The sequence below is a fragment of the Vicia villosa genome, linkage group LG4 (assembly GCF_029867415.1).
Source record: "Vicia villosa cultivar HV-30 ecotype Madison, WI linkage group LG4, Vvil1.0, whole genome shotgun sequence".
Lineage (NCBI taxonomy): Eukaryota > Viridiplantae > Streptophyta > Magnoliopsida > Fabales > Fabaceae > Vicia > Vicia villosa.
The window spans coordinates 52,722,402-52,794,490 of record NC_081183.1 but is presented as its reverse complement, the minus strand read 5'-3'; the positions used below and the strand labels follow the sequence as shown (position 1 = coordinate 52,794,490).

The 72,089-nt window shown below is 33.9% G+C and overlaps 1 protein-coding gene across 1 annotated transcript; it reads left to right on the top strand.

Moving 5' to 3' along the window:
* Positions 1 to 27,985: 27,985 nt before the first annotated feature.
* LOC131597208 (glycerophosphodiester phosphodiesterase GDPDL7-like) lies at positions 27,986 to 33,923 on the top strand. The gene is made up of 10 exons (XM_058869918.1): positions 27,986 to 28,477; positions 30,971 to 31,082; positions 31,160 to 31,441; positions 31,527 to 31,639; positions 31,732 to 32,227; positions 32,359 to 32,394; positions 32,479 to 32,760; positions 32,857 to 32,993; positions 33,075 to 33,558; positions 33,643 to 33,923. Exons 1-10 carry the CDS (start codon positions 27,986 to 27,988, stop codon positions 33,921 to 33,923), a joined length of 2,715 nt encoding a protein of 904 aa, XP_058725901.1.
* Positions 33,924 to 72,089: the final 38,166 nt, after the last annotated feature.

The following is a 72,089-nucleotide window of genomic DNA, read 5'->3' as shown; positions in this document are numbered from 1 at the left end:
GAAACCTAAGAGTTTACTGGATCTTACTCCAAAGGTACACTTGTTCGGATTCAGTCGCAACCTGTATTTCTTGAGTCTGTCAAACAGCTTGTGTAGATGACCCAGATGTTCCTCTTTGGTGTTGGACTTTGCAATCATATCATCAACATACACCTCTATCTCCTGATGAATCATATCATGGAACAGAGCTACCATTGCACGCTGATATGTAGCTCCTGCATTTTTTAAACCAAAGGGCATTACTTTGTAACAAAAGGTTCCCCAGGGTGTTGTGAAAGTTGTTTTTTCCATATCTTCAGGTGCCATCTTGATTTGATTGTACCCTGAGAATCCATCCATAAAGGAGAATACCTTGCATTGTGCGGTATTGTCAACTAGTACATCGATGTGAGGTAAAGGGAAATCATCTTTGGGGCTTGCCCGATTCAGATCTCTGTAGTCTACACACATTTTGACTTTCCCGTCTTTTTTGGGCACCGGTACAATGTTAGCTATCCAAGGAGGATAACTCACAACTTTCAGAAAACCGACATTGAATTGCTTTTCAACCTCGTCTTTGATCTTTTTTGACATATCAGGCCTACTCCTCCGCAGTTTCTGCTTGACTGGAGTGCTACCTTCTCTGATTGGCAGGCGATGAACCACAAGGTCCGTGTCAAGGCCAGGCATATCTTCGTAGGACCAGGCGAATATCTCGACGTAGTCTTGCAACATTTGAATCCGTCTTTGCTTGACACTGTTTTCTAGATCAACCCCTATTTTGACTTCTTTCTTTTCTTCGTCGCTGCCCAAGTTGATAACCTCAATTGGTTCTTCATGAGGCTGCATAGCCTTCTCTTCTTGTTCTAGCAGCCTTGCAAGTTCTCTTGGTACTTCACAATCTTCCTCACTTTCGTCCTCAGTTTGGTAGATTGGATTTTCAAAGTCATGGCGGGCAATATCAGAATCGTTATCGACTGGATCCAAAGTGAATGTGAATCTGCATTTATTTATGTGGGTGTGTGTAAGAAAACATAGCTATTTGAAAAAATTAATAAAGCAAAGAAAGAAAAATGATCAAAAATTTTTGAATATGCAAACGTCCCATGATTTTATAGAATGAACATGCTCATGATATGACAAACCCTTATAAAAAGACCAGTGTGCTTCGGGCAAGGCACATGGCTTTCAAGTTCATGGTTCGATAATACAGGAACCATTTTTATCTTTGAACAATATAAACAACGAAAACAGGAAATTGCATTTACTCCTGATCAAAGGAGATCACGTCCTCAGCTTCCCAGTTGTTCAATCCACTGTTGTGAGTAGGGAGTATCCAGCTGTTCCAGTTGCAGTTGTCTTCTTCATCTTCCACAACATTGATTTCATTAGTGGGGAAATGAGCCGGTGATCTTTCGGGATAAGTGATATACACTGCTGGATATGAGAGCCCAGGCTGAGATATCTCTGTTGGCTGAGCGAGATGCTCGATAAGGCCGTCCCATCCAGTCGGGATGATGTTTTGGATAGAGACTTATGTATTCTGGTGAGGGGCGTATTCTGACAGAAAATAACCCTCGTTATTTGGTGTTGCCCTGGCTTCTTCAAGAGTGAAATTGTCGTCGTAATGTTCATCCCATCCAGTTGGGACAATGTCCTCAATGGCGACTTGTGAGCTCGGAGGAGCGGAATATTTCACCATAAAGTCATATTTGCCACTTGGCTCTCCTAGCGTATCCCAAACTTCTTTAGGTGGATTTTGATATTGCTCAGTGATGGGATTTGTGAAACTTTTGTCATTTTCAAATTGATCACCCCATCCAGTTGGGGTAATGTCTTCCATAGCAATAAAATAACTCTGAGGTGCGGTATACTGAAAATTATATCCGCCGCTTGGTTCTCCCACAGTATCCCAAACTCCCATGGGAAGAGGTGGAATTTCATCTGGATATGGCTGAATGATCTGGTTCAAGAACACTCCATCGTCTTCAATAGCGTTTACTCCTTGGCTGATGAAATGTGAAATTAATCCTCCAGGACAAAGACTTTGATCATTCTTTTGATTTCCATTAGCATAGCCCAGGCCTAGCTTGTCGGACTTGTAAGCTACATCGAGGAGCTGTCCCCATATTGTGCAACCACCTTTTTCGATCACAACTTTGGCATCTTTGAGAGAAGCCATAGTTGTAGTTGGAGTAGCAGAAATATGCTTGGTAGTAGAGACATCTGGAGAGACCGCCTCAAAAGATTGGCAGGGAGTTTCGATGAATTCGTCATCCAACTCAACATACTTGGAATTGCTCAGGTGACTAACCACATATTCCTCTTCGCCATAAACTGTGACAATTTTTCCTTTTACTGGATATTTCAACTTCTGATGCAGGGTAGAAGTTACAGCATTTGCCCCATGTATCCAAGGGCGTCCTAGTAAGCAGGAATATGCTGGGTGAATTTCCATTACGTAAAAGGTAGAATCAAAGATCTGAGAGCCCACTCTGATTGGGAGATTCACCTTTCTGTACACTGTTCTTGTTGACCCGTCGAAGGCTCTTACCACAACATTGCTTGGTTGTAACACAATTCCTTCGAAGTCAAGCTTTTCTAGTACTGTTTTTGGTAACACGTTTAAAGAAGAACCGTTATCTACCAGCACACGAGATAGAGTGGTGCCATTACATTCAATGGAGATGTGTAGGGCTTTGTTGTGATTTTTTCCAGCAGGAGTTAGATCAACATCAGAGAAACCGAGGCCATTATTCACTGTTAGATTGGCAACACAATTTTCAAATTGATCGACTGAAATCTCTTGCGGCACATGTGCAGCTTTCAAGAACTTCATCAGGGCTTTGGCATGAACTTCTGAATACTTTAGCAGAGACAACATTGAGATTTTTGAAGCAGTGTGCCCTAGTTGTTCGACAATATTGTAATCACTCTTGTAGATGATTTTCAATATCTCCTCCATTTCTTGCTTCGATGGATCTTCAATAGTGACTTCCACCGGTATTTGAACTGGTTCAACTTGTGGCTCTTTGTCTCGAGCGTTGACATCTTGATTAGGAACTGGGACCTGGACTAGATTAGTAGCAACATTTGGAGAAATTTCTGGTGAAAAGATCCTTCCACTTCTCGTAATCTTACTGGTACCCACAATATTATCAACAGTTGGAGTAGTAAAATTCAGGGCCTCTTCGGTCAAGGTATCCTGTTTAACTCCATGGACATAAATATTAGTGTCATAACTCCACGGGACAACTTTGTCTGAGGAGTATGGAAATGGAGTTGGACTGGTAATGATTATCGATGCTACTTTGGGTGTAGCAGAAATTTTGAAAGGAGCTTTGGTAGGGATTTTCAATGGTATGTTGGAAACCACTGAGACGTCCTCTATTCTCATCCCGTTTGCAAAGACGTCGCATAAAACGTCCATAGAAGAGAGCCTCTCAAACATAATGATACGACGATCCATCCACTTTTGAATTCCCATTCTCAGATTTTCGCAACCGTTGGGCAAGCATGTGCAATAAAAGCAATCAGGGTCACAACCTGGAAAGTAACCAGCTTGGATTAGCTTTCCTTTGACTTCAAGGAGCGGAGTTGACAATTCCCTCACATCATAGATGTAAACAGTGTCTATGATAGCATTGACGGTCTTGTCGTGCTTCGACATAGGTGCTGTGATGACATTTGGAGTTTCTAGAGGATCGAACTCAATTTCCCCAACATCTATCATGTCTTGTATTTTATTTTTTAGGGCCCAACAGTGATCTGTGTCATGTCCTGGGCAGTTGGAGTGATACGCACATGTTGCATCGGGGCGATAACTCGGAGAGGAAGTGTTGACATTCTTTGGAGGGTCTTTTAATGTGATCAGATCCGCTTTTAACAAATGCTGCAATGCTTGAGAGATTAGCATATTGATTCTGGTAAAATTTCTTCTTGGTGCATCTGGTCGACGCGTATATTTTGACTGTTGATCTTTTTGAGGTGCAGATGCGGAGATCAGAACTGCCCCTACAGATTGGTGCTGCTCACTTTTGCGACCTTTCTGAATTTGCATTGTATTGACCTCATTTCTCCAACTAATGGGCCTTTTTGTAGTACTAGAGGAAGAGCCTATTTGAATTTTTCCATTTTGAATGCCGCTTTCGACACGTTCTCCAGTCAATATCAGGTCAGTGAAACCTGATGATGAGCTTCCCAGCAAATGACTATAGAAAGGGCCAATTAAAGTGCCCATGAACATGTCCACCAACTCGCGATCAGATAAGGGTGGTTGAACCCTTCCAGCCATATCTCTCCACTTTTGTGCATATCCTTTGAAACTTTCTTTTGGTGCCATGGACATGCCCCTTAGTTGAGTACGGGTTGGTGCAAGATCAGCATTGTATTGATACTGCTTGTAAAAAGCAGCAACTAAATCTTCCCAGGTATGAACTTTTGTACTTTCCAGCTGGTAGTACCACTCGAGTTGTGTACCCGACAGACTTTCTTGGAAGAAGTGAATCCACAATTTGTTATCTGCTGTATGAGGTTGTATCTTCCTTACATAGGACCTCAGATGTAGTTTTGGACAAGAAACTCCATCATACTTTGCAAAGACAGGAACTTTGAACTTTGGAGGGATAACAACATCTAAGACAAGTCCCAGATCATCGAAATCTAAACCAGGTATTTTTTGTATCTCCATAGCTTTCATGCGTTCTTCCAACTGCTGGTATTTGTCATCATCCTGTTCGTCTCCAGAATGATAGTCTTCTTCATTAGAAGAGAGAGAGGGTTTGGCAGAACCCTGGTTGCTGTGATTGTCTCCTTGTTCACCATCACCGACTATTTCAGGGATCGGTGGCTTTTTGGGCTTTTTGACTGGGATTTTGATCTTCCTTTTCAGGTGACTCAAGCCTACAGATCCTTTGGGCTTCTTTTTCATCTTGATCATTAGGGCTTTCAGTTCTTGTTGCCCCTTTGCCAATTCCAGAATTGCTACTTGAACCTGGGCGTTCTGTGCTTCTAGGTTCTTGATGCTTGTTTCAGATTCCATCTCTTCTAACTGAAATAAACAGCGAGGAGATGAGAAATCCGTCATGTGAACCTGTTATGCAATGTGTATGAATGAATGAAATGCATATGCAATGTTTTCAAGGATCTTAGAATTTAGGTTTGTTAAAACAAAGGAGAAACAAACATTAGTTAAACAATTTATTTCTCTTTTTTTTCTTTGCCTCATTCGGGCTTACAAAACAGAAATAAATAAAGAAAATGAAGGATCCCTCAGGTCTCCCATGGACGCTTTCTCTTTGCACCCAGGAATGTGTTGATCTGCTGCTCTTCCTGGAGTTGTCCGGTGAGCTCCAATAATCTCCTCTCATAGTCTTGACAGTGTGCTTTGAAGGTGTCTCTTTCCTCTTTTAGTTGAACCTAAGATTTTTGCAACTCTTCCAAGTCAGTTGGCATATCCGGGTGTAGAATAACTTGAGGTTCGTCTCCTTCAACTTCTGGCTCGATAGTCACTGGTAAAATAACGGGATATGGCATGATGAACTTCTGAGCATGAGTACGCACCCATCTGAGGTAAGGTTCCATAGGAATAGAATTCCATTTCCCCAAAGTTTTGCTATCTATTCTATAGACACTGCCCCACGCATGTATGAACCTTCTTCGGTGTCTATGGGAATCATCCTTGTAATCAAACACAATGCCACGGATAATAATGTCATGAGGACCGTTTCTCCGTGCATATCCGAATTGGCGTAAAGCTAAAGAGGGATTGTAAGTGATGCCTCCTTTGATGCCAAGTAGTGGCACATTAGGGTACTCTCCACAATGATCAATAATAGTAATGTCTCTCCGAAAGAAGTTGTTCCACCGAATATCTGAATGAGACAAAGACATAATCCTGCGAGACCATTGCATTCTTTGTTCATTTCTCAACACTGATAGGGGAATATGAAATGTAAACCATCTAGCCAGTAGTGGTATACATCACATAAGAGTTCCTCGTTTCTTCATGGTACTAGTGTGTTGAGAATGTAGAATGTCTCCCAACAATGTTGGTACCGGGTTACGGGTTAGGAAAAGGTTGATGATGTGCACACTTATGAACTGGTCTGGATTAGGGAATAAAACCAACCCATAGATAAAAAGAGCCACAACCTCCTCAAAAGCTGGATAACTTTTGTTTTCTAGTAGTAATCGAGCCTTTTCCATTAAGAACTTAGCAAGCAAACCCTTAACTCCACTCTTTGTTTCCCAATTGGACTCGATTTCCGACTTTCGCAAATGTAAAGCAGCAGCAATGATTTCAGGTTTTGGAATCCTTTCTAATCCAGTGAAAGGTAATTGATCTCGAACAGGTAATCCAATTAGTTCAAAGAACTCTTCCAAAGTGGGTACTAATTAGTAATCAGGAAATGTAAAGCAATGATGTTCGGGATCAAAGAACTGGAATAGAACCCGTATCATGTCTTCTTCAAATTTTGAGGTAACCAAATGGAGTAGGTGACCGTGCTTTTCGGTGAATTGAGCATTCCTGGGAAATTCTGATACTAAGTCTTTTAGTTCAGATGGCACCGTTGAGATGTTGATTCGGATGTAATCTCTGGTGGCGGGAGCCATTACCTGCAATAACAAAACAAAGGTAAACTCTTTGATCCTTGAAATGATTAGTGAGAAAATGATATGCTTATGATGCTTATGATGTTATGATGTCAAACATGTGGCACACACAAACAAATCAAACAATAGCCTTAGTTTTAAAGGCTTGCATGAAGCTGATAGGTGATACCCTCCCCACTGAAGTTGAGTTGGTTAAAACCTGTCCTAGAAAAGTATTCGGGTTCTATGATCCTTGGAGGTAACATCTCAATACGGCGCTCGGACGGCCGATCAAAATATTCCTCGAGGATAACTAACTTCGATCAATTTCAAAGCTAGCCACTTAATAGGCCACAAGTCAAGTTCAACTTAATAGGTTCTAAGACAAATTAGTGTTTAATGATATTTCAGAAGCCTAATATACTCCTTGATCGTTTTCAAGGGACATCAGTATAAACCAAAGTAACGCACTAACGGTGACTACCAGATCAACCGTATCGGTACATGTCGTACAGTTTCCTTGGTCTATTGTCACATACTTAAGGTATCTCGAGATTCGGGTTAGAATCTTTTACACAAGCAAAATACCCAAACAAACCTTTGAAAAATAGAGCAATCAAGTCAATTAATTGAAAACATCGAAGTGATCTATACTCTAAAGGTAACACCTTTTGAAAATATTTTGTTTTTAGAAAGTAAATCCCCAGCAGAGTCGCCAGTTCTGTCGGCCTCAGTTTTTTACTGCACCTCTCGCGGAGAGATACACGAACTGACACTTTTTTCTTTCTGCTTTCTGTGTTTTTTGAAAATCAGAGTCGCCACCGACTTTTATTTTATCCAATTAAGGAAAGGTTTATAAAAGAAACAGAAAAAGACCTTTAAGAAATTCTGGGTAAGGGGGTAGGTTATACAAAGGGAAGGTGTTAGCACCCTTTGTATCCATGGTTATCCATGGGCTCTTTAATTTGCTTAGCTCACTTGTTTTCAATCACTTTTCTATTGCCTTGAAATGCTCGTAAGTGGTTTCAAATACCTTTGTAAATTGACTTTGTAATGATCCTTGTGCGAATGTATACAAGGTGTTTTTATCTTTCAAAAGATGTTTTTTGAAAAAAGAACGTTAACTTCGTAATGATCCTTGTTTGGATATATACAAAGTATTGTCTTTTTGAAAATTTTATTTTGAAAAACAATGATATGAGAGACTTTGTTTGTTTTGATTTGAGCAAGCAAATTAGGAGGTCTACCCTAAGTTGTAAGGTCTTTTCCTATTTCCTTTAAAAAAACTATCCTTTTACCGGATGTAAACGAAAGTTCGATTTTACGTTTGAAACAGTAGAATTTGATTTTGATTTTGGAAAAGAATAAGAGAGGGATTACCCTAAGAGGTGCAAGTGTGATTGTGTTTTGATTCAGATATTTTATCTTTGAAGTTAGTGATCTAACGATTCAATTTTAATCTTTGGCATACATGCAGTTTTATATGTGCTAGAATTTAAAAGGCGGAAATGTAAATGCGGAAAGTAAATCTACGCTATTACATCGATTGTGTAGGAAATGAAACTACGCTATTTACATGAATTTGACAACCTATACATTTATCTAGGAATTTAAATTGCAAGAAAATAAAAGAAATGTTTTTGGATTTTTTGATGATTTATTTTAATTAGAATTAATGCATGATTAATTTAATTAAAATGAGAAAAAGATGAAAATAAATTTAAACCTAAAAATTAAGTTTGAATCATGTTCAAAATGCTTATTAATTAATTTTAAAGCAAAACTAATTTTTTTGGAATTTTTGAAATTATTAAGTTAAATAATCATATAATTATACAAATAATTACACAAATAATTAAAACTTAAAGAGAAAATTATTCTAAATATGTACAAAATTAGTCTATGATATGTAAACTATATTTAATATAAAGAACAATTTTTTTTATGATTTTTTGATTGGTTGAAATAATTAAAAAGCAAATATATAAATATATACTAATTAATTATGCAAAATATTTAAATTATGAAGAAAATAAAATATTTTTATATCAGAAAATAAAATGTTATTTTAGAAGCCTAAAAATATTTTTTATGTATTTTTTGGATTTTTAGAACTATTTAAATTAATTTTGCAAAGAAATTAAAATAAAATAGAAAATATAAAAAGATATGATCATGTGTGGTTGATTATGATGGATTATGGTGTGGCTGCATATTTTGATGCGTTAGATGAAAAGTTGAGAGGATCCAAGGGCTCAGATTATGATTGCATGGTGCACATGAATATAGGTGCTGCATGTGATCACTCAGAATTCAAACATTCCAAGTGGGGTCCACGCTGGTTGACCAGCGAATGGGAGGAAGAGGAATTGCCACGCGTGTGGTCAAAAAGTCTCCTCTACTATTCATCATCTTCCTCCTTGGTACCTGCGGATTTTCCTGCAAACTTACCTGCGGATTTTCCTGCGGATTTTCTTTCAGAATTCCATGCTTTTAAAAACCTACAAAAACGGTCATTAACAAAAACAAGGGGCACCCAGGTCGACTTAAAATGACCTCCTGAACACGATGGTGGCATTAGTTTTAGCTAAAAACGAATGGAACATGGTGTTCGAACGTTCACATACTTGAAACTTCAAGAATGGTACATGAAGATTCTTACGTGGAAACTTACATGTAAGTGTTCAAACCTTCCCTAAACCATCTTAGCAACTTGTTAGAAGTGTTAGTTGGCATTAAAACATGTTTAGTTGTGAGATTCGAAAGTTAGAAAAAATGCATGAATATGTAACTTTCAAAGCATGAGTTTTATGGACATGTAGCCATGTGTAATGATCCCAACTTACTATATTAAGTTCCAGGAGATGATTAGAATGATTAGTTTGTATTGATAATGGTTGGAATATAGAAATTGAAAATTACAAAGTTATGGAAATTTTGAGAAATTTTATGAAGTTTCTTTGCTATCTCTTGGCTATTTTCGTGTGTGTTGTATTTGTGGAGTATGCTGCTTCATTTATAAGCCAAGAGGTGCTTAGAAACTAAGCTAGAAGCATTGATGAGCTTTGTTGAAATTTTGATTTTTAAATATTAAAAATCTTTGAAACTTTGACTAAGTCTTGCTCTTCTTTACTTCTCTTGCCTTGTACTTCCTTTTGCTGCAGAAAATTGAAGATTCTTTGATGAGTCATGCTTAGAAACTAAGCTATGCATTATCCTTCCTTTTTCCTTTTTCAATTTAATCTTAAATGTGATAAAATTAAACCAAAAATGGAACAAAAATGATGTGGGCTTTGTCTTGGTCGTGGGAGGCCCTTTACATCATGGTAGACATGTATGGATCATGAAAACTTGGCCCCATTTGGAAAAAATACATTTTTGATCAATGTTTATTTCATGCATTTTCCCAAAAAATGGTCAACTTCAACAAGGTGTAAATCCCTCAATTTTTATCATATGGAGGAGTTCTTGCACATTTTGGAAACCTCAAAGAGTCCTCTAACCAATGTATTTGGTCTCATATCAAAATGATTTTCCATGCTCCTTGTGTGTCCTTTTGAAAAATGTGTCTTTCTGTTGACTTTGAAAATGACCTGTAATGTCTTGATTCATATTTTTCAAATGGTGAATCAAATGACCATGGGACCAATTGAATTTGAAAGATAATTGAATTTACTTCAAAATGAGCTTTGGTTTGAATGTTTTGGATGAAGGATGAGAGAGTTATGACCAGTCAAAGTTCAGTTGACTTTTTAGGAGAAAACCCTAATTTTAAAACTTAGGGTTTTGTTGATTTTTGATCTTTCCTTGATGAATTATGATCATCCAATGATCAAATGATGAATCTTTTGACAAAATATGGGTGTTGACAAAAATTTCATTTTTGACTGTCTGTTGACTTTTTTGGTCAAACGGGTCGTTTGTTGACTATTTGAGCTGCTGACTGTGCGTCTGAGTGAATTGAAGTTTGAAAATTTGTATGATGGTACTTTGAGATATATGGAGGTCCATGAAATCCATTTGAGGTCTCAAAAACTTGTTCTCCTGAAAAAATCAAGAAACCCTAGTTAGGGACTGTTTGTGTAGGAGACAGTTAAGCGTACCTGATTTTTGAGCAGTGCTGAGTCTCTGCTAATCATGTGATATTCAGAAGACTTCTAGAACAAAAATCTTGGAATTTTGAAATGCAAAAGATTGATTTAATTGATGGTACAAAACACGGAGAATTGCACTGTCAGTGGTTTGACTGTCAACTGACTGTTCAGGTATTAATGTAGCAGTTAGAGTGAAAAAAATTCAACAGTCGAAGTTGATATTTTTGTTTTTGTTTTTTTTTTATCGTTTTTGATTATGTTAATGTTGGAAATTTATTTACATGACTTGTAAGAAAAACACAGACATAATAAATAAATAATATATACTGTATGTGAGCAAAATTACCGATACTAACCCTGAAAATCATTTAATGCACAGAAAAATAAATATTTAACTGGAAGAAAACACACAAAATATTATCTGAATAATTAAGCAACAATATGACAAATAGTACAACATTTAATACTGACAGTACAAATATTACATACTATAATGAACGGTACGACGAGTAAACGGTATATTAAGAAAATAAGAGATACGGCAAACTTTAAGAATGACGATTAATAATCCATGCTACAAATAATAACATGTAGATGATTGGGAGTGTAAGCATCCCAGGTCCACATTTTTCCGGGCTATGCAGACAGAAGAAGGACATGATTACCACCACGACGGTGATGATCATAAGAAAACACGTTTCTATCCGCTTCGCCATTTTTGCCGGGGGAAGATGAATATGAAGTAGAAATTTGAGAGATGAGTTAGAATTTGATGTGAGATTTTATGGAAAAAATGAGAGGTATTTATAGAATGAAAAGAAGGATAGAGACGTTGGGGAATGGAGTGATTCCGTACAAAAGGAAAATTTGAGTGGAAGTAAGATTTGAAAGAAAGTGTATGATAGTGTTGGAAAAAAGAGAGATGTATAGAATAAAGTTAAGATTTGATTTTTGAAAAAGAGATTTGAAAAGAAAGGAAAATATTTTGAAAATAATGGAATATAGTACAAAAATTAGTGGTAAACAAAAAATTAATAATAATTTACTTGTTACCAGTACAGTCTGAACCCCGGACTCTGCGCCTGCAAAAGATTTAGTTATGTACCAATTGCGTCAGTACTACTTATTTGTAAATAAATTTCAAATAAATAGCGTGTCTGAAGTGATAAACAGTAACTGGCGTTTGTGTAAGAATAAATTCAACAGCGAGCCAAAATACCGTATAAGAAAAAATTCTAAAAACCAAGTATTCATAAATCACAATATGAAAATCCAAGATTATATGAAACTCTATATTTTTAGATTGAAGTTTTCTTGAAAAAAGATGCGGGCAAATTTTGGGGTATAACACTGATCATGTAAAGAAGATTATCAGAAGCTTACCCAGAAGATGGGGTCCAATGGTAACAGCATTCAAGATTGCAAAGAATCAGAATGAAGTTTCTTTGGAAGAGCTTATCAGTGCCTTGAGAAGCCATGAAATAGAGCTGGACGCAAACGAGCCTCAAAAGAAAGGTAAGTCTATTGCATTAAAATCTAATTTTAAAAAATGCACTAACGCCTTTCAGGCCAAAGAAGAAGATTCTGAAGAATCAGAATCAGAAGAAGAAGATGAACTGTCCATGATCTCCAGAAGGGTAAACCAACTCTGGAAAAGCAAGCAAAGGAAGTTCAGAGGCTTCAGAAGTTCAAAGAGATTTGAACGAGGAGAATCTTCTGGTGACAGAAGATCTGACAAGAAGAAGGTTGTCTGCTATGAGTGCAATGAGCCTGGACATTTCAAGAATGAATGTCCAAAACTTCAGAAGGAGAATCCCAAGAAGAAGTTTCATAAGAAGAAAGGTCTTATGGCAACATGGGATGATTTTGAACCAGAATCAGAATCAGACTCTGAAGGAGAGCAAGCCAACTTCGCGCTGATGGCTACAGAAGATGATGGATCAGAATCTACATCAGAATCAGATTCTGAAGAGGTATTTTCTGAACTATCTAGAGAAGAGTTAGTTTCCAGTTTAACAAAACTTATAGAACTCAAGGCTCATCTTAGTATCAAATACAAAAAGCTGAAGAAGCAGTTTGAATTTGAAACTAAGAAGCTGGAAGTGGAAAATTCTGAACTGAAGGAAAAAGTTTTAAATCTATCCAAAGATAGTGGATCTCCTTCTGAAACTGAAAAATCCATTCCTAGTCTCAATCATATTCTGAAAGAATATGACTCGAGCTTCAGAAAGTTCTTATCTAGAAGTATTGGCAGAAGTCATCTTGCTTCTATGATATATGGTGTTTCCGGAAACAGAAGGTTTGGCTTTGGCTATGAGGGTGATACCTCACATAAATTTGAACCTATTGATGATCTGAAGATCACATACAAGCCATTGTATGATCAGTTCAAATATGGCCATGCACATGATATTAGCCTCACTTCACACGCACAGAGCTTTAACAGTGTTCACACCAAGAAGCATGTGACACATCCTAAAAAATATCATGCTGACAAACCTAAATAATATCATGCTGTTCCTCCTGTTAAATATTATGCTAAACCCAAGTTCAATCAGAACTTGAGGAGAACTAACAAGAAAGGACCCAAGAAATTGTGGGTACCTAAGGAGAAGATAATTTCTGTTGCAGATATCCTTGGTTGCAAAGATAACAAAAAGCAAAATGTTATGGTACCTGGACTCTGGGTGCTCGCGACACATGACGGGAAGAAGGTCTACATTCCAAGACCTGGTGCTTAAACCAGTTGGAGAAGTCAAGTTTGGAGGAGATTAGAAGGGCAAAATCATTGGCTCTGGAACCATAAGTCTTGGTAACTCTCCTTCCATAACTAATGTACTTCTTGTAGAAGGATTAACGCATAACTTATTGTCCATAAGTCAATTAAGTGACAATGGTTATGATATAATCTTCAATCAAAAGTCTTGTAAGGATGTAAGTCAGAAGGATGGCTCAATCCTATTTACAGGCAAGATAAAGAACAACATTTATAAGATTGATCTTTTAGATCTTGAGAAGCAGAAGGTGACTTGCCTTATGTCTGTTTCTGAAGAGCAATGGGTCTGGCACAGAAGATTAGGACATGCTAGTTTGAGAAAGAATTCTCAGATTAACAAACTAAATCTGGTCAGAGGACTCCCAAATCTGAAATACAAATCAGATGCTCTTTGTGAAGCATGTCAGAAGGGCAAGTTCTCCAAACCCGCATTCAAGTCTAAGAATGTTGTTTCTTCCTCAAGGCCGTTAGAACTCTTGCATATTGATCTGTTTGGACCAGTCAAAACAGCATCTGTCAGAGGAAAGAAATATGGATTAGTCATCGTAGATGATTATAGCCGCTGGACATGGGTAAAGTTCTTAAAACACAAGGATGAGTCTCATTCAGTGTTCTTTGAATTCTGCACTCATATCCAATCAGAGAAGGAGTGCAAGATCATTAAGGTCAGAAGTGATCATGGTGGCGAATTTGAGAACAGATTCTTTGAGGAGTTCTTCAAAGAAAATGGTATTGCCCATGATTTCTCTTGCCCTAGAAATCCACAACAAAATGGAGTTGTTGAGCGAAAGAATAGGACTCTACAAGAAATGGCCAGAACTATGATCAATGAGACCAATATGGCTAAGCACTTCTGGGCAGAAGCAATAAACACTGGTTGTTATATTCAGAATAGAATCTCTATAAGACCTATTCTAAATAAGACTCCCTATGAATTGTGGAAGAACAGAAAGCCCAACATTTCATATTTTCATCCTTTTGGATGTGTGTGTTTTATTCTGAATACTAAAGATCATCTTGGTAAGTTTGATTCTAAAACACAAAAATGTTTCCTTCTTGGATATTCTGAACGCTCTAAAGGCTACAGAGTATACAATACTGAAACATTGATTGTAGAAGAATCAATCAATATCAGGTTTGATGATAAGCTTGGTCTTGAAAAACCAAAGCAGTTTGAGAATTTTGCAAATATAGATATTGATATATCAGAAGCTGTAGAACCAAGAAGCAAAGCTCCAGAAGCTGAAAGTCTCAGAAGCAATGGATCAGAAGATCAAGTTGCTGCATCTTTAGAGAATCTCAGGATTTCTGAAGAGCCAACAGTCAGAAGATCTCCCAGACTTGCATCAGCTCATTCAGAAGATGTGATTCTTGGGAAGAAAGTTGATCCTATCAGAACAAGATCCTTTCTAAAGAATGACTATCAGTAGTAGTGATCAGAATCAGAAGATGTACAGTCTTTTCAAAACAACACAGTTGTCATCTATGAGTATCTGAAAATGAACATGTGTCTGTACGGTCAGTACAAGCGTGCAGTTGAAAAGACGCCGACCTAGGTAACTGTGTTAAATCATTTCATTTACCACGTTCTCTCTCCTAATGTCATTTCTCATTGACTGCATAATGATGTCTTTTTCTTGTAATCAATTTCTTTCAAAACAATTTTCTTTTTTCTTTATTTTAATTTCTTTTTTTTAAATCGTTTAAATAACCCGCTTCATCTTCATTTCTTCTTTTTGTTTCTCTCTCTCTCTTTTGTGTATCTCTTTCGTTGCATTCGTTTTCAAACCCTAGTTTCTGATTTGATCTCAAAGCATAATCATCATGAACTCATCTTCAAGTTCATCAAACCCAGCAGAAAGACTCACTTCTACACAGATTCTTCTACGCAAATATGGGTATGCTCCTTTGAAAACATGCATGATTCCTACTGACGAACTGGAAGTTCTTTGTGAATCTGCTGTGGACTTCAACAATCTAAAAGCAAATGGTTTTCAATGTGATGTAAGAATATTAGAGCAAGGATGGTCTAAATATCTTGATAGATTGGTTGGACCAATTTATCCTGAACTTGTGAAGGATTTCTGGGTACATGCAACTGTTACCCCAACTGCCATCATTTCCTTCGTGCTAGGGCATGAAGTAGTTATTACTGAAAAGCTCATCAGGAAGCTGTACAATCTGAATGATGAAGAAGGTTGGTCTGGTCTTCAACCTGGAACGGTTAACTGGTATCAAGTTGAAAATCAAATCTCTCTTGCCTTCGGAGCTGATTCTCATAAAACGGGCACTTTGAGGCCGTTTTATCAAGTATGGGCTGAGATTATTCTGGGTTCTCTTCACCACAGAAAGAAGATGTTCTCACCCTCCGCCTACATCAGTCCGGATCACAAGTACACTCTCTTCCGCATTGGCAGAAAGATAGAACTCAACATCTCTCACATTCTATTTGAGAATCTGAAGACTTCTATATTTGAATCAAGAGAAGATGAAAGGGCGAAGTACCCTCATATTCCTAGAAACACTATTCCTTTCGGAAGAATGATCTCAGACATTCTGATTGAAAGCAAATTGCTGGACTCCATCAGAACACTTGATGTGTCCCATTTTCTTGGAGTAGTTCAGGGTCCCATCTTCAATGGTGTGGATTTGTTCAGACTAGAGCTCATCCAGAATGTACCTTCTGTGTGCACAAGCTTTCCTGAAATTCTGTCAAGAAGAGTTGTTGTTGAAGGTTTTGTCTCTTTGTTTGATAAAGAACTTCATCAGGCTATCAAGCTTTACCTGGAAGATTGTGTTAGGAAGCAATCAGATATTGATCCTGATTGGATCCGTGGAAGATCACTTATGTCCAAAGCTAAATTTTTATGTAAAAGAGAGAAGGTTTGTCGGTCGTTGTCAGTTCAATCAACGAGACAAACCTCCAAGAGGGAGAAGAAGTAGCGTAGAGAAAAAAAGGGGAAGGAAATAAAATGTTTTGAAACAAATCGTACATGAAACCAAAGAATTCTCCCCCCCCCCCCCCCCATAGGCTTCCCAAGAATCCTATTTATAAAGTGGAAATTAGGTTAAAAATCCCAAAAGGGAAATAACCCATATCCAAAAAGCCCAAAATTTGATATGTTGAAAAAAGGAAAGAAAATTAGTAAAAATAAAAAAAAAATGCAAAAATGTCACTTGTGGGATTCGAAACCCATGACATTGTGTTTACAAGCTTTTGCTTGTTTACCAATTGTGCTATATTATTTATTCCAAATAAAAAGCCAATTAAAAGTATATGAAGTGCAAACAAGTATTTGCTATTTAAAAACTACAAATAATTTTAAATTAACTATTCTATATTTTTAAATAGATAAATAAATATAAAATGTTAGAGTAAATAAACCAAAGCAATAAAAAAACTAAGACGTTAGTGTAAATAAACCAAAGAAATTTATAAACCCAAAATATTATTATTGTAAATAAACCAAAGAAATTTAAAACCCCAAAATATTAGTGCATAAGTTAACGAAATTTAAAGCCAAAATTGTTAGTAAATAAACCAAAGAAATTTTAATATAAAAAATGTAAATAAACCAAAGAATTTTATAAAACCCAATTATATGACTTTTGAACCAGGGTGAGCAAATTTGGAGTATGACACCACCTTCTCCAAAAACTCTAGTTGAGGTAATCTTTTCACAATTTTGTTTTATTTTTCAATTTATTTTTTCAGTTTTTTGCCTAAACTTGATATGTTATTTATAGGAACCCAATCTGATAATCCTGGATGCACTTTCCAAATATGCTAATGCACCTTCTAAGGTTAATTTAGAAGATACGGGCGTCCCTAGTCCTCAAAAGACTGACGCCTTTGGAAGTGCCGCAAATTCGACCACCGCACTTCTCTTCTACATGCTAAAGAAGCCATTATGATTCCTCAACCAACAACTAAAATTTTTTTTTAGACTATTCAGCCTAACCCTTTGGCTGGTGAACAAACCATTCCTCTACCATCCATTGAAGAACCTAATCTTCAACCAACTGTCGACAAGCCTACTTCTTCGCCTAAAATTGGGTCCTCTCAAGCACATCCTCAAGAGAATGTGGGAATCAATCTAGAAGACTACAATTCTAATAGCTCCCTTAATCAAGAGGAGATTTTAGTCTTGAAGAAAACTAACCCTTCCGAAGCTCTACTACGACTGCAGAAACTTCAAGAATCGTCTATCACTGTGACGACTCCTAATTATGTTAACGTCCCTGAAATCAATATTGAGGCTCCCATAATTTCTTTGATCTTTCAACTTAAATATCACATTTTTTAACCTCATTTCCTTCTAATACACAAAGAATCAGAGAATCTTCGTAGGGAAACACGAAAAATGCTCACTGAAATTGTTAGAGCAAATCTTCCTGACTCAACTGCTCGCTATTTCTTTGAATTTGAAGCTTACTTCGACCACATCTGGCGAGACCTGATTCTCAGAAAAAACACTAATCTTCAAGTTAAGAACAAAGTCCTTGAAATGCGTAGGGAATGGGATTTTAGTGCTCTTTCAGCCAAAAAGGTCGAACAGCTTCAAGAAAAAAATTCAAGAAAGCTCTGACAAACGCCAAGCAATCGATGCCAATATTTTTGATTATCAAGCATAAATTGTCGAGCTTAACAAGAAGATCGCTGAGCTTGAAAAGGAGAAAGCCACGCTCGATTAAGATAAAATCCTCCCTACAAAAGAAATCATCGACCAAGAAGCTCTTAAGGGTGTTGACCATGGCGAAAAGGACCTTAAACTCAAAGAAAATATCCAGGCACTGCAATTAGGGTTGGTTCGTCTTGATTCTAAACTAGCCTTTGAAAATACTAGGATGATAGATTCTAAGAACATGTTTCATACTATAGGTTCTATGTAGAGTTTAGAAGTTTCCCTTTTGTAATGACCTTTTTGTGACAAATTCTTGTATTCTTTTGGCCACTTTTGGCCATATTTTAATATATTTCTCTTTTATGTTTTTTCTATTTGAATTTCCTAAAGTATAGCTTTATACCTTTTTAAGTACTTTCCATTTACTCTCAAGATTCGACGATCTGAAGATAATTCTTCAATCTTATAAGCATTATTTGTAAATAATCGAATTATTTGAAATGTCCCTTCCCAATTAGACGACTATTTACCTAATGACTTATCCTTTTGATCCATAGGTAAAAAAATTACCATCTTGACGCAATTGTTAACTGTAAATGCCTTTGCTTTCACTTTCTTATTATATGCTTTCGCCACTCTTTGCTTTTTCCTAATTAACATATCCAATGCCGCCAATCTTTCTTCGTCTAAATCCACTAATTCATCTAGCATCATTTTCCAATAATGCTCTGATGGAATTTTTGCTTGTCTCTGAATTCTGGTCGACTATAAATAGACTTCGATCGACAGAATGGCATCATGTCCAAAAGTTAGTCGAAAAGGTGTAGCATTTGTGGCTTCTTTTGGGGATGTTCTACATGCCCACAAAACTTGATCAAGGGTTTGGTGCCAATTTATTGGCTTCTTCCCTATATGCTTTTTTATTAGATTTATTATTACTTTATTAGTTGCCTCGACTTGACCATTAGCTTGAGCATAATATGGTGTCGAAGTGAATAACTTAAAGGGTTATTACCATTTTTTCTCTGTGCCATATAGGAAATTTTTTATTTACCTCCCTGTAAAAAAAATTTGTAAAAGTAACCTTTCCATTAAAAGAATCTTTCGTTTTAGACCTTGGCATGAAATGGCACACACTAGTTGCTTATGTGTCATCCTATTTGGCATTTTTTTGTTTTTTATTTTTTTAATTGTGCCACATCAAATAATTGCCATGTAATATTTTATTATATTTTTTATTTATTTTAATATTATTAAAACTTAAAATACATAAAATTCTAAAAATTTGCTTCACATGGGATCTGAACCCACTGCCCTTCACTCAAATTGCTACAGTCTTTACCACTACACTATGGCACTTGGTTTATTAATGTATTGCATGTCATGAACTTGATACTGATATGATATATTATGTGTGATATCTAAAAGTTTGTATTGATTGCAACTTATTATTCTATATTACTTTGATAGTTGATTTGAAAACGTTACCCGTTGAAGATACTATTTGCTCCGTTGATAAGTGTCAAATTGTCGTTATTTTGAGTATATATTTATGGCACTTATCGATTCTATTTTTTTTATTTTTATGATAAAATCTCAACTTTTGTGTAAATATTCACACACTTATCGATTTTATTCCATTTTTAGCACAACCACCTTAACCAAATAGTCAATTCACCTTGTAAGTGTGTGATCATTTGTTAACCCCTTTGAGCTTTTTGTCAATATCCATGTTATTTCTTGAACTTATATGCTTGCATTTAGTTCACTTACTTTTGTAAGGATGTTTATTCTTTTTTTTCTTGAACCCTCAACTTTGTGTAGTTATATGAATTTTTACCTTGCCTTAGAAAGTAGGGAGTATTCATATTATGATGTGGTTGAATTCAAGTTGGGGAGAAAAATTATTGTGTACTTGTGGTTAGTTGTTATGAGGTTGAAAAGAAAAGAAAACTAAAAATGTGAAAAATAAAGAAAAAAAGAAAAAAAAAAAAGAGAAAAAGTTTTGAAAAAGAAAAACAAAAAGAGTATGGAATAATTGTGCTAATAAGTATGGTGTTTTGGTTGTGACAACTTATAATAAGGAAGAAGTTTGATCGTAATTGTGTTTTTTGAACCTGTGTGAATTGATCACTCTCTTAGGTTTAGGCAATTTTTTGTTTGTTAACCAACCACATTACAACCTTGAAAAGCCCTTGTGATTCTTGCTTTTGTATCTTCAATGTGATTTTTGAATGAATGCATAATTTAATCTTTTGTTTGCAAGATTGTTGAATGATTTTTAGAAGTCCTTAACCTTTGTGTGTTCTTCACCCATTGATGAATTTTAGCTAGGTGTGATTCATGATGTGAGCTTGTATTGTTTTAGAATGTTTTGTATGATTTTTGTACTTAGTATTCGTTTCGTTTACATGTTGTCATTGTAGGATAATGCTAAGTATTAATTTGTGTAACTCGGTGGGAGAACTGACTTTAATTATTTTATTTCGCAAACAAATGTTGCGGTGAGCAAGAGTCGCCACCGAGTTTTATTTTATCAATTAGGAAAGGCATAAAAGAATAGGAAAGACCTTCTTTGAAAAGAGATTGAGTTCGGGGGGTAGGTTATACAAAGGGAAGGTGTAAGCACCCTTTGTATCCATGGTTATCCATGGGATCTTAGTTGCTTAGCTCACTTTTGTTTGAAATGTTTGATTTGTTTGAAAGAGTAGTGTGTGTTTAGAAAAACAGTTTTGTTTTGAAAATGTCTAAAAAGACAACATTAGAAAACGGGGTGTGAAAAGTATTTGATTTGGATTGATTGTGAGCAAGCACTTAAGAGTTCCTACCCTAAGTTCGTAAGGTCTTTCCTATTCTAAAAACTTTCCTTGAGCGATAGTACTATCCATACCATATAAGGGTAGGTAGTCCTATACATTGGATGTGCGGGTCATCGAATCATCATAGGGACTATCCATACCATAAAGAGGGTAGGAAGTCCTATGAGATATGAATAGTCATAAAGGCAACTAGTAAGGATACCTTAGCCATCAAAGGGACCATCACCATTTAATCGAGGGACAAGATCATTTATACCGAAGGCGAAATCGAAGGGACTATGATCTTTAAATCGGAGGGACATGGTGATTTTGAATCGAAGGCAACATAGGATAAGGCATCCCTACGCTCGAAGGGACTTGATTATTTTGATCGAAAGGCAGCATAAGAGGGGAAACCCTAGAGGTAAGTGTGTGCAACAATCACGTGTTATGTTCAGATATTTAATCTTGATGTTAGTGATCTAGCAGTTGATTAATTATCTTGTCACTCCCTATTTACTAACCACGCAGTTAATATATTTAACAGGAAAATAAATTGCAGAAAATAAATATCCTACTTTATTACAAAAATACTCGTGCGACCTATACATCGATTGCTAATATTTCAAATAAACAGTTTAAATGAATAATTAAATAAAATAAAAACAAACATGCGGCATTCATCGGAGTTTTGGGACGAGAAGAGATTTGCGGGAAATTAATCTTAAAAAAATGTGAGAATAAACCTAAGCTTACTAAATTAATTAATTAATTATAGTCCTAAATTAATTACTAAATTAAAATTAAATTAATTAAAACTGAATTATTAAATTAACTAAGTCTAAACCTTTTTTTTTATTTTTGGGTTGGTTGAGTTTAATTAAAAAACAATTAAAATAAATTAGTAAAAAAAACTAAACAAGAAAAAATAAAATAAAATAAAACATGGGCCAGGGGTGCAAACCCAAAAGAGGATGTGAAGAGCCAGCAACTATGTATCCCGGCCCAATGCTAAAGGAAAACCCACAGCGAGTGATCCAGTGTGGCTGGTTCCTGAGGGTCCACCATGAGGAAGCGTCCTTTGAGGCCATCGAATTTGGATCAGGGTTGATCTGATGGTAGGGACGCGAAGTTGCATGGTGATGAGGTGTGCACCGATAATAATGGAATTGGATCCTCTCCAATTTTTTCTCTCATGCCCTCTCTCATGTGCAATTATGAATCACTAGATTAATCCAATGGTTGATAACAATTGAGAAAAAATGTCATTTAAAGAAGAGAGAGAAATATATTTCAGTTTTAATTAATTAATTTTTTACTATATATAACTTAAATTGAGAAAATAAAAGACAAGAGGAAGGCATCTCATATTGTCAACATAAAAATGAAAATAAATAAGTATTATATCAACTACTATTTTTTTGAAATTTTAAATTTTTAAAGCTCTTTTATTTAAAAATGAGTCATTCAGAAATTGTTAAAACATATAACTTATATATTGAAATTTTTTATTTATTATAAATCACAACTAATTAGTTAATTTATTATTATATATTTTCTAATTAAAAACAAGAATAGTTATAATATGTATGTATATAAAAATACACCCATAGCAAATGTTGTAACTAAAGAATTAATTTTTAATAATTAGTTTTTAATCACATAACGTTAAAATGAGATTATGAGAGACCATAGTTGTAATAAATAGTTTTTAATCACATAACCTTAAAATGAGATTATGAGAAACCATAGTTTTTTTTATTGTATTAGATATAGATTTTAATTTTTATGAAACTTTTTATCTTTATTTTGATTTTTATAAATTAATTTTGAAACAATCCTTTAATTAGCCGCAATCAATTTGAGTTGATTACTGACAAATAATACCACAAAATTAAAGAAAATTAATACTAGTATATATTTATCTCTCTTCTTTAAAGGATGTTTTTTCTCTTTGTTGTCAACCATTAGATTAATCTAATGGTACATAATTGCACATGAGAGAATGCATGAGAGAAAAAATTGGAGAGGATCCAATTCCGATAATAATGGATCTGCAAAGAAGATTAGCCTAAGAAAAATATGAAAAAAACATATGCAAGAGACAGGGATCGAACCCCTGCCCTTGCACACAAATCCCTTGGACGCCAAGCTCTACCAACTGAGCCAAGTGTCTTATCTGTTACAATAACAACAAAGAACAAATAAATATAAACAACAGAAGATTAGTGAAATGAGTCAAACGTGGGCCCAGGGTATTCACGCACTGCCAATTGAAGAAGGAGAGAGAATCAACTCATGTTGACTGGCGAATGGCGCGTAGACACGCAGACGGTCAAGGGGTCAGCGTCCACATCATCGTCTCCTTCACCCATCCTTGCGGATTTTCCTGCGGATTCATCCACAGAATTTCCTGCGGATTTTTCCTTCGAATCTCCTGTAGTTTCAAAACTATACAAAACGATGTTAACTACACAACATGAGTGCCCAAATCTATGTAAAAACATCCCCTGAGTTTGTTGGTGCAGTCATTTTAGGCTAATAAGGCACGTAACATGGAGAATGAACCTATCACGTGTTTTATTCCCTAAACATGGTGGCTTTGATTCATAGCATTAAAGCTTCACTCCAACGGTTTTATCCTGCTCTAAACAATAACAGGAACTCATACAAATCATTAGATTCAAAGTTAATACGTTAAAACATAGCAAATCGAAATTTCAAGAATGGCATGAATAGTATGAATAAGATGCAAGAGTTTTAAATGTCATGGGACCTTAATAATGGTATATTCGTGTTTTATACTACCTTGAGAGACGATTTGAAGGGTTGTTCAGACTTGAGAGGGGCTGCAACTTTATCTTTGGCTTGCGATTTCTTTTAGGAACTTTGAGTGATTTTTTAGAGTTCTTGAGGCTATGTCCATCGTCCTCTAGGGTTTTATAAGCTTTAGATAATTATAGAGGCTGAATTAGGTTAACTATTTTAGGAAGAATCCAATCAAATCAAATATTTGATTATGAGAAAATTTGGTTGGATTCCTTCGTATGCAAACCTTCCATTCTTTGTCCATATCTATTTCTTGCATCTTTTCCACGATTCCTTGGCCCTTGGATGTGAATTTGATCTGATTTGGATGAGTGAGAACACTTTGTATATTTTAATTTGATTTATTTTTTATTTTATTTGATTTAAATTGAATTTAAATGAATAAATCCAAAAATAAATGTAAAAAAATCATAAAATAATTATCAATTAATCTTTGGGCCTTTAATAATCTTATTACCACGTGGAAAGTCCAAAACCCTAGGCCCATTACTTAAAAATACAAAATTCTCCACTTGTGATTTCATGATTTTCCTCAAATTTTCCCAACTTCTGACGATCATAACTCGCTCAATATTTATCCTATGAAGCTATTCTAGGACTTTTTTGAAAGCTCAAGATGGCATCTACAAGCCAATTTGGAAGCTTTATTGCATTTGGAGATTTTATCTTGAAGATATGGCTCCTGACAAAAAACTGCCTTTTGCGAGCTTCAAGAAGGGCATGTAATGTTTTGACTTATATCTCTTATGCGGAAGCATTTCTTGACTTTGGGTCCAACACCAAAGTTGTAAAAATTGAATTTCCTTGAGAATGAGCTTTGGTTAAGGAATTTCTGATAAAGTATGAAAGACTTATGGCCAGACAAAGTTGGTTTGACTTTCTCCTAGAAAACCCTAATTTAGAAACTTGGTCTTTTGAAGCTTTTCTTGATGAATCATGATCAGCTCTTGATCAAATGATGAATTTTACTTCAAAATATTGATGTTGACCAAAAATCAGGAATTTTGACTGTAATTTGGCCATAGTTGACTTTTAGGTCAAATTGGTCGACTGTTGACCATTTGAGCAGTTGATTGAGCAAACTTGTGAATCAGAGCTTGAAACTTGGCGTGAGGGTACTATGAGGCATATGAGAGAACAAGAAGTCCACTTGAGATACCAGAAGTTGTTTTCTCCTTGGGAGAGAGAAAACCCTAGTTGGAGGCTTATTGCTTAGGAGACAGGTAATTGGGCCCAATTCTTGCATAGTCTTGAGTAGTTGAGAGTCATGTGAGCCAAAGTATGATAGGAAAATTTTGGGGTAAGACACTTTGTTTATACGTTTTTGTGTTGATCCATACATTTGTTTTTGATTTTCTAAACTTATTGAGCCTGTGCAGATTTTTCTTTATATTCTTTCATTTGTAACAAGTTAGGTAATGGGGTTTTGGGGATTTTTGCTCCCAAACTTCATCACTCTCATTTTTAGGTTAGATTAGGTTAGAAAACAACTATAGAGCTTACATGTGGATGATTGGAGGTGGATTGATCATCGAACATAGCTGATAAACCAGGAGATCTTCGGTTCATTTTCTTCCTCTTTGTATTTTCTCTTATAGTTGGGTTTTGTGTATGTATTTACTTTGAACTCATGTATATTTGTCTCCCATGGCGTTATATACAACTTGCTTTACAAATATGTGTTGATTGTTGTCTGATATTTTTGCTTTGTGATTGGGATTTAGGTTGCTTTAGAGATAAACTTCTTGAATCCTTATCTAGGATGATTATCTGTTAGTTTCTGAACTCTAGAGATAGATTTAGAATTGGCAATCACTTTTGTATCTATCCTTAATGCTTTCGTGTTTGAGCGACGTGCGAGAGATTGCCGACGCAAGAATACGGATGTTCTCGCAGCTTTGCGTTAGAGATAACCTTGGTTGTGACTTAATCTCGTGGGTGCCCCAAAGATAGACACTGATGTGAGAGATACGTGATGACATAGACGAGTATCGTAGGTTGAGTCTAACTGATCAATAAGTTTAAGTTTGTGAGAAGTAGATTATATTCAATGCTCGATAAATCTTCTCTTTCCAAAGAATGAATTCTTTTGTGTTAATACTTACTTTTCCGTTTTTACACTTTTGTTCGTTCAAACCCGAGTTCGAAACCATATGAATTGTTGAATGGCATTCTCACCATCTCTGTGGACACGATAAATCTCAGAGTAATATTTCCAAAATTTTTATTGTTTGTCGTTATGTCTTCTTCAACATCCGTCGAATCCTCTTTTGAAGATATTGTTTGTTGTTCTTTATTGTTTTCTTCTTGTACGTGTTTGATTCCTATTGTATCTTGTACATATCTTCATATGTGCCACTAAGAATACCAATCACTGCTGAAATAATGGAAGCTTCATACACTTTTAATCTTCTGGAAAAAAATGAATTAGGATTTGATCTTTTTGAAACAGGTCCTAGTAACCTACTACCCTTTTGAACTGACATGAAGAATAACCTTTTAAAGTTAGGAACAACAATATAATATAAATTTAATTTTGATACACTTTCATATCAAAATCTGGATTGTCAAAGTAGTGTATAACTCATGTAGATGGCCTTCTTACGGTGAATTGGCTAAACAAGTTGTTGTCCAAATTGTGGCCATTTGTAGCAGATGTGAGTAAACTTGTTGGTAGACTTATTTATTTTTGTTAATTTTTTTGTTTGCATAGAAAGCTACATCAGCTGGAGCAAAATTGCTTTGTTTTCATGAGGCTTTCTTTTTTGTTGGTACTAATGATGGTGATAGTGTTAGAATTACTCAACCTTTGGATGGATCAATTATGGATCAATACTGCTTTTTATCCAGGTTCTAAACCTAATAATTTGTTCTCTATTTTTAAATTTGCAATTAATGTACTGTAATTTTTTACTTATGCATTTTTTGGATATTTTTTAGGATGTAACAAGTGAGATATTTATGATTTAACTAAGTAGGATGTTTTGTATGATGTAACAAGTGAGATATTTTTTACTGTAATTTGTTTTCATTTTTTGGATATTTTTTTATGATGTAACAAGTGAGATTTTTTACTTATGATTTATCCAGGCGTGGTTGAGTGATTGTTTTGCATAATTTCAGGCATTGCCACACGAAGTGTCTTAAAGAATGTGAATTGTTCCGCAACTCATCCCGGTAATTTCTTCAGTGGCAATTTTTTCAAAACCGTAAACTAATAATTTTAAGACGCTTTGAAAATTTTCCATGGCTACCGAAGAAGTTATTTGTAATTCTGCGACTGTTGTCTCTAACAAACCATTTGAGAGTTTTCACTTCAAATTTAGTAACCTTAAAGAAGGTTGCCCATATTTTGACTAAGGACATTCTTATTGTTCATTCTGAATCAATCAAACAAACTAATGGTAACAAAAATGTGAATTCAAATGAAACTGTTAACTCGTCTGAATTAGACTTTGTTGCAAAATCTAAAGCAGATGATTTACAGCCATAAAAGAAATATCCATATGGAAAGATAATGATTATCTTTGCAAAAACCACATTCTGAGCAGTCTCGCTGATGATTTGTATGATTACTACAGTAACTGCGAGACTGCAAAACATGTATGGGAAGCTCTGAAAAAGAAATATGATATTGAAGAAACTGGAACAAGAAGTATGTCCTTATCTACTACCTAAAGTATCAAATGATATTTTTGTTGGGAAAAGGTTCGCTATTGATGGCATATTTAAGTTGAATGTTGATTTGAATAAAATATTTCCTTTTGTTTACTCTTTGTGTGATTTTTACATTTGGCATGCTAGACTTTGTCACATTAAGAAGCAAATTATTTCTAACTTAAGAAACTTAGACCTAATCCCAAAATTTAATGTCAATGATTTAGAAAAATGTGAATATTATAGTCAAGCTAAAATAACTAAGACTTCACATAAATTAGTAACTAAAGAATCTAATCCCCTAAAACTTATACACTCTCATATATGTGAATTAGATGGAACTCTAACTAGAAATAGTAAACGTTATTTCATCACTTTTACTGGCGATTCTTCTAATGATACTCATGAATACTTAATGAAAATAAAAGTGAAGCGCTTGACATGTTTAAGATGTATATGAATGAAATTGAAAATCAATTTAGTAAGAATATTAAGCGACTTCATATTGATGTAGGAACTTAGTACGATTCGATGTTATTTAATGAATTTCATAAACTTCGAACTGTGAATGATAGTACACCAAATGGATGTTATGACAACTTTTTTAAATGGTTACTTGGAAGAGAAATTTATATGGACCAACCGGAAGGGTTTGTGATTCATGGGCAAGAAAATAAGATTTGTAAATTAGATAAGTCTATATATGTTCTAAAACAAGCTCCAAAGAAATGGCATGAGAAGTTTGATAACTTAATGATATCGAATGGGTACAAAGTGAATGAGAGTGACAAATGCATTCATTATAAATATGAGAATCGCATATTCACTATCATACGTCTCTATGTAGACGATCTACTCATATTTGGATCAAATATTCAAACTATTAATGATGTGAAATCATTGTTGAACAACAACTTTGATATGAAATACCTCAAAGAAGCGAGTGTGATTCTAGGAATCAATATCACTAGATCCAAAAAAGGAATTTCTTTGGGTCAATCTCATTATATGGACAAGATTTTAAAGAAGTATAATTACTTTGACTGTAAACCCACTTGCACATCACCCAATCCAAGTGTAAAACTGTTTAAGAACATTGATGCTAGTGTTAGACAAAGGGAATATGTGTGCATTATTAGTAGTCTTAGGTATGCCACTGATTGTAATAGACCTCGACATTATATATGTCATAGGATTGTTGTATAGTGTTACTAGTAGACCGAGTAATGAGCATTGGAAAGATATTGGGAAAGTCATGCGATACTGTAAAAGGACCATGAATCTCAATTTATATTATCAAATATTTCCTGCTTTACTTTAAGGATACAGTGATGCATATTAGAATACCTTGGAAATCAAAGAAACAGACTATCTCGGCTCAATCCACGATGGAGCCTAAGATGATAGCATTAGCAAATGCCAGTGAAGAAGCAAGTTAGTTAAGATGATTTATATGTGAGATCCCTTTGTGAGAAAAACATATGCCTATTGTGTTGATCCGCTATGATAGTACCACGACTATTGAAAAAATTGAGAATCATTATTATAATGGTAAAAAGCGTCAAATTAGAAGAAATCACATCATTGTTAGAGATTGAATTTATTAAAGAACTGTAAGAGTGGATCATGTACGCATTGATGAAAATTTAGCAGATCATTTAACGAAAGGATAAGCTAGAGAGAAAGTCCAGAATACATCTAAGAAGACGGGACTAATACCTATAGAAAAATGAGTTGCGCGTAATGATAATCTGACCTAAATGATTGGAGATCCCAAGAAATATGTTCAATGGGTAATAACAAGTTGTGAGTAATATGAGATGGTCAAACGAGTTTGAATAAGTAAAGCATGAATCATGAAGCAATAAGAGGATGAGCTAATAGAAGATCTTAATGAGATTTATACTCTGTATGAGGAAGTACCTATGCTACAGGAGTGCTCTTGATATATTCTTCAATGTGATTGTGGAACTTTGGTCGGTTCCTATGTAATTTAGAACCAAAATTTCTATAGCCTTCACTAAAACGGGATACATGTGCATGACCATTAAAACATGAGCTATTAGAATGCATCTTAAGAAAATATTGTGTGCGGGTTTGATGTCTGAGATAGAATCAAGACAATTATGTCAGTCTTGTTGAATCAGAATCCTACTTGCTACGCAAAGGTTCAAGTCGTAAACACCTCTGTTTATGCACAATCTTAGAAACGTTTGACGTTACTTCTGAAACACTTTTTAAATTCCAGTTGGGAATTGTTAGAACATGTCAATACTCCAATAGGAAGATGAATTTGAAGAAGTTCCTTAAATCCCACATTGTGTCTTAGTTGAAAAAACTTCTTAGTTTCACATTGCTTAGGTGAGATATCATAGCTAACTCACTTCATTATATAAGGAAACTCCTTGTTTCGTTCTAAAATACTTCAAAAACTCCTTTTGTTGAGTTTTTTCTTTCCCACTCTCATAACTTCACGTTTTTCAAACTATCGAAACGCCAACTCCTCTCCCTTTCTTTCTACTCGTTGAATTTTCCAAGTATTTTCTTGAATTCTCTTAAGAAAATTATGTCAATTTCTTCTCGTTTGAGTTGAGAAATTACAAGTATTAATTTTTGAATTCTCTTTGGAGAATTATTTGAATTTCTCTTGTTTGAGAAATTATTTTGAATGGTCAAATGATCATTATTGAATTATTTTTGGAGAATAATTTGAATATTTCATTGTTTGAGAAATTATTACGATTGATCTATATACCAGATACTAAGAGTGGTTTTTATACCATATTCGACTGGTCTTTGTGCTATCAGAGCGTGTATTTCTGGCCCGATTATCTACCATGTAAGTATTAATCGTACAATATAGAACTAAGTTGTTTTATCCTGAAGGCGGTGTGATTGATTGACTACTTTGCATAATTTTGGATAGTGCCACGAAATATCTTAAAGAGAGCAAATTATTCCGTGACTCTAATTACTTTCAGAGAAAAAATTTTCAAAACCACAAACTAACAATTGATAATAAAAACATTTTACATAAAATTTTATAGTTATGTACTTGTCATATAAATTTTTATGTAATTTAAATTTATTTATCATTATAATTATGTATTCTGTAAAAATTTATAATATATTTCTTTAGTCAAAATATATACACTATTTATTTTACTCTCAGAAATTTCTGGATATAACTAATATATTAAAAAAAAATCCAATTTTTACAACAATATAGAAAGACTATCTAGAGTAGACGGTATAAGATAAAAAATCAGTTTTAAAAAAAAGTTCAGTTTCAAATAAGTAATGAAGTTTATCTAACTGAAATAAGCATAATAAATGTTAATTGGTTGTCCTTTTTGAGAGAAAACTTGACCAGCTATATCTATTCATATGGAAAAATGTATGAAAATTAAGCTCCATTTGGGTATCAATTTTCCAACTCTTGTTTCATTCTCTTGAGGTTGAGTGTTTTCTAAGAAACTCATCTGGTATGTTTATTTTCATGTGTTATTTGTTCTTATGTTCTATATTTTCATCTGTTATTATTATATACATCAATTGTAACTCATCTAGATTGTGTTTTGCTTTTCACTAACTTAATATTTGATCTATTTATGACAGAAAAATAACAAAATGTTAAGAAGCTTGTTTCTTGTTTTGATGTTGGTCCATGCAACATTACCTATTGCTCCTCAAATTCCTGTCCCTGCCAAAAAATGGTCAACATTAAGTGGTTGGTAATTCTTCTGTCAAAGATTTAAAGGTATTATTTTGTTATATGATGATTCTTGATCATGTGATTTATCGTAGGTAACGAGCCGCTTGTAATAGCACGCGGAGGATTCACGGGTCTATTTCCAGAAGGAAGTTCAGAAGCAATCGGCATATCGAAGGAGATAAGCATTTTTCTTTGTAATGTTCAGTTTACAAAAGATGCTGGTGCCTTTTGTGTGACAGGAGGTAAACTCGACAATACAACGACTATAGCAATGTTTGATCCAAATGAGAAAACCTATAACATTAATGGAAACGATGTGCGAGGACACTTCATGGTGGATTACACTGCTGCTCAGATTAACCACAACGTGTCGAGTAAGAGATTCTTTCTTATAAACATATGACATCTTGTAAATTTTACAGTTGAGGTTTGTGTTCTTAATCTTAAACTATGTTGCAGTGAATCAGGCTATTTTTTCTCGTCCGAGTTTCTACGATGGTTTGTCGCCTGTACTCAATGTTGATGGTATACTAAGTAGCAAAACTCCACCAAGGCTCTGGTTGAACTTCCAGGTTATCTCCCTCACTATCTCGTGACATGAATAATAACTCGCGTAATCATTTTATGACACTTTCTTATGTTGAAATTGATTGTTCTATTGCAGTACGAAAAGTTTTATAACCAACACGGCGTAAAGCTAGTTGATAAAGTACTAGAAATGTTGAGACTTTATACTATAGACTTTGTTTCATCTCCTGAGATAGGTTTCTTGAGAAGCATCAACGGGAAAGTTAGGACGAAAACAAAGTTCGTTTTTCAATTTCTTAACGCGAGTGATGTCGAACCAACAACGAATCAACCATATGACACCATTGTGAAGGATCTTGCAGCAATCAAGTCATATGCATCTGGTATAATGGTGCCAAAAGAATACATATGGCCAGTTAAACCAGACAAATACTTGGGGCCTCTCACAACCCTAGTATCTGATGCACACAAACAAGGACTAGAAGTGTATGCTTCTGGTTTTGCTAATGATTTCTTTTCCAGTTATGATTATAACTATGATCCTACTGCTGAGTACCTACAATTTATAGCGAAAGACGAATCTGTTGATGGTCTTGTTACTGATTTTCCTTCTACAGCATCCAATTCCATAGGTGAGAGTGCAGAGATATTCAAAACTTTATATTGCGGTTTAAAACTATGCTCAGAAGACTAGTTCAAAAGAAGATAATCGGGTTATATGGAAAACGGAATACTAACTCTCACGAATTTCTTGTTTTTTCAGCATGCTTTGCACTCAATAATACACTGCCAAAAAAAGGTAATAGTATTATTCTTGAACTTCTCGCGGTCATAGAACCTTATAGACAAGATGGGAAAAATGCTAATGCATTTGCTTTTGCAGGACAACCTTTGATCATAAGCAATAACGGAGCAAGTGGCGTTTATCCAGGTTCCACCGATCTTGCCTATCAACAAGCAATAGACGATGGAGCTGACATTATAGATTGCTCAGTTCAAATGACAAAAGACGGATTTTCATTCTGCTCAAATACAGCAGACCTAATGGCAGATACAACTGCTATGACTAAATTCATGTCGCGAACTTCCAATATTCCAGAAATTCAACCGAATAGTGGAATTTTTTCCTTTGATCTCACGTGGAACGAGATCCAAAGCTTGCAACGTAATGCTTCCGTATGACTTCGAAAATTCATGAGAAGATCTAGCCTTTAATATTTGAACAATAAATAAACTTAATGTAATTTGTTTCTTGCTTCAGCTCAAATTTCTAGCCCTCTTGGCAGTGACTTCCAAAGAAATCCAGCAAACAAGAACAGTGGTAAATTTGTTATGCTCTCAGAATTTCTGGAGTTGGCTAAGGATAAGGCAGTTACTGGAATTTTAATTAACATAGAGGTAATCACTATGCATTCTTGAATCACTATCATAAAAGTTTGACTTATATTACTGCTAACAAACTCGTTAATTCGATGATAGAATGCTGCTTACCTTGCATCAAACAAAGGACTTGACATTGTTGGTACCGTAAGCACTGCCTTAAGCAATGCGACATTTGACAAGCAAGCGACGCAGCAAGTTCTGATTCAATCGGACGATAGCTCGGTGTTATCCAAGTATAAAGACATTCCATCTTACAAAAGAGTGTTGCTAGTTGAAAACATAATAGGCAACGCACCTAAGGAGAGTGTGGATGAAATAAAGAAGTATGCAGAAGCGGTGAATCTTCGAAAAACATCTGTTATTAAAGCATCTGGTTCCCTTTTAACAGGAATGACTAATGTTGTTAAAGAGATGAAAGATGCAAACCTGACAGTGTTTGTTCGTACTCTTAGAAACGAGTTCATATCTTTGGCTTTTGATTATTGGTCAGACCCTAATGTTGAGATTGCTACTTACATCCATTCTGCTAAAGTTGATGGAATAGTCACCGATTTTCCAGCCACTACGAGTCGATATCTCAGTAAGAAACTTGATTTTAGAGATTAATTAACTAGAAGATTTTTGTTGAAAAGGAAAAGTTATTAACATGGTTGAATATATGCAGGAAGTCCATGTAGTGATCTCAACAATGTAGCAACCATCTTACCAGCTAAGGCAGGTGAACTAGAAAGTACTGTTTCACCAACATTAATGCCACCAGCAGAAGCACCACTTCCTCCTCTTGAGGTTGGTAACATTGTTGATCCACCTCTTCCTGCAGTGACTAATGATAATCCTCCTGCTACACCTTCTTCACCACCTCCTTCACATGCTTATGCAAATGCAGCTAATCTTGGTCTCTCCCTAGTTGCAATCATAGTGCTTGTCATCAATCTTACTTTGTGATAAAATTGTTTTTGATATTAACCAAGTGTTTTACTAGTAGACTGTAAATTTAATCATACAATTAGAGTATCAAGTGAATTCCTCAAAGATGGATTTTGAAACTAAATTAGTCACTAGAAGATCTAACTGGCCATTGAATTCATTGTTTTACTAGGGATAAATGGCGTCACTTTTAAGATCTTGGAAATCAGCTTCCTACATGTTTATCATTTTATGTTGATGATTATTAATAAAAGCTAATGATGTACTGTATATATGACAATTGTTTTGAATTATGGATGGATGGGAAATGAAATAAGAAACATTTCTATTGACCTACTCTTCCGAAGTAGTTGTGAAAGAAGATGAAGACAATTTTATGAATATTGGCAATGTTCAATGTTTATCAACAATTAGTGGAAAATTCGTGCGTCCGCACGAGTTCTGGTGTGTATGTCACCAGTTTGTCATGGGAATTCAAACAAATTAAAAAAATATCAAAATTTTCTTTAAAAAAAATGAAATGCAAGATAATTGTATAAATTTCTAAAATATTCTATCGCTAAGAAAAACTATTAAACACAAATTTGTAAGAAACCAATAATGAAAAATAGGAAAAAAAATGTTAATAGTAAAAATATTTATAAAGTTTAATAAATGAGGAAAAAATATTTAAAACTAAAATTAGTTGAAAATGAGGAGAAACATAGTTTTACATAAAAGTCTAAAAAAATAATTATATAATATTTATTAAAATTTGGACTATGGTATAAAATATTAAAAAAAATAAAAAGTCAGTAGTATAACTTATAAGTATTACTTTTATTTTCTTTAATACTATAAAAAATGTTAAAACTTGTGTTACCCGTGCGTTCACACGGGACTGATGTGTTATCCGTGTGTTCACACGGATTTTGGCCATGTTACCCGTACATTCACACGGTACTGATGTATTACTCGTGTGTCTGGTGACAGATTTTAATCTAATTACATGTGCGTTCACACGGTATTGGTGTGTTATCCGCGTGTCATATGTCGTGCATGTGTCTTCTTTTCCCATTATGTTGTTATTGTAGTCATAAGAACGTGTATAATGGTGCATGATAGTATTCATTGCAATGGTGGATTAGAGTACATGTGATATTAAGTTTACAAAGTTACTTTCATTGTAGTATTTTTTTAGAGATAGAACCTTTGTTTTGTTTTCAAGTCATAAGGCCTAGCTGTGAATCATTATTATTTAATTGATCTCATATATATGCATAAGAGTTTAGATTAAGATCATGATAAGAAATGTCACAAAGCCATAATTGTATTGATATTTTTAAAACTGTAGTTCTTAACTACTATTGATATCACAACTCCAGTTATATAAAGGTATTCCACAAACAAAACATAGTTTCACTATTATATAAACACAGTCTGTAACACCAAAATCCTCCACTACATTTATGAGTTCCTATTGAGCCTTGTACAATTGCCTCTCTGATTTTTCTCACAGCTGCTGGATCCGTTTATGGACCTTGCAGAAACCTTAATAGCCAATTAGCATGTAAGGTAAATACACTAAATGTTGATATAATCAAATTAAAATCTACTCAAAATATACTTGTAACTCCCAGAACTCACATCTACAATAACTTCATTATCAATGCTTTCACTAATGGAATGACTTTTCCTCATAAACCTGATCATAAAAAGATAGTAGCACACTGAAATAGAATGGTCATCATACAAATAAGTTGAAGATATAGTGTTCGTTTTCTGACGAGCTGCAATACACAAGATGTTAGTGATGTTGAAAAAACATTGTTATAATCTCTTAATATTGCATGGCAACCTAGCTGAAATGTCAATGAACCAGAAATGTTAGAAAAAACGAATACATAAACAATATTTAGCCACCAAAACTCGTGTTTATATTGTTAAATCATGATAAGCTGAAACTGCAACTACATGAGGAATACCTGAAATAAAGCCAACAAAGTGAATATGATTTTTCCCTTTAGAATGACATCCACTTTCCTCGTGATAAATCTCATCATCACGTCGCAACAAACATCTCATCATCTCAACAATCCAAACACAATTCAAATGCAATTCAAATGCGACTCGAATGTGACTCAAACTTATGCACATGCATGTGGTACCATTGGAGTAAAACTCCCAACTTAAACAATTGCCATTGAACCAACTTAAACATTTGCCATATAGGCCAACTTAAACATTTGCCACTTGGGCCAACTTAAACGATGCAATGGATGCGACTCAATGATGCACATCCACATTCACACTTAAACAACCTAATCGTCTTAAACGACATAATTGACTTGAACAACTTAATCAACTTCAACGACATAATCAACTTAAACAACATAAGCAACACAAACAACTTAAGCAACACGTCATACATCGTCTCAAACAACGCCAACTCAATGCCAAGGTTCTATGGCAATAACCGTATCATTACTATCATAGTAATTCATCACGTCTGAATCACGTCGCTATGTCATATCATTATACAACAATAATTCACTTCACAATACATCACAATACAACTTATCAACATTGACCATAGGGTCTACAACAACAACAACAAATTCCATCATGTTACGGCAACAACAACAATTTAACATATTGCAACAATTAGCATATAATCATTCACACTCATCATGAATATCATATCACATATCATGCCAACAATATTATTATCAATCAACACCAATTCACATATTACATAAATACGATTCAAGCAAAATGCTATCACTCACATATAAATCATACTCATAGTATTCACCAATTCAACATCTCATTATACATGTAGTAAACAATTGTCAATACATTTGTGCACATCCACATCAATTCCTTACGGTATACAATATGAATAAATTACAATGTATCATATCAACACATGTTATTCACATTTCATCAAGTCATAACACATATTCACATACGTACATGTTATTAAAATTACCACATCATAATTAAGTCATCAAGTAATCATTCTCCACAAGAACATTCAAATAACACATATTCATTCACACACGTCATGAATATTACGCCACATAACATGTCATCACAATGTTATTCACAAATTATCAAGTTATAACGCACATATACATAATTACATGTTAACAACTGATAAGTGCAAATTGTATTTTGTTTTTGTGTATAAGTTTTGTTGCACTTATCTATTCTTTTTGACAATATCATTTGAATAAACGTCGTTTTGTTGTAAATACGTTTACTTTACGAATTATTGTATTTTATTGTAATTGTGTACCGTTTGATAGTTTTAATGTCTTTTTGTAGGTATTTTTGCATGTTTGAAGTCTCAAGTAATAAAGTGTCGAAGGCACGGCTCCGAATGCGCGTTTTGAAGAAATAAAGAGCCAAAGTTCTGTCAAACTCGCTAAGCGCAAATTCTAGCGTGCTATGGCCCTTTTTGTGTTCCTCTAGCAGTAACTTTTGCTTCGCAAGCTCGCTTAGCCAGCTTTTTCTCGCTTAGCCAGATAAGCTCGCTTAGCCAGAAGTAGCTCGCTTAGCCAGATCAATTTTTGTCGTTTAGTGTAAAATATCTGTAAATAGTGTACGAATTAGTGGAAGCTCGCTTAGCGAGATCTGTGTGGCTAAGCGAGGTCTGCGAGTTCAGAATTGTATATATGTTGTAAAATCATATTTTGTTAGGTTTTATCATCTCTTCTTGGACAAAGTTGAGCTCTGATCCATTCTTTATAGTTTAGAGGTTCAAGCAACATTATTAGGTGGTTCATCATGTCGATTAGTAGCGGGTGGTCTCCAATTGTGCCGATAACACAAGAGGTTTTTGCTTGTTCTTCTTCTTCCCTATGACCCATTCCAATGGTGGGGTTTGTATGTATATTTTTCCTCTCTTGTATGTATATTTGTTGATCTGGGGATCGTTTATATAGTTGCTTTACAAATCATTATTGTTGTTGTTCTTGATCTTTTTGCTTCAATGCTATGGGTTTGTGTTGTTTTAGAAATAGACATCATATATCTTGATTAGGAATGATAGCTATTGGTTTCTAAACTCTAGACATAGATTTGGGGCCAATAATCTTACTGGGTATCGAGTTTAATGCCTCTGTGTTGTTTGTGTCGGTTGAGACATCACTGATGTGAATAGTACGGTTGAGCTTTCGTCGGTGTTTCAGACATGGACATTGATGTGGCATCTCGAATGATGCCCGGTGATTTTGATGCGTATTGTGAGTGTTGAGCGATAAGATCTTCAGATTTAAGTATTCGACGGGTTGAGTAGAAATACGATTCCATAATGAACTCTCTTAAGCTACAATAGATTGTTTATTTGCTTTTACTTACTTTTCCCGCATTTACTTTCCGTAACCCAACCATGAAACTTAGAACGTGAGATAGTTGAACGGCCGTTTTTCTCTACCAATCTTTGTGGACTACGATACGATATAACCTATATCACCCGGTAATAATAATGGTGCATGATAGTATTGGAGGTTGACCTGCTTTGTGACAGATGTGGAATGGAGCCTTAATCTACCATTCATGTTTTAAAGGGCTGCCCTTGGGCATCTGGCATTTGGCTACTCTGCCCATTGGGTACTTAAACTTAAGATAAGAATCGGCTTATTGCAATGGTGGATTAGAGTACATGTGATATTAAGTTTACAAAGTTACTTTCATTGTAGTATTTTTTAAAGATAGAGCTTTTGTTTTGTTTTCAAGCCATAAAGCCTAGATGTGAATCATTATTATTTAATTGATCTCATATATATGCATAAGAGTTTAGATTAAGATCATGATGAGAAATGTCATAAGGCCATAATTGTATTGATATTTTTAGAACTGTAGTTCTGAACTACTATTGATATCACAACTCCAGTTATATAAAAGTATTCCACAAACAAAACATAGTTTCACTATTATATAAACACAGTTTGTAACACCGAAATCCTCCATTACATTTATGAGTTCCTATTGAGCCTTGTAACTTTGTCGTAGTAATTCATTTGAATTTATTCATACTCATTTGCTTTGGCTATGTCTAGAATTTGTACCTTTGAAAAACCTCTCCATTCATAAATCTTAGTGTTGTATCCATGTTTTTGTTTCCTTTTTTTATCCTAGAATTTGGTTTCATGTCAATATATTAAGTATTGCATTGCAAGTTAAAATGCTTGAATCAAGGTTTTATCCATGTTTTTCTTTCTCTCTTTTTGTCAATATGAGAATGTGTGTCACCCATGAGACAAAATATTAGAAAAGTGTAAGGAATCACATCTCTTAAATAATTATTGTGTCTCATTGTTGAAGAATAAGAAACCTAAAGAAAGTGATGAGATTGATCAATCAAGTGATAAAATTGACCAATCTTAGAACATTCACAAAGAACCTAGAAACTCATTTTTACCAAGAACCTTGAGAGAACCTAGTTTGTGTTTTTCATTCACCAACACCTAACTCTTTGTTGACACCTTGTGATTAACCTCATAAAATATGGATCGTGTGAGTTCTAGCCGTTTATATAAGATTCTTCAGATATTATTCATCATTTTTAACCTTTGTCAAAAACCTTTGTTGTGAACCTTCAACTTTAAAGATTGAGTATGAAAGGTATACCAAAGGTACATTAGAGAATTAATATAATATTTTTATTTCAAGGTATGTTTTTGTGTTTCAGGTGGAATAATCGTTTCTTGGATGTGGATTTTAGTTGTGTGTTGTTTACAAAGAGATAAGAGTATCTCTATACTCCATTGAAGATTTTGGTGAAACCATGTGAAGGTCCTAACTTAGTACTAACTTAAATACTTTCATATATACACGTCCATCAGGACTCTAGAACAATTTCCTTTCCAAGGAATATCATAGCTCTCACCGTGAATCTCATCAAGTGTTGCTCACACCCTTAAGCACATAAGGGAGCAGGAATGCTTGCACCTACTATAGGCAATTTTCTTATAAGACACATGGTTAAGGCATGCTTTCTATGGATAAAGGTAGACCACATATAACTCCACATATATAGAGAGAATAGGGATTTCACGCCAAACTCTAACCTGAAACCAAAAATGTGCAATTGATGGTTAGTAGTGACTTTTTCTATTTATATAACTTTCTTTTTTAATGGAGTACTTTGTTGTGGTTGGAGTTTGATTTGCGACGTTAACACTTGGGCTTTGTTCAAATTCTACTATATTATATTGTTATAGTCGTTAATAAATGGGCTTTATATGGAAGTGGAACGGAATAGAATGACAAGAGAAGTTGTTGCTAGGGAGAAGGAGCTTTCATCAATAAAACCAGATGATAAACAGGAAAAATAAAGCTCAAACTGATCTAAAAGGTTTTTTCTGTGATTTTTCTTTTAAATGAATGATACATTTTACTTCTATAGTTAACCTTAACACTAGTATAAAAATATTGCAGTGTGATGAAAGAACATTGAATATTCTTTATGTGGAGAAAATTGGAGGTAATTTATATATCAACACATATTGTAAATTTTCTTTGTATGTACAAAACATTATTTAGTGTAAAAGTGTATTCTAATAATGTTTCACATGAGTATTGAGCCTAAGATAAAATTTTGTAAATACAAAAGTATTGGATGGCTTCCTCTGTAAAACTACTACTTAATGTCATAATAGTTATGAAACTAAATGGCTTGATAACTGTTATAATTGAGTGTTAAAGATATCTATCTACCTATAATGAATTATGGATTATTCCAAGCAATTAAAGTTTATAATCATACATTGAAAAACAACTTTACATTAGAAACTCCATATTATAACATCTTAGAGTAGATAATAGCAAAGATACATTCCACCAATATACATTAGCTTATGCAAAAAAAATTGACAAATTGCATATGCTAACTGTTCATTCAAAAGTAGAAACTACAACTAACATTCACTACTCCTACAGTATCATGTTCGGTGTCTGACACGTGACAGTGAGTGTCAGACACGGACACATGTAGTACATTCAATTTTCAAATATTGAATGCATTCTGATACATGTGGAGAGATGAGTATGTGATTATTTGAGGTATGTTATTCTTCTTTCACTTTTGTCTATCAAGCTGCTATGATAATATCAATATGTGGTTTTCATTTGACAAAGAGTAATTAATTAATGGATTATTGATCATTAACATGTTATCCTTAATGTATTACATATGTACATATGTTACTTTTATTTGGTTTCTCTAAATATAATATATTGTTGTTTTAACTCTTTATTCAGTGGTTGGGATAATGATTTTTCAGTTGATTTTGTTCAAACTGGTTTATTTTTCCTTTTTGCAGATCTAGCATTAATGATTTTAGTTTGTACAAATTTAGAATGTTCAATTTATGATTATGTCCATATGATTTTGAAATATCTAAAAAGTACATGTCAAATCAATTATGTATTCTACAAAATATGTTCATGCAATTTAGTTTGTAAATTGGATAAATATACTTGGTTAGATGGACTTTATACGCAATTTTGAATGGGGTACCATTGATACAAATGTTGCTTTCTCAATTTTTTAGCTAAGTGTAATTTTTGGACTTTGTTTTGAATCTAATAATGTTAATTTACAAATGTTACGACCCTTGAGATTGGTTTTAGAACTGAAATGGATAATTCAAATTAAAACATTGTTTGCAATAATATGAGCTGAGGCTTTTTTATCTTCCGATATGATGGAGATAGAAAAGAATGATATGTTATTATCTTGAGATCACATGTATGTTATTGTCATATAAGAGCTATGCATAATACTTCTATAAATGTAGGATTGGTTGTGTTGTGTTTCAAGGGATAGATCTCTAGATCATTTGACCATGAGTGTGTCTTTCATTTTGGGGTTAAGCTTTGGAGTTTTGTTGTTGGCTTGATTTATCTGTCACGCTCACTCATATCATCTTAAATCACATTTCAATTGAATTTTTTCACATTAGGCATTCTTTATTTTATTTTTTCACTTCACATCATGAACTTTCTTTACGGAGATATTTCAATTAGTTGTGTATCTTCATTAAAAAAGCTACATAATATTTCAATTAATTGTATTTATTAGGTGTCTCTTTCTAAATCATTTGTATTTGAAAGTGGTATTGAAGATGTCATTATAAATATATGATGATTTTTTGTTGTCATCACCAGGATATCCAAAATCTGCATTTTGTGCAGTAGTCATTGAGCATGATTTTTCTCAGTGCAAAGTTGTCAAAGTAATTAAGTCCAATAGATCAATGAAGACCCCTTAATGTACTTTTAATACTGGAAGCTGAAGAGAACATGATTTTTTTTTTTTAGTAAACGAAGAGAACATGATAACGATATTGGTATTTGCTTTATATATTGAATGTGTAGTTTATACGTTCACTACGTTTGAATTGTTTCAAAATGTATAGAACTAAGGTTGTGGAGTAATAAAACTTTTTTATAGAAGAATGCTATAACACACTCATTCATTTTTATTAAGGTGAGTATTAGCATGATGCATCTCTTTAAATGAACCAATGAAAACCTTTCACTTTCTTCACAATTAATTAACTTTAAGATTATTAATATAATATATTTTTTTAATTTTGTCACATCCATCCCTCCTTGTGTGTATTAATGATGGTTGTCCTATAAATGAAAGAAAACAAATACTTTGAGATGACTTTGTACTCGTGTGATTTTTTTCACTTTTTAATAATCAATTAACAACTTTATAATAAGGTTAGTAATTTTTTTGAAATACAACATAAAAGATACTATTTTTTAAATTTTTATTAAAACAATTTTTTTTTTTTAAAAAGCTGAATACTAAAAAGCAAAATATAAAAGAGAAAACTTTTATTCTTAAAAAACAACACAAAAAATTAATGATTTTATTTTTTTAAAATACAACTCAAACAACAATATTTTCAATTTTTTATTGAAACAACTTTATAGGAAAAGTAATTGGAGATAAAATTAACTTTTAAAAAACAGTAATTACTTAATCATAAAATTAAATGAAAATAATTTTTTATGTTGTATATCAAAAACATATATTAACATATGATTATAAAGTTGTTAATTGACCATTAAAATGTGAAAATAACCACACAATACAAAGTAGAACAAAATATTTGTTTTCTTTCATTTATACAACCATCATTAATACACGACAGAAGTGATGAAAGTGAAAAGAAAAAAATTACATTAATAATCTTAAAGTTAATTAATTGTGAAGAAAGAGAAAGATTTTTATTGGTTGATTTAAAGATTTACATCATGCTAATACACACCTTCATAAAAATGAATGGGTGTATTATAGCTAGGGCTGGCAATGAACCAAACTAACTCGAAAATAGTTCGAAACTCGATTCGAAAATTAAATCGTTGAACTAGGTTCATGAACCAAATGAGCTGAGTATGAGCTAAAAACTAAGTTCGTTACCTAAATGAGCTGAACTTGAACTATACATGGTTCGACTCGTTAGGTTCATGAGTCAACTCGATCGTATATTTGCTCTAAATCTTAGTATCATATTTTATCTTAATCTAACGGTTTTAATTGATAATTTATATTCTCTAGTGAGCAAAATATTTCTACAAATAATTATACAAATAAAATTAATATCGTATAAATTCTAATCTTATAACTTTTATTTTATTTCTATATTTTTTAATTAAAAAAATATTAATTTAAAATGTCATATATATATATATATATATATATATATATATATATATATATATATATATATATATATATATATATATATATAAATATAAATAGACTTTAAAAAATTACTTTTAAGTTCGTGAAATAAGCGAGTTGAACCTAACAAGATAAATCTAACAAGTTGAATCGAGATTTTCGTGAACTTCTAACAAGTCGACTTTGACCTGAAAAAAAAGTTCGAGATAAACTCGAACTCGAACTCAAACTCGGCCAATTCTTAGCGAGTCGAGTTTGAGCTGGAAAAAAAGTTTGTCATGAACTCGAGCTCGAACTCGAACTCGGCCAATTCTTAACGAGTCGAACTGAGCTGAGGCGAGTTCGACTCAACTCGACTCATTTCCAGCCCTAATTATAGCATAGAAATTTTAAATTTTTTTATACACATTGCTTTGTTTTAAATATTATATGATAACTTTGTTTTAAATTTTAAACCATAAAAATTAATTTTTGTATGCACATTGCTTTATTATTCCTAAAGTTTAATGGTGGTTTATATTACTGTGTCTTCCTTATAAATAATTAGAAGAAATGCTTAAAATTTTGTAAATTATAATAATTATAAAGACATTGTTATGAATATTTATGTTAGTGGATGTTCATCCATCTCCTAGTTCTTCATCTTCCTATTCCATACTTAATATGTGTTTAATATGTGTGATTTTCTATCTCCCTTGAGTCCTATAAATAGAGACCCATATTACAATGTAAAGCATACTTGAGAGATGATAATACAATATTACTTTTTCTCTCATTCATCTCTCCTTCATCTCTATATAGTTTTGGTTAATTTCATAACACGTTATCAGCACGATACGCTACAATACGAGTGATGATATAGCCAGGTTCTACGTTATTTTTCTAATCTTAATATATTTGAACAAATATAATATAATTCATGATTTTGTTACTATTTTTTTTCTTCATATAAATATGTTTATTTTTATATATTTTATAGAGAAATTGATTTACCTTGTACAATAATATTAGATTTCTTTGATCATTCTTGTTAAATTCCGGAAGAATTTAACATTAAAGCATTTCTATATGTTTGTCCGGAATTAAATTTTTAACACATAAAAGTGTTAATTTAATATTCAAGCATCCCTGAAGGATTGCACAAAGAATAATTTTGCTTGACTGTTGTTTATGGAAATAGTTTGTGATGTGATATTTGTAGAACTAAAGATTATTATTATTAAACTATCTCCAAATTATTGTTCAAAGATTGAGTTTAATCGATTATTGTGTTTATCAATAATTGATGAATTCCAGAAGAATTCAACGTTCAATCACCTTTAAAAGGTCGCATCTATAATATTATTGAATCCTAGAAGGATTATAAATATTATTATTTTTATTAGTAAAATATTTGTGATTGAGTTCCTGAAGAACTACAAAATGTGATTGAGTTCCTGAAGAACTATAAAAAAATTGTGATTTCATCATGATATTAATGAATCTCAGAAGGATTGCATCTATACTAATAACATATCCCAGAAGGATTGCATCTGTTATGTTACAAATTTGAAAAATAATTGCATCACCTATATTATCAAATTCTAGATGATTGAATCAATAATAGTGAAGTATCCTAGAAGGATTTCACAAAGAAATTTTATTTTTCTTTTATTGATGATGTAAAGATTTGTAACCTACATTTTTGAGAAATAAAATTTCATAAAAATGCTCTAATTTTCTTTCATAATTTTTTTTACGTCGATCTAAAAAGTCATAAATTGAAATATGCTCATTAAAAGATTGTCATTCCAGAAAAATGACACAAATAATTTTAACGCATCCCATAAGGATGGTTATATTTTTTTAGATTATTATTTATAACAAATTATTTATATAGTTCCTGAAGAACTTATCAAGCATCCCTGATGGATAGAAAAATAAATTATTTTTATAGTTCCTGAAGAACTTATCCATCCCTGAAGGATAGTAAATCAAATTAATTATATGACGATATAATTTTAGTGATATAATATTGTATGATTAAATATGTTTAATTTTATAAGGGATAATTGTTTGATAATTATATGATAATATATTCATATGAGTGTGTTTGATTAAAGTGTTTAATAATGAGTTACTATTATATTGGTTTTGAATTATACTGGAGGTATTGAATATCTTTGTATTACACAAATGAATTTGGACATAAAATGTATAATCGAAAAGTTATCGGCTTTTTCCTCAGGCTTGTACTACACTTATAGTACAATTTAAGCACATGTCATTGTAAACTATTTGTAAACCAATAGTTTACAAATTACACTTAAATGTATTGTTAGTAAAATCGGTCGGGTCATCTCGAATGTAATATGAAGCGAATAATTTGTATTGAAGAACCAGAAGTTTCTTCAATCAAGTCAATTTTTGTGTGTTTCTAAAGGAAAATAAAAATTTGAGAAATTGCATTTTTATGACATTAATTGTTGCATCGACTAAAATATCATGCATATGTCTCTACTCACAACCAGAATTTGTGAAATTATTTTCTCAACTAATTAGACTAAGATCTTGTTTTCTGGATTTTTTAAAAATTTCTGTATAAGTATCACATATATTATTAAAATTAATATTGAATATCATATAATATATGTTCATAAAAAGAAAATGGACCCGAAGATCCATTCTTTAGACGTCTAAAGTTAATTATATGGTTGATACTTATGAGATCATCAATTCTAAATTATATATTTGAAACACCCAAAGAATGATATTAAGATATTTATTCGCATTAAGCCAACAAGATACTATATCTTAAGTCCTCCCTAATTTATTCTAATATCTCTCATCTAAGTGAACATTTGGATGTGTTGTGTATATTCCAATTGCTCCAATATAATACATTAAGATGAGTCATGACAGAATATTGGAAAAATATAATTAATATGAATCTCAATTTTGAGGATATAATTTGAGAAAATAATCAAATACTTGATTGCTGCCCAGTAGACTGATTATCACTTGATAAATTAATTTTCTCAATATTAGGGGGGGGGGAATAAACAGCTGAAATCACGAACAAGAAGTTCAAATGAATAATTTAAAATAAATTGTTGTCTTGATCCTCATACAAATCAATATGAACCAAAAGTTCAAAATATTATTCATTTGTAAAGTTTATGAAATAAATTATCAGCTGATAATACTCCACTCAAAGTGAATTCTCCTATTGGATAATATAATATTGCAAATGAGTTGTTGCTGCGCCTGAAGCGTGGTATGAAAGTCGGTTCCAATGTTAAAAGTCCTCTACTAAGAAAAGAAACTAAAGATGACCTAAGTGAGGATGTGAAAATGCTAAGAGCACTTTGACATAATTTAATTTTTAGTTCCAGAAGAAAAAATCAAGTACTTGAAATGTGAAATAAAGAGATCTCGATAAATTATGTCATGGATGAAATGGAATGGAACCGAAATTGAGATAACCAAATAAAGTCAATATTGACAAAGTGATCAATGATAACGAGGATCATGAGTCAAAGTCTATTAAAGATTATAGACTAAGTGAGAATTGGCCAAAATGAATATATTCAATTGAAGAAGAATTAAACTCACTTTACAAGTAACTCACTTTTGGACCTGTAGTCCGAACACCTCAAGGTGTGAAACTAATGTGATATAAATGAGTTTTTGTGAAGAAAAAAAATAAGAATGATATAAAGTTTGATTTATTGCTCAATGATTTTTGCAAAGACCTAAGATTGATTTTGATAAAACATATTCACATGTAGTGGATTCAATCGATTTTTTGATAATTAATTAGCCTTGTAACACATGAAGGGCTTAATTTGAACATGATGGATGTAATGACATCTTATTTATATGGTTCACTTAATAGTAACATTTACGTGAAACTCCCTGAAGGGTTCAATATACCATAGGCACATAATTATGGATCTCGAGAAAACTACTACATCAAATTGAACAAGTCTCTCTATGGGCTGAAAGAATCTAGATGCATGTGGTATAATCGCCTCAGTGAATATTTACTAAATGATGAATATACTAATAACTCAATTTGTCCTTGTATTTTCATAACATGATGTGGAAAAGTATTTGCAATAATAGTTGTCTATGTGGATGACATAAGTATTATTGGAACTCCTGAAGAGCTTCCTAAAGCTATAAATTGTTTAAATAAAGAGTTTAAGATGAAGGACCTAGAAAAGACAAAATATGTCTAGGTTTGCAAATTGAGCATGTTGTTAGAAAGTTTAGGATAAGTATTCTTAGTATCGTCTCCTCAGGGATTGATGCGATATTATCGCCGTTCTACAGCTCAGTGTATTTTGAGTTAAGGTTTTGGATGTTTTTAATATCATGAAAAATAAATAGCATGAAAAGAAATTAAAGACAATAACTTCGGGTTTAAAAACGGTTTGGTAAAACTGTGTCAAGATTAGTGTTCATTAGTTTGCTTCATATGTACTCTAATGATTATATATATGAACCTATTCATGATTAATACAATCACGTATCCTCTCGATACCGTTTATCTCTAAAGCAATATCGTGATTATTATCATATTCACCGTCAGATGATCTCTCATGCCGACAATAAACATGATAATCTTAAAAGCTTGATACTTGTGATTATCAACTCACAAATCTATCTCTAGAGTTTGTTTATTGATAGATGAATATCTTTTAGATCTAGCTTTGAAACATATCTCTCAATAATGATCCAAAACAACAAATGAAACATAAATAACAAGATATTCACCATGTATTAATCATTAACCAAATTCATACATAATAGATCAAAGAAAGTACATATTTACAAACTAACTACCTCTAATCTTGACACAAGATGAAACTTAGCCCTCCATATCCATGGAAGCTTCAACAACAAGCAACAAACCAAGACTTAGTGACATCAAACTCAAGAAGATCAAAGAAAGATGTTTGGAAATCTTGATTTTCTCTTAAGAAAAATGGTTTTTCTCTTCTTCTCTTGCCCTAACTTTTTTCCCAAGTGTGTGTTATGATAAGAACTAAGCTAACCACCCTTAATCATCAATTTTATGTGGCTAGGAACAAAAGTTGAAAAAGTAGGTCCGCTGAGCGGAGCAGTAAAAATATCTGTTTTGTCTTCAAGGTCCGCTGAGCGGAGGTAAATTTTCTGCTCTTCACTGCCCATGTCCGCTTCAGCTCCGCTGAGCGGACTTGCTGGTAGAAAAATGGCTGTCATCCCTGCCTGGGTCCGCTTGGACTCCGCTGAGCGGACCTCCTTGCACAAAAATTCTTCTTTTTGCATTCCATCCTCATTGCAAGCTTGTTTTGACCATTCTTCTCATTCCATCTTGTCCAAAAAATTGTTGAAACCTAAAGAAAACATAACAAGAGTTAATAAACTAACTTAATTTAGAAAATAAACATAAAGTTATTTATTTACATACTATTATATCAAAAAGTAATCAAATTTGGCACAAGAGTTTCAGAAATACCACAAAACATATATACAAACTATGCACAAATGGGATTCTAACAACTCTCCCCAACTTTGATCTTTGTTTGTCCTCGAACAAAGCTAGCTCAAAAACATACAACATCGAATCACATGAGGTTAGTAACATCAATTGAATGGTTCAAACTTGAGTTACATACCTACAAGATAAGTCTTCCTTGCTTGTACAAGATTCTAACATGACTATGAACCACTTTCTGAACACAAACTTTCAACACAATTGCATTAAAGAGATAATGTTCATGAATGAATCACCTATGTTTCACTTCACAAAAATAATTGAAGGACAATTGCCATGATAGCATAAAGGACAAATCACACTCACTAGTAATGATGCACATCCAAAACAATTCATATATTCATCTATACTATGCACACGAGACAATAGAGACAAAGATCACTGAGGACTTCATTGGGTTGTAACTTGGCCTGGGTTCCAAACAAGTGATATTATATGTACACGGCCATTGAAACAAAAAGGGCGAATGATCATGGAAAGCATTATTTATGTACAACACTACTAATATGTTACCCTTTTGTTTTTCACCATACAATGCATTCTTTCCTTTTCTTTAGACCATTAACACATTTTTTTTTCTTTTCTTTTATCATTGTTTTTCCTTTTTTTTTTTCAAAGAATGCATTGCACCACCATATTCTTTCTTTTCTTTATCTTTAAGAAACATCTCTCCCCAACTTTAAACATTTACATCTATAAAGACATCAATGCTTTCCATTTAAGGTTCAAGTACTATTGGGTTAAGTGTTTGCCAAAGAAATTGTCAAGTGAATCACTTCTCGTTATCAAAATTCATTGTGTTTTCCTTTGAGTCACTTGACAAAACAAAAATTTTAGGCTCAAAATTGGTTACAAAAGATCACACACTCACGGGTAGCCTTGTTTAAGGTGGTTTTTCTCATACTACTCAAAAAATTTGCCTCGATCCCTTCTAAGCTCTAATGTCTCATACAAAGCAAGATTAAACATGAATCATTTGAGTTAACATCAATCACTATAACACTCTTATTTTTGTACACAATGGAAGTCCACTCACTTATCTAGTTTTGTCCTAATTTTGATTCTAACACAAACACCATTTTCTAGAATGCACTGTGATCAAAACTTTGTGTAAAGCCCTTAATTCATAGTCACCTTATAATCTACAAAGCAACAAAATACTTACCTTGGTATGAACATCATCAAGAATATCATCATCACCATCCAAAGTATTTGATGTTGACACACCTTATCACTTTTTCTTCTTTAGAGCATCACTTCTATTCCAAGACAAACACAAGTCAAAAATTATTTACACCTTAACATATAATATATGTACACTATTCTACTACTAAAACACAATATTATAACAACAAGGGCATAACTTGCCCACACAAGCACACATTACTTAAACAAAATACTTAATCAACAAAGGCATAAGTTGCCTACAAAATATGTTCGGGTGGCACCCACGGCCACCAAAGTACAACAAACCTCATCCTCATATGGATGGCACAAAAGTAGTTACTAATACTAAAAAAAATACTAGAAATTATGCTACTAGTTCAACAACATAAAAGTAAATAACAAAGTATTATAAAACTAAACATAAACTACATAAACAACAATAAAAAAAATAAACACTGAATATCCTCAATCCTCCTCATCATCCTGCTCCATGCCATCTCCTTCCTCTTCTTCCTCTTCACCATCCCCCTCTCTGAAAAATGGCCTCTCCGCAGGCCATGTACAATGAGCCTCATAATCCTCATTAGTAGGAAAAGAGGGAACATCCGCCGGGTTGACTTGGTGGCGATAGAGCTTGCACAGGGAATCATGAATCATCGCCTGCGATCTTCTGTTGGCATCAAAATACGCCCAATTGTACCTGCAAGCTAATTCTTCATTATACCTACCACCAGCAGGAGGAGCCATGTTCTATGGCTGAGGATGCTGCTGGACACCTAGCTTGGGAGAGCAGTGCCTATGCACATAACCGGTGTCCACAACACTAGTGGATTTCATGCTTGCCACATTAGGAAACTCCACACCTGCTTTCCTGCAAAGTCCCATTATCAAACTTGGAAAGCCAAGCTGAGCAGAGGGCTTCGTTCCTGACTTGGTACCACTTGAAGCCACAATCCTAATCTCCTCAGAAATGATTTGTGTAACACCCCATTTTCTACCCAACATTTATATTAAGATCAGAGTGCCAAATTTCAAACAATCAAATGAGATGTCACATTCTCAACTTAAACAACACAATCTGTATTTCATTTAACAGGATACATAGCATTCGGCGGAATAACTCACAACATAATTATTCATATAATAATAACCACCTTTTTATTATTAAAACAACAGAATTACAACTTTCAACTTATAATTCAGTTTACAACTTTATTCAACTAAAACATCATTCAATTTATAATTATGCAACACTTAGTAATAACTACAACATAACAAAGCATCCCCCCGAGTGCTACGTATCAGAGCAAGACCAACTCGAACTAACAGCAACTAAAACTTCATAAATTTCTTCAACTTTCACATCTATTCTTGAGTACCTGCTCAGTTACCCATAATGGGTAACATCATTACAGAAGGGGTGAGATATCGAATAATATAAACAAAAGTATGATAATCTTTATATTAGATAGAATCATACAATTTCATCACCACCTTCAAACAATCAATTATAATGACAACCAACAACAACAGTTATAACAACAACTTTAGCAACAACTAGTAACGACAATTATAACAACAACTTTAGCAACAACTAGTAACAACAATTATAACCACAGCTTTAGCAACAACTAGTAACAACAATTATAACAACAACTTTAGCAACAACTAGTAACAACAATCATAACAATAGTATAATAACTATTACACAACTTAAGTCAACACATCTTAATAACGACAACGACTTATAACAACAACAACTTCACCTTCAACAACAAATTCACAACAGCAACGACATCACAACGGCAACTTAATAGCAGCAATAAAACAACATCAACAAACAACGTCAAATTACAACAACTTCTAATGCGACTCAAATGCGACTCAAACGTGCAAATGCATGTGGATCCATCGGAGTACAACTCCCAACTTAATCATATGCCAGGTTATCGAGGCATTTCAACAACTTAAACAGGGTGCCATCAAGGCCAACTTAATCAGGTGCCATCAAGGCCAACTTAATCAATGCAATGTATGCGACGTTATGAATGACATCCAATCAACAATATCAACAATAACAACCAGAACAACAACAACTTAAACAACAACTTAAACATGCATCAATTGCATCAACTTAATCCAACATTGGTCGTTCGACCCACAACTTAAACAACTTTCAATTTTGGCCGTTTAGGCCTACAACTTAATCAATCATATTCAACAACAATTTTAACGATAACAACTAAGCAACAACGACATGTTCAACATCAACACAAAACAACTCAACATTGGTCATAAGACTTATAATCAACAATTTCCATTAAACCAGGACAAAACAACATATTCAACGTACGAGAAAATCCACACATTCTCGAAGCTTAATTTCGCACGGAAAGTTGTATCGATTTACCAAAAATTATGCTACTGGTTTTGAAAATAGTTTTACAATATATATATATATATATATATATAATAATTTTAGCTTTCCAACGGTCCAAAACGGCGTGTCAAACGGACACCCGGGTCAAAAGTTACGAGATTACTAAGTTTTCGGAAAGCGCAAACACCGACATCATACACTGACACAACAAAAACCTCATTACAAACCAATTAAATTTATTTTCAGAAAATGAAACTATTTTTATAAGAAAATACACATTATTAGTTTTCTAGCGCTTCAAACGGCGCCTAAAATGGAGTTACGGTTCAAAAGTTATTGAATTTACAAGTTTTGCAAAATGCTGCCGCAACCAGAAAATTGCTGTTACGAAAATACTGTCAAAAAAACCAAAAAACTGCTGTACGAAAATGCTACTGTCCAGCCACGAAAATCAACATAAAAACCTCATAAATCCATCATTTTTCATGAAACAAATTATTATACAACCTATATACATCATATGGCAACTATTAGGATCATAAAAACAAGATTCTAAGCTTCACTATTTTATTAAGAAAGTTCATCTCGTTAGCTTTCCAACGCTTCAAACGGGACTCAAATCGGACGTCCAGAACTCCAGTTATGAATTTTTGAAGTTTCATAACGATTCAGAAATTTTCCTGCGTTTTGCTTACGGAAATTTCGCTCCAAAACTCATTCTCTTCAACTCAATCACTTTCCAAACAGTCCTTAGCACAACTCCTCGCTCCCAAACTTTTTATATCTCGAGAGGCAAATTCTTTCGGCGACTTCAATTTCTGAAACACCAAGACAACCATCCTCTCTGCAACTTCCAACTAAAACACATCCGAGAAGCAAAGCTTCTCCCCCACTTCTCTCAAACTAATACCTGCAACAACCAGAAAGCAACAAGTACCGACAGTGTTTCACACACTTGTCGCGTACAGAGGAATAAACAACATTAGACAACTCTGGCCGGACGGACCGACTTGCTCTGATACCAATTGTAACACCCCAAATCTACCCAACAAATATTTAATAAAATCAGAGTGCGGAAATTCAACATACAATTGGGATGTCACATTCAACGTAAAACAACAAACAACTTAATCACATATATCATAGATACATAGCACATAACTCGGATGAACCGATAAAACCTGTTTACTCTTTTGAAAAATAAAACAACTTTTATTAATAATAATAATATCAATTATTCAACTTCACTTCGCATAATATTTTTATTAAATATTCGTCGGGTAGATTTGGGGTGTTACAATTTGAGCCACATCCACCTCTCCACCTGTCATAATCCAAAACAAAAGACAAGACATGTCAATGGTTAGGTCAGATGTGTGGCTCCTTGGCATGACATTGTTCAGGAGGAAAACTGTGTACAGCTGTGCCATTTGAGTCATGTTCTTCCTGTCCATCTTCTGAATATAACCGGAAGGGTTAAGAGTGAACCCTCGGCGCTCAAATGATAACAGATCAGCGATCTCCTGCATATCCCAAGTCTTTGCAGCCTTTTTCCTTGCATACTCACACTTCTCACCTGCAGCACGAGGAGACGGTCTTCCCAAGAAAGTGTTAATTGCATCCCTTGAAAAAGAAATGCCCCTACCTCTCACATAGGACGTGTAAGTGTACACCCTTCCCTCAATCAGAATCGCATTGGCATAGAACTCACGCACAAGGTCCGCATTGATTTGAGTATCTGGAGAGATCAGAGCTTCCCAATGGCGTTCCGCGATATTATCCAGAAACTGATAAAAGTTACCTCTATGTGGGAGGTCAAACACCTTTTCTGGCCAAATCTTCCGACCAACCAATTTCTCAAACCTTGCCTGCTGTTCTGGACCTAGAAACCTATGTGAATCGAAGGGTGGTTGCGGAGCAGCTCCTGAGCTTGAGCCTGTCAATTGCCTAGCTCGCTTTCCCCGATCACTTCTTGACGACATCTACAAAAACAACACAACATCGAACAAACATCGTCAAAATCAACATTTATAGCATATTACATGTCCATTGGTAGTGTGAAAGCAGTCCCTAAACCATTGCATAACCAACAGAAAACAAAAACAACATTCTGCACTCAGCAGGGTCCGCTCAGCGGAGGGGGTCCGCTCAGCGGACCTGCGCAGAAAATCAAAAACTCTGCAGAACACAGGTCTGCACCAGCATCAACCATGGGGTTTCAAACCCCTTTCAAGCACAAGGAAGCAAGCACATAAATAGTGGAAAACAAGAATATTTACATCAAATTCAAGAAACCCTAACATTTACAATTTAATCTAACCTAACTCTAAAACCTAAACAGAATTTCTTACTAACATCAAACATAATTTACACTCTAATCTTACTTATACTACCAAAGCACACTAAATCCTAAAAGAAACATAACTCTACAACCCTAATATAGTTTAAACACAAGATTGCAACAGAAAAGAAAACACATACCTTGTATGAAATTGAAGAAGAACACGATATACCAAGAAATTGAAGAGAAAATGAACTTTGAAGCTTTGAAAATGGTGGAGATGGAAATGGAATCAAGTGGAGGCAAGTATGTTTCAAAAGTGTGGTGAGTTAGGGTTCTGAACCCGCTCAGCCACAGATCTCTTTCTTAAATGGGCCTTTGGACCGGTTTGGTCCATTGGGCCCTTTTTTATTTTTCTGGTTTTTAGCAGGTCCGCTCAACGGAGGGGGGTCCGCTGAGCGGATGACAGAAAACCTGGTTTTTCTGGTTTTTCAGCAGCCTGCTCCACCCGATTTTTTCTCCACCGACTTTTCAAACATCCCAAAGCACATAAAACAGAGAATACTTACAATGTTGGGGTGCCTCCCAACTAGCGCTTTGTTTAACATCGGTTAGCTCGATGGTCCGAGGCGGCTTTACGGATCAAAAATCGGAACGGATTCCGAATTTCGATCGACTTCACCACCAAGATACGGCTTGAGTCTTTGGCCATTCACGGTCCAACTTTCATTTGTTGTCGGATTTTCAAGCACAACCGCTCCATAGTCTTTTACTTCTTTGATTCGGAACAGACCCGACCATTTGGATTTCAATTTGCCCGAAAACAACTTCAACCTTGAATTAAACAATAGAACCATTTGGCCTTCTTTGAACTCCTTCTCCACAATCTTTTTATCATGATATCCCTTCACTTTCTCCTTGTAGATTTTGTTGGATTCATAGGCTTGTAATCGCAATTCTTCCATCTCAAGCAATTGCAATCTTCTCATTTCACCACTTGCCTTAGAATCAAAGTTAAGCAACTTCAAGGCCCAAAATGCCTTATGCTCCAATTCCACAGGTAAATGACAACTCTTCCCGCAAACCATTTGAAATGGAGTAAAACCAATCGGTGCCTTGTATGCCGTACGGTAAGCCCATAAAGCATCATCCAACTTTTGTGACCAATCCTTTCTTGACGAAGAAACTGTTTTTTCCAAGATTCTTTTGATTTCTCGGTTAGAAACTTCGGCTTGACCATTAGCTTGTGGATGATAGGCCGTGGTTACTTTGTGCTTCACACCATATTGTTGTAAGACTTTTTCAAGTTGTGTGTTGCAAAAATGTGAGCCACCATCACTAATGAGAATCCTTGGTGTTCCAAACCTTGTAAAAATGTTTTTCTTCAAGAACTTGATTACGGTCTTTCCATCCGCTTTCGGACATGCTATTACTTCCACCCACTTTGAAACATAATCAACCGCAACCAATATATACTCACAACCAAAAGATGAAGGAAATGGTCCTACAAAGTCTATTCCCCAACAATCAAACACTTCCACTTCTAACATATTTGTCAATGGCATTTCATTCCTTTTACTCACTCCACCACTTCTTTGACAATTGTCACAACTTTGTGCATGCAAGTAGGCATCTTTGAATAACGTCGGCCAATAGAACCCGGATTGAAGAACTTTTGCCGCCGTTCTTTGTCCACCATAATGTCCACCATAAGGTGAGTTATGACAATGCCACAAGATTCTCATTGCTTCTTCTCTTGTCACACATCTTCTTAACACACCATCCACACCAATTTTGAACAAGTATGGATCATCCCACACATAAAATTTTGCATCATGGAGAAACTTCTTTGTTGCACTTTTACTCCAATCTTCCGGCATCCAACCCGATGCCTTATGATTAGCCATGTCAGCAAACCACGGCCTTTCTTCCACCATGAACAACTTTTCATCCGGGAATGATTCCAAAACCTCTTCTTCTTTGTTCGTTACCTCTTCATTCACTAACCTTGACAGATGATCCGCCACCAAGTTTTCCGCTCCTTTCTTGTCTCTAATCTCTAAGTGGAATTCTTGTAGTAACAATATCCACCTGATGAGCCTTTGCTTTGAATCCGGCTTGGTAAGCAAATACTTTATTGCTGCATGGTCAGTGTAAACAACAACTTTCAAACCAATTAAATAGGACCTAAATTTTTCTAATGCATATACAATAGCTAGTAGTTCTTTTTCAGTTGTTGCATAATTAATTTGTGCTTCATTAAGAACCTTACTAGCATAATGTATAGCATGAAAAAAATTTCCTTTTCTTTGACCCAACACCGCTCCTACCGCATAATCACTAGCGTCACACATTAGTTCAAAATCAAGTTTCCAATCGGGCGCTATGATTATGGGTGCGGTGGTCAATCTTTGTTTCAATTCATTAAAAGCTAAAAGGCATGCATTATCAAAAACAAAAGACTTATCTTTGTTGAGCAAGTTGCTCAAAGGCTTTGCAATCTTTTAGAAGTCTTTGATAAATCTCCTATAGAATCCCGCATGGCCTAAGAAGCTTCGAATTCCTTTGACATTCGTTGGCGGTGGTAACTTCTCAATAACCTCCACTTTTGCTCGGTCGAATTCAATTCCTTTGGAAGAAACTTTGTGACCAAGAACTATGCCTTCGGTAACCATGAAATTGCATTTTTCCCAATTGAGGACCAAGTTGGTTTCAACACATCTTTTCAACACGGCATCCAAATTCTTCAAGCAAAGATCAAATGAAGCTCCAAAAACGGAGAAGTCATCCATGAAAACTTCCATTGTCTTTTCTATGAAGTCCGAAAAGATAGCTTGCATACATCTTTGGAAAGTGGCCGGTGCATTACACAATCCAAACGGCATTCGCCTATAAGCAAAAATTCCAAAGGGACAAGTGAATGCCGTTTTCTCTTGATCTTCCGGATTGACAGAAATTTGGTTGTATCCAGAATAGCCATCCAAGAAACAATAGAACTCTTGACCCGATAACCTTTCCAACATTTGGTCCATAAAAGGCAAAGGGAAGTGATCTTTCCTAGTAGCTTGGTTAAGCTTTCGGTAATCAATACACATCCTCCAACCCGTCACGGTCCTTGTCGGAATCAACTCATTCTTTTCATTTGTGATCACGGTCATTCCTCCTTTCTTTGGTACCACTTGGACTGGACTCACCCATGCACTATCGGAAATAGGATAGATCATTCCGGCTTCCAATAGTTTCACCACTTCCTTTCTTACAACTTCTTTCATTGTAGGATTCAACCGGCGTTGAGGTTGAGCTACCGGTTTAAAATCCTCCTCCATCATAATTTTATGCATACAATAGGCCGGACTAATTCCTTTTAGATCGGAAAGAACCCATCCTATCGCCTCCTTGTTAGTTTTCAACACATGAATTAATTTCTCTTCCTCCTTTTTAGACAATGAACCACTAATTATCACCGGCTTCTTACCACCTTCTTCAAGAAAAACATATTTCAAATGGGGCGGTAACATCTTCAATTCTAATTTGGTTTCTTCCAACTTTGGCTCATCTTTCAACTCCTCCATCTTTGCTTCTAAAGGACTTATCTCTTCAAAAACATCAAGATCTCGCAAACACTCTTCAATCTCTTTTTCTTCTTCTTCATTGAGAACATCAAGAGCTTTGGTTAATGTTTTCTCAAGTGGATTGAACACATGAGCTCTACTTTCAACTTGCATGATAACTTCCTCCATAGCATCAATTCTAAAACAATCACTTGTATCATTTGGATGTTTCATTGCTTCCGAGAGATCAAAACACACTTCCTCATCTTGGAACCTCAATTTCATCAAACCATCATCAATGTCTATCATCATCCTTGCCGTCTTCATAAAAGGTCTTCCTAGAATCAATGGGGTATCAACATCTTCCTCCATATCAATGACAACAAAATCAACCGGAAAGAAGAACTTGTCAACTTTCACAAGTAAATCTTCCGCTATCCCAAAAGGCATAGTTGTAGACTTATCGGCTAATTGAAGTGTCATTCTTGTATTTTTCATATCAACAATGCCTAACCTCTTGACCATGGACAAAGGAATCAAATTGATACTTGAACCCGTGTCAACCAAACCTCTTCCAATATGAATGTCACCAATAGTAACCGGCAAAGTAACTCTTCCTGGATCTCTTTCCTTCCTTGGTAAAGTACTTTGAATGATGGCACTACATTTAGCATCTAGGACAACCGTTTCGGGCTCAGTGTAACTTCTTTTCTTTGTGAGAATGTCCTTCATAAACTTGGCATATTTTGGCATTTGCTCTAAAGCTTCACCAAAAGGAATATTAATTTGCAATTGCCTAAATATGTCAAGAAAACGAGCATATTGCCTCTCATTATCTTTCTTTGAGGGAGCATGAGGATAAGGTAAATTACGAACGGGAGGACTCATAACTTTCTTCTTTCCTTCTTTAATCTTTCTCTTTTTCTCTCTATTTTTTTTCTTTTTCTTCCTCACTTTTTTCTTCACTCTCATTTTCAACTAAGACTCCCTCATTTTTCTTTGGTTCTACTTCACTTTCTACATCTTTCTCCTTTTCTATCCTAACTTCCTCCTCCTCAACCTCCTTCTCCACTTCACTTTCAAGCACCCTCCCACTCCTAGTTACAACCGCTTTGCAATGCTCCTTAGGATTGGTTTGAGTGTTTGCCGTGAATGATGGTCCGGTTTGCTTCTCGGCTAATTGTTTTGCAAGTTGGCCGACTTGAGTTTCTAAATTCTTTATTGCCGCTTCATTACTCTTTTGATTCGCCATTGATGCTTGCATGAATTGATTTAGAGTCTCCTCCAACTTTGAAGGTTTGTCTTGAGAAGGTGGTTGTTGTTGATAAGGACTTTGTCTTTGTTGATAATTATCTTGTCGCCACCCTTGGCCATATTGCGGTGCATTAGGCCTTTGTTGGTATCCACCTTGGTTTTGGAAAGGAGCTTGTCTTTGTTTATAACCTCCTTGATTTTGATTCACCATATAATTCACTTCATTCACCGGTGGACAATATCCGGTAGGGTGGTCTCCACTACAAAGCTCACACAAAGCGACTTGTTTGTTCTTGTTAGGATCATGTAATTCCTTGAGTTGTTGAGGTAACCTTGCCATTTGTTTGGTAAGCTCCTCCACTTGTTGAGAAAGCAGCTTGTTCTGAGCAAGAATAGCATCATTGGTTCCTAGTTCAATAAGCCCCGGTTTCTTTTGAACAACTCCTCGGTTATGTTGCACCTGATGATCATTTCTGGCCATTTTCTCAATTATCTCTATTGCTTCCTCCGCTGTCTTAGCCATTAAGGAACCTCCAGCTGTAGCATCTAAAAGAAGCTTCGGTTGTGGTTGTAAGCCATTACGAAAAATGTGAATCTGGGTGAGTTCATCAAAGCCATGACTCGGACATTTTCTCAACATTGACTTATACCTTTCCCATGCTTCATTAAGAGTTTCATTCACACCTTGAGAGAACACTGAAATTGTTGTTTTTGCTTCAAGCAACCTTGATTGAGGAAAGAACCTATCAAGAAACTTTTCTTCTAACTCATTCCAATTTGTCATGGTTTGAGTAGGTTGATCAAGGTACCAATCCTTTGCTTTACCAATCAATGAGTGAGGAAATAATCTTTTAAACACTTGCTCTTCCTCTCTTTCAGGTGCCCTGACTGCTCCGGCAATTTCATAGAACTTTGTCAAGTGTGTATATGGGTCCTCATGATCAAGTCCTGCAAAGGGACTAGCATAAAGTAGCTGAAGAATGCCAGTCTTCATTTCAGAATTTCTTGCATTGTTGTCATTTCGTGCAAACTGGGCTGCTCTTCTTGGACTGTTAGCACATGGTGCTCTAGGAGGTGGTGGTGGTGGCGGTGGTGGATCCTGTTCTCCATGCCCTGCCATCTCTTCTTCTATAACTTGTGGTGCTGATGAAGTAGTAGCTTCTTGGGCTAATCTTCGTTCTTTGGCTAGTTTCCTTCTTCTTCTGGTTTTACTATTCAATCTCCTTGCGGTTCTTTCAATTTCTGGATCAAAAAGAAGTTGATCTGCTGGTACACTCCCACGCATAAACCAGAGCTGAAACACTAACCAAAAAGTGAGCAAAGACTAGGTAATAATAATAATATTTATACTCAAAACACACAAAAACTATTGCTATGCTTATAATATCTTAACGCCAATCCCCGGCAACGGCGCCATTTTGTTAGAAAGTTTAGGATAAGTATTATTAGTATCGTCTCCTCAGGGATTGATGCGATATTATTGCCGTTCTACAGCTCAGTGTATTTTGAGTTAAGGTTTTGGATGTTTTTAATATCATGAAAAATAAATAGCATGAAAAGAAATTAAAGACAATAACTTCGGGTTTAAAAACGGTTTGGTAAAACTGTGTCAAGATTAGTGTTCATTAGTTTGCTTCATATGTACTCTAATGATTATATATATGAACCTATTCATGATTAATACAATCACGTATCCTCTCGATACCGTTTATCTCTAAAGCAATATCGTGATTATTATCATATTCACCGTCAGATGATCTCTCATGCCGACAATAAACATGATAATCTTAAAAGCTTGATACTTGTGATTATCAACTCACAAATCTATCTCTAGAGTTTGTTTATTGATAGATGAATATCTTTTAGATCTAGCTTTGAAACATATCTCTCGATAATGATCCAAAACAACAAATGAAACATAAATAACAAGATATTCACCATGTATTAATCATTAACCAAATTCATACATAATAGATCAAAGAAAGTACATATTTACAAACTAACTACCTCTAATCTTGACACAAGATGAAACTTAGCCCTCCATATCCATGGAAGCTTCAACAACAAGCAACAAACCAAGATTTAGTGACATCAAACTCAAGAAGATCAAAGAAAGATGTTTGGAAATCTTGATTTTCTCTTAAGAAAAATGGTTTTTCTCTTCTTCTCTTGCCCTAACTTTTTTCCCAAGTGTGTGTTATGATAAGAACTAAGCTAACCACCCTTAATCATCAATTTTATGTGGCTAGGAACAAAAGTTGAAAAAGTAGGTCCGCTGAGCGGAGCAGTAAAAATATCTGTTTTGTCTTCAAGGTCCGCTGAGCGGAGAGGGTCCACTGAGCGGAGGTAAATTTTCTGCTCTTCACTGCCCATGTCCGCTTCAGCTCCGCTGAGCGGACTTGCTGGTAGAAAAATGGCTGTCATCCCTGCCTGGGTCCGCTTGGACTCCGCTGAGCGGACCTCCTTCCACAAAAATTCTTCTTTTTGCATTCCATCCTCATTGCAAGCTTGTTTTGACCATTCTTTTCATTCCATCTTGTCCAAAAAATTGTTGAAACCTAAAGAAAACATAACAAGAGTTAATAAACTAACTTAATTTAGAAAATAAACATAAAGTTATTTATTTACATACTATTATATCAAAAAGTAATCAAATTTGGCACAAGAGTTTCAGAAATACCACAAAACATATATACAAACTATGCACAAATGGGATTCTAACACATGTGGACAAAAGAATATTTGTACATCAAGAAGGCTATATAGAAAAGTGTTGAAATGATTCTCTATGAACAAATGTCACATGTTGCCTACTCCAATATGGTTGTTAGATCATTAGATGTGGAAAAAGATCTTTTTAGGCCTCGAGAAAAGGATAAAAATTGCTTGGTCCTGAAGTACCATATCTTAGTGCAATTGGAGTACTAATGCACCTTGCTAAATATACACATCATGATATATAATTTGCGATCAATCTATAAGTAAGATAGAAATATTCACCTACACGAAGAAATTGGAAAGCGGTCAAACATATACTTCGTTATCTTAGAGATGCAGGTTACTTGTCAGATTCTCACAATGGTAGATCAGAAAGAGGTTATTTATTTACATGTGATGGTACAACCATTTCATGGAGATCTATGAAACAAATCATGGAAACAACTTCATAAAATCCTACATAACTATTACCACTACATGAAGTCACTTCGAAGAAGACATTTTAAGCAACGACTACAAAGAATATCGTCTCACATGTAAATGTCTACATGAGGGGGAGAAATACATATGTTTTGCGCTCTTTTTTCCTTCACCGTGGTTTTGTCCCATTGGGTTTTCCTGGTAAGGTTTTTAACGAGGCAATTCACATTCAAAGGACATTGTACTCTTTTTCCTTCACTAGAATTTTTTCCACTGGGTTTTTTTTTAGTAAGGTTTTAACGAGGCATATCCTCAATGGACATCCAAGGGGGAGTGTTATGAATATTTATATTAGTGGATGTCCATCCATCTCCTAGTTCTTCATCTTCCTATTCCATACTTAATATGTGTTTAATATATGTGATTTTATATCTCCCTTGAGTCCTATAAATAGAGACTCATATTACAATGTAAAGGACACTTGAAAGATGATAATACAATATTACTTTTTCTCTCATTCATCTCTCCTTCATCTCTATATTGTTTTGGTTAATTTCATAACAGACATGATATTCTAACAATCCAAAGATATTATTAAATATAAAATTTTATTTCATAGAAGGTACCGATAGAAAACAAAATTAAATTATATTCTAACTTGATATTCTAACATTAATCTCTTCCATCATTATATTAATCTTAAATATTAATTATTGTCAATAATCATTGAAAGGAATATATAATATGGTAAATTACTTTTTTTTAGAAAATTAGTATATATTATCATAAAAGTTTTAGTAAATGGAATTTATTACTTTAAAAATATAGATGATCTTAAGCTTTCATTTTAATTATTTTATTTTATTTTAATTTTAAAGTGGCATGGGACACAACACAACCAATTAGATTTAGACAAGAAAATATTCATACATATTATTTGTAGTGAATATTTAAATACAATTATGTCGTACAAAATAATATTGTGCGGGACAAATGAAACATATGATTCAAATATGTAGAGTCAATAAATGAGAATAAATAAGAGAAACAAAAATAATGTCAAAACAAAAAAAAAATCAAATACGAAATAAAATTACTATTAATTAAAATATTTTTATATACGTAAAAAAATTTAGGCACCAATTTATTCTCTTTTAAAATAATAAATTCTTTTGCCAAAACAATTTATCTTTTATTTATTTTATTTTTATTATTTTTTAGAAATAAATGTGCGTAACACATTAGTACCCGTGCAAACACACGGGTACTGATATGGTACACGCATATGATATTGATAGTAAGCTATTAATTTTAATATTGAATAATAACTAAAAAATGTTTATTGTTTATTTAAATATTATATAATTAATTTCCAAACAAAAATATTTATATATAGTAATAATTATATTGTTAATTCAAATATTTTATATATAGAAGAGATTATAAAAATCGATTTAATATCTCTTTTAAAAATAATAAAATATTTTGGTTAGACAATTTTGTCTTTTTTCATTTCATTTTTATTATATCTTTGAAACAAATGCGCGGTTGTTTTTAATTATTTATGTTACTAATATTTTTATTTTAAAATTATTAGTGAGCTATATATTATTGATGTAATTATTTCACTTATATATGTTTTTAATGGTAAATATTATTTTTAAATTAATGAGTGGATTTTTTATTTTTTTAAATTGGAACATTTTTTTATCCAAATATTTTTCTAAACTCTATTTGTAAAAAAAATATACATATTTTTCTTTTTTTACCTTTTTATTATATTTTAAAAACAAAAGCGTGTGTACACACGAGTACCCGTGCGAACGCACGGGTATCCCACTAGTTCTAATAAGGGGACAACAATTAATTTATTATATTACTAAGTGTTATGAATAAATATTATTGTGGATGTCCACATATATTCTTATCTTTCATCTTCATATTCCCTATTAAGTGGTATAGTAAGATTATGGTTTTTCACCTTCTTAATATCCTATAAATAGAGACCACTTTGCAATGTAAAGCTATCTACTTGATAGATGATAATACAATATTACTTTTTCTCTTCTTTTCTCTCATTCATCTCTCCTTCATCTATATTGTTTTAGTTAATTTCATAACACGTTATCAGCACGATACTCTACAACGCGGGTAATGATATAGCCAGGTTCTATGTTAATTTTCTAATCTTAATATATTTGAACAGATATAATATAATTCATGATTTTGTTACTATTTTTTTTCTTCATATAAATATGTTTATTTTTATATATATTTTGTAGAGAAATTTATTTACCTTGTACAATAATATTAGATTTCTTTGATCATTCTTGTTAAATTCCGGAAGAATTCAACATTAAAGCATTTCTATATGTTTGCTCGGAATTGAATCTTAATACATAAAAGTGTTAATTTAATATTCAGGCATCCCTGAAGGATTGCACAGAGAATAATTTTTCTTGATCGTTGTTTATGGAAATAGTTTGTGATGTGATATTTGTAGAACTAAAGATTAATATTAAACTATCTTCAAATTATTGATCAAAGATTGAGTTTAATCGATGTTTATCAATAATTGATGAATTCCAGAAGAATTCAACGTTCAATCCTCTTTAAAAGGTCGCATCTATAATATTATTGAATCTAAGAAGGATTTCATAATTTTTTTTTGTATCGATCTAAAAATTCATAATTTGTAATATGCTCATTAAAAGATTGTCACTCGAGAAAAATGACAAAAATAATTTTAACGCATCCCAGAAGGATGGTTATATAAATTTTTTTAGATTATTGTTTATAACAAATTATTTATATAGTTCCTGAAGAACTTATCAAGCATCCCTGATGGATAGAAAAATAAATTATTTTTATAGTTTTTGAAGAACTTATCCATCCCCGAAGGATAGTAAATCAAATTAATTATATGACAATATAACTTTAGTGATATAATATTATATGATTAAATATGTTTAATTTTATAAGGAGTAATTGTTTGATAATTATATGATAATATGTTCATATGAGTGTGTTTGATTAAAGTGTTTAATAATGAGATACTGTTATATTGGTTTTGAATTATACTGGAGGTATTGAATATCTTTGCGTTACACAAATGAATTTGCACATAAAATGTATAGTATAAAAAGCTACCGGCTTTTTCCTCGGGCTTGTACTACACTTATAGTACAATTTAAGCACATGTCATTGTAAACTATTTGTAAACCAATAGTTTACAAATTACACTTAAATGTATTGTTAGTAAAACCGGTTGGGTCATCTCGAATGTAATATGAAGCGAATAATTTGTATTGAAGAACCAGAAGTTTCTTCAATCAAGTCAATTTTTGTGTGTTTCTAAAGGAAAATAAAAATTTGAGAAATTGCATTTTTATGACATTAATTGTTGCATCGACTAAAATATCATGCATATGTCTCTACTCACAACCAGAATTTGTGAAATTATTTTCTCAACTAATTAGACTAAGATCTTGTTTTCTGGATTTTTTATAAATTTCTGTATAAGTATCACATATATTATTAAAATTAATATTGAATATCATATAATATATGTTCATAAAAAGAAAATGGACCCGAAGATCCATTCTTTAGACGTCTAAAGTTAATTATATGGTTGATACTTATGAGATCATCAATTCTAAATTATATATTTGAAACACCCAAAGAATGATATTAAGATATTTATTCGCATTAAGCCAACAAGACACTATATCTTAAGTTCTCCCTAATTTATTCTAATATCTCTCATCTAAGTGAACATTTGGATGTGTTGTGTATATTCCAATTGCTCCAATATAATACATTAAGATGAGTCATGAAAGAATATTGGAAAAATATAATCAATATGAATCTCAATTTTGAGGATATAATTTGAGAAAATAATCAAATACTTGATTGCTGCCCAGTAGGCTGATTATCACTTGATAAATTAATTTTCTCAATATTAGGGGGGGGGGGATAAACAGCTGAAATCACGAACAAGAAGTTCAAATGAATAATTTAAAATAAATTGTTGTCTTGATCCTCATACAAATCAATATGAACCAAAAGTTCAAAATATTATTCATTTGTAAAGTTTATGAAATAAATTATCAGCTGATAATACTCCACTCAAAGTGAATTCTCCTATTGGATAATATAATATTGCAAATAAGTTGTTGCTGCGCCTGAAGCGTGGTATGAAAGTCGGTTCCAATGTTAAAAGTCCTCTACTAAGAAAAGAAACTAAAGATGACCTAAGTGAGGATATGAAAATGCTAAGAGCACTTTGACATAATTTAATTTTTAGTTCCAGAAGAAAAAATCAAGTACTTGAAATATGAAATAAAGAGATCTCGATAAATTATGTCATGTATGAAATGGAATGGAACCGAAATTGAGATAACCAAATAAAGTCAATATTGACAAAGTGATCAATGATAACGAGGATCATGAGTCAAAGTCTATTAAAGATTATAGACTAAGTGAGAATTGGCCAAAATGAATATATTCAATTGAAGAAGAATTAAACTCACTTTACAAGTAACTCACTTTTGGACCTGTAGTCTGAACACCTCAAGGTGTGAAACTAATGTGATATAAATGAGTTTTTGTGAAGAAAAAAAATAAGAATGATATAAAGTTTGATTTATTGCTCAATGATTTTTGAAAAGACCTATGATTGATTTTGATAAAACATATTCACATGTGGTGGATTGAATCGATTTTTTGATAATTAATTAGCCTTGTAACACATGAAGGGCTTAATTTGAACATGATGGATGTAATGACATCTTATTTATATGGTTCACTTAATAGTAACATTTACGTGAAACTCCCTGAAGGGTTCAATATACCATAGGCACATAATTATGGATCTCGAGAAAACTACTACATCAAATTGAACAAGTCTCTCTATGGGCTGAAAGAATCTGGATGCATGTGGTATAATCGCCTCAATGAATATTTACTAAATGATGAATATACTAATAACTCAATTTGTCCTTGTATTTTCATAACATGATGTGGAAAAGTATTTGCAATAATAGTTGTCTATGTGGATGACATAAGTATTATTGGAACTCCTGAAGAGCTTCCTAAAGCTATAAATTGTTTAAATAAAGAGTTTAAGATGAAGGACCTAGAAAAGACAAAATATGTCTAGGTTTGCAAATTGAGCATGTGGACAAAAGAATATTTGTACATCAAGAAGGCTATATAGAAAAGTGTTGAAATGATTCTCTATGAACAAATGTCACATGTTGCCTACTCCAATATGGTTGTTAGATCATTAGATGTGGAAAAAGATCTTTTTAGGCCTCGAGAAAAGGATAAAAATTGCTTGGTCCTGAAGTACCATATCTTAGTGCAATTGGAGTATTAATGCACCTTGCTAAATATACACATCATGATATATCATTTGCGATCAATCTATAAGTAAGATAGAAATATTCACCTACACGAAGAAATTGGAAAGCGGTCAAACATATACTTCGTTATCTTAGAGATGCAGGTTACTTGTCAGATTCTCACAATGGTAGATCAGAAAGAGGTTATTTATTTACATGTGATGGTACAACCATTTCATGGAGATCTATGAAACAAATCATGTAAACAACTTCATAAAATCCTACATAACTATTACCACTACATGAAGTCACTTCGAAGAAGACATTTTAAGCAACGACTACAAAGAATATCGTCTCACATGTAAATGTCTGCATGAGGGGGAGAAATACATATGTTTTGCACTCTGTTTTCCTTCACCGTGGTTTTGTCCCATTGGGTTTTCCTGGTAAGGTTTTTAACGAGGCAATTCATGTAACGCTTGGAAAAATAAGTATATGCTTAATTTGGACGTTTGTGACGTTTATTGGAATTTTACCGTTTTTGGAGTCGTTTCAGTCGGTATTAGTTCGGGATGGCGGACTAATATTTAATTGAAGGTTTTCATATTTTTGGTACTAGAAATATCATTAAGGTAATATTTGAGCGTAGGGGCATTTTGGTCATTTCCGCGGGGTAGATATTTTCTTTATAAGAAAGAAATATTGTGAGAAGGAAAAGGGATGGAAAGAAAGAGATGAGAAAGAAAGAGAAGAGAGGAAGAAGAAGAGCAAAGGGGAAAAACAAGAGAAAGTGGAGGATTCTCAACCGAATCGATTGTCGATCGTCACAATAGCAAGGTAAGGGGGTGAATCTAATTTATCTTGGATGTATGATTCTTATAGTCTTGTTCTTGTTCTTGTTCTTCTTGTTCCAATTTCCACAATTTTCTTGTGTGGTCTTTGTTTGATCTAAGTTTGTTTGAGAATGATTGTATGATGATTAAATGATATCCTTGTTGTGTTATGGTGATTGATCATGTTTGTTTTCCTTTTCCATGGCTTGATTGAGTTTGAATAAAATGTTAGGTTTTGAGATAGATTGATGAATCAACCATGAAAAGTTTGATGTTAGGTTGTTTCTATGGTTTGTATGTGTTGTATTGGTGTTATAATGATGTTTTGGAGTGGTTTTGGTGGGTATAAGAGGGTTAAAACTGTTCTGGTTCGTTTTGGTTTTTTCTGGGTTTACGCAGGTCCGCTGAGCGGAGGTGGGTCCGCTGAGCGGAGGTTCTTTTGCAGAAAATTCTCTGCAAAGGTCCGCTGAGCGGAGCTGAAGCGGACAACAGCATTTTCTGTTTTTCCAAAACTTTGAAACTTCGTAACTCCTGAACCGTAACTCCGATTTTGTCGCCATTCGAAGCGTTGGAAAGCTAACGCAATGAACTATATTATTATCTAATTAAATGATTCATAGGATGACGTATCCCATTATTTTTATTAGGATCAAGTGATGAGTTGTGTAGTATGTTCAATTATCCAAACTTTGAAACCTTGTAACTTTTGATTCGTAGCTCCGTTTCGTACGCCGTTCGAAGTGTTAGGAAGCTAGTTGGATGTTCTATATGATAGTATAGGCTTGGTTAGCTTGTTATTAATTGGTTATGAGGGTTGTTGATGAAAACACATAATTGTTTATATGCGCGATATGATTGGTAAATAATCATAGTGCTTGGTTGTAATTGTTAATGATGTAGGATGTAGTAGTGGTTGGTTGATTTTCATAAATGGTTTTGTGAACTAGTGCATGATAAATCATGATGATGTGTTGTGTGAATGTTATCGTATTGGTACGAGGTATGTGATTAGTTGTCGATAACATGAGATCATGCTCATATGTGTTATGTATTAATGAATGTTCATTCTTGATATGTGACAATGTTTGGTTGTTTGTTATTAACATGATGTGTGGCCTTATGGCAAGTCATTGTTGTTATGAGAATGATGTATTATCATTTTTGAATTGTTGTTATTACAACTTGTTGATGATGTATTGATGGAGTTGTGGGCTAATGGCCAATATTAATTTGAGGTGATGCAATTATGCGATCATTTATGCCGATGTGGCCAGTGTGTTTTAACGGTGAATGTGTGTTGTGTGCTTATTAATGCCTGTGTGGTAATTATGGTGTGATGTAATTGATAACGATGTTATTAATTGGTGATGTATCCTTTTGGATAGAATATAAACGATGTAACGTGAGTGTATGATCGTGTTACATTGTTGATGATGTTGTTGTCATGTAATAGAGTCATATATTTGCACAGCATAACATTTCAATACGTTAATGGCGGAATGCTGTTAACAGATGGCCTGCGGGCATGGTTACCAGTAGGAGCTTAATGCTCGGTAACGGTATATTAGCCTGAGTGGCAAGAGGTCATCAGTGGGAGCTGCGTGCTCGATGACGACAGCCTGCGGGATTCCTGAGTGGAATAAAGTCCCAGCATAATGCTCGGCAGGTGTATTTGTCATAATGACAAGGAGGAGTTTTACTCCGGATTTGGTACCACATGCATATGCATAGTCGAGTCTCATTCATCATCGTCAGTCTTTATAATTTATGTTACCATTCATGTGTCGCATTACTTATATATTAATTGTGGTTGACTTAGTGGATTACTTTGTTGTATGATTATTGATGATACTTGTTGGCATTACTATAATTGTCATGCTTTCATTATGAATTATATTCTCACCCTTCTGTTGATTTGATGCTTGAGTGGCATCCTGCAGATTAGCCGCTTTGGGAGTCTTTTAGAAGAGGTAGTTCTCCAGTTGGTCTTTTCGGTCGCTCTGATACGTAACACCGGGGAGTCGGGAGTCTGTTGTTATTTATTTATATATGACTCTTTGAACATGTATATGTGATGATGTGCTGATGTGTATAGTAAACGCTTTATTTTGGAAAACTCCTCTTTGAGAGCGAGAGCTATATGTATATATATATATATATATATATATATATATATATATATATATATATATATATATATATGTTCATATCTTCCGTGTGTTATGTATCGTTTTATTGGCAGGTGTTGTATGCTTTTGGCATCGCTGATGTCCGTTTGTTTTCTAGGTGTTTGTTTGGTTACTTAGTGTAACATCCTAATTGTGTTGTATGAAATTTTAATACTCTGATATTTTCTTGCCTAAATGCTTTGGGTAGAATTGGGGTGTTACATTAGTGGTATCAGAGCAGGTCGGTCTGTCCGGCCAGTGTTGTCTAATGTGTTTAATTCCTTCAGTACGTGATAAGTGTGTGGAGCACTATCAGTACTTGTTGTGCCTCTAGCCGGTTGTATGCAGGAATGGTTTGAAGCTAAGTGGGGGAGAAGATATGCTTCTCGGATATGTTTCAGTTGCAAGATGTTAGTATGCTACTGAGGGCAGCAGTACTAGTGTTGTTGGAATTTGTTGTTTTCTGAAGTGAAGGCGACTTGGACTTAAGACTTTGGTTGTTAATCAAGTTGGAGTGTCACGGAGTAGATGTTGGTTAATTCTAAAGAATGGAATTTAGAGAGTTGTGATGCTCTAACGCTACTGATGGACTATGAAGTTGTTGTTTGAGTAGCCTTGTGTGAAGTGTCGTTGTTGGATCAATGATTAAGGAAAGTATTGTGGTAGACTTTGTTGTAGGAGTTATTGACGTTGTTGGAAACGTTTTGGAACTCGAGTAAGAATTAGGAGTATGAAGAGATGAGTAGGATCTCAGGAATTTTGTTTTGAGATATTGTTAGAAGTGTTTTGGTACGTAGCTACAAGACGTCGGTGTTAGCTGGTTCAGATAATCTTGGGAGATTTGTGAATTAT

Excerpts from the sequence above, each read along its gene's own strand:
- LOC131597208 (XM_058869918.1), top strand. The coding sequence starts at position 27,986 with ATGGACCAACCGGAAGGGTTTGTGATTCATGGGCAAGAAAATAAGATT. Across the intron at positions 31,640-31,731 it reads GGCTCTGGTTGAACTTCCAG|TACGAAAAGTTTTATAACCA; the intron begins GTTATCTCCCTC and ends GTTCTATTGCAG. Across the intron at positions 32,228-32,358 it reads TACAGCATCCAATTCCATAG|CATGCTTTGCACTCAATAAT; the intron begins GTGAGAGTGCAG and ends TTGTTTTTTCAG.